This window comes from Mytilus californianus, unplaced genomic scaffold (genome assembly GCF_021869535.1).
Source record: "Mytilus californianus isolate M0D057914Y unplaced genomic scaffold, xbMytCali1.0.p SCAF_5, whole genome shotgun sequence".
In the NCBI taxonomy this organism is placed as follows: Eukaryota; Metazoa; Mollusca; class Bivalvia; order Mytilida; family Mytilidae; genus Mytilus; species Mytilus californianus.
The window spans coordinates 96,618,693-96,690,781 of NW_026262701.1; the positions used below are offsets into that span (position 1 = coordinate 96,618,693).

The following is a 72,089-nucleotide window of genomic DNA, read 5'->3' on the forward strand; positions in this document are numbered from 1 at the left end:
AGTTTACCAGACCACTTTAGGACTTCACACATGCAAGAAGTCTTGTTCAATCCTGGAGTGGTTCTGCTTGCAGGTAATCTGATATAAGTTCATGCATTTTATGTTGCATAGATAGCTTGCATTGCAATTACTTTTTTTCACTATGCTATCTATAGTCACCTATCATTCGGTGCACACATGGGACGGTTACGCTTAAATAGTGCGCACCAGCTCTGAAGGTCAACAACAATACTTTATTATAAAAATAAATCATATTTTTGTCCCTATTTGCATGCATTTTTATTTTTTTTATTTGATATGCAGTGTACTGTTCAAATTTCTGATAGTTAGATACAAACCTCTGAATAACTGTTAATTACGTATAATGCCCGGTTGACTTTTTTTCTATTTTAACAACAAAATATAGTTTTACTTTATATTAGTACTGACCGCATCTTTAAAACATTTTTAAAAAGTGTTCTTTTTTTTTTTATTTTGATAGACTGTCTGAGTGCGTTTAGTGTTAGTTTTCAATGTGTGCTAGAGTTGTGCTGTTTATAATTATTTATTCAAGTAGTATGCTGCATGCTTTGTGTTATTTGTTACTGTATATTTTTTTATCGTCGTATATTCGGTGAAAAGTTCATCTGAACTAAGCTTATACTTAAATCTAAAAAGTTATCAATTACTTACTTATTTGACAGTGCCGAAGTTCATCTCCTGGACTGACGAACATGACATATATCCAGTAAAACTTTGAAAATAGTTACTTTAATCTGAGACTATATAGCTTTAATAATTTCTTTGCATGTTCAATTTGTATTCTTTTAGATAAGGCCTTGAACTGTTACGACTGCAACAGATATACACCGGTCCAGACTTTCATGACATGATTCTGCATAGAACCAACGACGTATGTCCTTGATAGAACATGCCAGACGGTATTCGCTCAAGGGTTAGACTCTTTGCAGATGACACCATAGTTTATCTGACCATTTCATCAGACGAAGACAGTGTGGACCTACAAATAAGAGGACCTCAACAAACTTGCAATCTAGGGAAAACAAATGGAAAATGGCCTTTCATCCTGATAAATGCAATGTACTTACAATTACAAGAAAACGCAAACCTATTGTTAGAGAGTACAAATTGCATGGCCACACACTGGAACCTTTAAAATCTGTCAAATATCTAGGTTGTACCATTAGCTCAGACTTAAAATGGAACGAACACATCAGAAACATCTGTAACAAAGCAAACAAGACCATTGGATTTCGGAAACGAAAGCTCAATATCAATAACACCACTATAAAGGAAACTGCATACAAATCCCTAGTCAGACCAACTTTGGAGTATGCATGCATAGTATGGGACCCTTTCCAACAACAAACACCGACTGGAAATAGTACAATGGAGAGCAGCAAAATATGTCACTAACAGATATCACAACACCTCATCTGTTAGTGACATGATTACCATACTAGAATGGAAAACCCTTGAAAACCGAAAAAAAGCAGCAAGACTCACAATGATGTATAAACTTGCAAACGGGATGGTAAATGTAAATACAGAAGACACGCTCATTCCACCAGACAGAATATCCCGTAACTTAAACAGCAATAGTTTCACATTACCAACATGTAGAACAGAAGTGAGGAAAGAATCGTTCTATCCAAGAACAATAAGGGACTTGAACGCACTACCACTCACCACCACCAGTGCATGTAGTCTTGAAAGTTTCAAGACTCACCTACATGAACGATTTAGACCACCGTCCAGGATGTCTTTAACCTCACTGTATATAGAATGTATAGCACAAGAATGTTCACATATTTTTATCTAAAACATTTACATGCGCATCCAAAAGTGGCAAAATAATCAGTTTATTGATGGTGGCCGCAAAATGGTACAGTAGAAGTAGAAGCAGAAGAACAGTTATTTTTAATAAAGTTTTGTTCATGTTTTGGCAATTATTTTTATTTATTGCCAATCATTTCACGTTTTATTCCTTATCGATAATTTCGCTGTATGCATATCTATACTATTCTTTGTCCTAACTTTTTATAAATACAGAAGTCATGGAATACAGATGGTCTTTTCTAACCGGAAAGTCTTCTGGCTTTTCACGTAATTGTTTTTATTATACAAGTGTTAATTTAAATCATTACAGCATTGAATTTTACCCAATAGAGGGGCCGATTCAAAACATTTATTGTTTATTTCCGGTTTTGGAGCGGGAACACATGTGAGCAGTTAGTTGATGTAAATCAAAAGTGTTTACAATGACAAGGTGCATATTTGTGATTTTTACTTTGACATGATTCTATATTAATGCTGCAATTTGTACTCTAAGTGTGTACTTAAATCGATGAGCTGATCGATATAGTTTTCAACCCCCCTTTTTATCTAGTACAGGCCTGCTTTATTAGGTATATACTGAGGACCACAGTGTCCAAACTGGACAATAATTGAATCATTCTCTTCCATAAAGAATTCCAAATGAGACATGAAAATACTATTTTGTACTAGAGATAAATGTTAAACACAATTCATGTCAATTGAAAGCAGAATCTAATAAGTGGATTCTATTTGTATTCCCTTTTGGGATTCTGAGTCCTCTTCTTGCTTTATAGTACAGTCCTCCCATGGGAGTGTAACTGGAGCAGTCATAGTTTCAATCTGTTTTTTTAAGTATGAACTGGATCTTTATGTTTGGTATTTGTTTATATTTATTGATTCCCAGAACATGATGCCTAAGCCATTCCCATATTCAAAGGAAGTCCTAATCTCCTGACCAAAATTTCCAAATCTCCTGATCTGAGTTTCACTTTCCATCACATGTATGTCTCTTTGAAATCAATATTCATGCATGAGGAAAAAGAATACACAAGAATAAGACAGCAACTCAATAATCAATTGACTAAGCTGCAATACAGTCTCGCCAATGAACAACAACAAGAATAAACCACTTCATAAGATACCATATAATACATTAATGTCGTATATAGTGCAGGAATCAAATTAGTAATTTTAAAAACAGTCGAAACTAATTGCTTTATAATTTACATTAAACTTGCAAATTGAGGTCATGCACACATACCGATATCAGACCCAGATGATTTTTATTTTTGGGTCAATATATTTTGAACAAGGATTTAATAAGGTCTGACAGCTAATAAGCAAATAAACACAAGGTTGATTTAGTCTTTATGGGGTGCCGATTTGTCTAGGTGCGATCTGTCTTGGTACCAAGTGTCTTTCTGGGGGGTTTGTCCTGGTGCCGATTTGTCTGAGTGCCGAACTGTCTAGAATTCACACAACATACCAATAGAATAGTCCAAATTCAAACCAGGGGAAACCTTATGTTATTAAACTATGAAATATGCCAAGACCACATACAAAAACTACTTCCGGTTCTAGGACCTGAGTCTCTGCTTCTTAAATCAGTGAGACGTTTGTCCTTGAGTCGATTTGTCTGAGTGCTGAACTGTCTAGAATTCACACAACATACCAATAGAATAGTCCAAATTCAAACCAGGGGAAACCTTATGTTATTAAACTATGAAATATGCCAAGACCACATACAACAACTACTTCAGGGTTCTAGGACCTGAGTCTGCTTCTTAAATCAGTGAGGCGATAAAGTTTGCATATTTAATGCACATTAAAACATATATTTTCTAAGTATGTTTACACAATGCAGCATACAATCTCATTCATCAATAAATCATTCTTCAAGTAAATTCTATTAAGTTATATTTTGCAGAATAATATAGTTGACCCTTATTTAATTATAAAGTTTAAACCTAGTTCAATCTTAATAGTAAATACTACATTTTAAAGGAACAAGTTTTTATTTCCAAATGTGGCAAAGTCAAAAAGGTAAAAATTAAGTAAACGGTCCCAAAATTATCTCCCTTGCATTTAGAGCAGTAAACTGTTTAAAAACAGTATGTAGTTACATTAAATATAATGCACCTACCTTAATAGTCTTTATATGAAGACTGTGGCTCTCTTAATGATTAAGCATTGTTAATGGACGAAACATTTGTATATATCAGTATATAGTGCCAGAGCACCTATATTTAGTAACAATAAACTATCCAGTAGAATTTAAGTTAAGAGACCAAAACCAATTAAATTTACATTTACTTAATTTGTTAATAAAAAGCAAAATGGCGTACTCCATAAAGTCGAAACAAGCAAAGCCTACGTAAAATTCCGAGATACAATATTTGGAAGCTCTCTAAATAGCAGCCATTTACAAACAAGAAGAATTTTTTAATATTTGCTTGAAAATACACCAAATTAAGGCTATACAATTGTTTAAAAACTTTAAAAGTATTATAAAGGAACAATCAATGTCCGTCTAGATTAATTTTCGTAAATATGAAACGGGAAATTGCCAGGACACAGTGTAAGTGAACTTGTGTATCTTTTATAGATATTTCGTTTGAAATTCCCGGCAAATACGTCAGAACTATAAAAATATGCGTCTCCGCTACAGGAGTATTGTCTTACTGAGTAGGGAGAGATTTTCTGATTTAGCCACCTTATCAGAAAATTGATTCAGACCCAGAATCCAAAAATGGATTATTATATTTGATCATTTTTGTAGCTGCTAGCAGAGACCAATATCCTTCATTTGAGTTAGTAAACAATATATGCATTTCTGGCATTGGAAATGGAACAAACAAGTGCAGCAAGATATGTCACTAACAGATATCACAACACCTCATTTGCTAGTGACATGATTAACCAATCTGAGATGATCTAGACCACTGACCAGGATGTTTTTACCTTTAAAAATAAGGAGATGTGGCATGATTGCCAATGAGGCAACTCCACCAGAGACCAAAATGACATAAAAATTAACAGGTATAGGTCACTGTATGGCCTTCTACAATGAGCAAAAACCATACCCCATAGTAAGCTAGTTCAAAAGGCCCCTAAATGACAAATGTAAAACAGTTCAAACTAGAAAATTAACGGCCTGATTTATGTATAAAACAATAAAAAAAAAACAAGTATGCTGTATATCACTATAGATTATTTACATTTGCATCCAAAAGTGGCAGAATAATCAGTTTAGTGATGAACCCCATAATGGTAGAAGACTATGTTGAAAATTGGTAGAAGGGAGACAACTCTTGATTTTTGTGAACAAGTTACACAAGTAAATCAATTTGTGACCAGCAAGAAGAATCAATAGTCTTGAAGTGATCAATGACCAAATCGTATTGATGATTGAATGAAATATATACAGCGGCCGCTTTGTTCCTCTGTAAATCTGAAATTTAAAACAATTTAGAGGGGGACCGAGCAATGGTTGGAGTTTTTATTTTTACAATACATTGCATAATAAGTATGTTACCAAATCACTGAACTGGCCCACAGTAAAATCCTTGCCAAAGGGGGGGTCGTTTGATTGAGGGTGTGTTTAAAATAAGTACGCAGCCATGTCACATTGGAATGAGAATAATGTGAAATCCTTTGCCTCTTGTAGAGAGAGTGCTACATCTTTGAAACAGGAAAGCTGTCATTGATTTAGAGCACAAGATGTTGTTTTGGATAAATTAGATTTCCTAGGTCATAAAGTAACACAAGTAAAGATTAAGAGGTATACATGTAACTACTTATGATATGATACAGCTGAAGTTATTAAATTTGATTGTATTTAATCTTTTCAGAGGTCATACAGAACTAGGGGACATAACTCCTCACAACATCAAGCAGCTTAAGTTATTGAATCAAGTGGTATTCCCTGTGACTTACAATGATAAGTTCTATAAAGATGTATTAGAGGTGGGAGAGCTGGCAAAACTTGGTAAGTATAATGCACTAGAATTACATTGATATTATGAAGATGTTCTAAAGGTTGAGAACTGACAAAACTCGTTCTATAAAGGTGTTCTAGTGGTGCAAGAACTGGCAAAACTTAAGTTCTATAAAGGTGTTCTAGTGGTGCAAGAACTGGCAAAACTTAATTCTATAAAGGTGTTCTAGTGGTGCAAGAACTGGCAAAACTTAAGTTCTATAAAGGTGTTCTAGTAGTGCAAGAACTGACAAAACTGAAGTATATACATATATTACATTATACTTTCAATGATTAGCCCTATATAAACAGGGATAATTCTAAATGTTTTAAAATGGTCCCCTATTCAAGCAATTAAATATTGGGAATTTTAGATCGAATAAGGAAATTTATGGAAATAACGTTAACTCAGCAAGACTTTTCTGTTTTTAAAATACTTTACTCTGTATAACATGTATAATATGTAGACTGTCATGACTATGTTATGAAAAAGAAATATTTTATGACAGGTTTTAATTGGTATCAATAAAGTTACCAAAGTAAATGACCAAGCTGCGATGTACATGGGCCATTTGAGCTTTTGCCATCATTTTGCATGAGATATTGTCTTAATTCATCTTCTCAGAAACCACTTAATCAGCAAAATAAGATCTACAATGAAATCAACATTACCAAAATTGTCAATTGACTCCTTGTAAATGACAATTGCAATTTTGGATATTTTCCTTGAAAACAACAAACAATGATTGGCTAGATATGATCTACATGACATTACTGCTGCATTAAACTTTAAAGATGAAAATTAAAATTAAAATGACAAATTTTTACCAGGTGAGCAAATCAATCTCTTAAGAGCCACTTGTTTGATTTTTAGTCGACTTGTTACAGGACTCTTTCTTTTATTTGATTTTCTAGGACATGTTTACAGTGCTGAATTGTGAGATTAATTTTCCTATTGTTTTTTTTTAATTTTTAGCATATTTTAATGACATTGTGGTTGGTGCTGTTTGTTGTCGTATTGATACATCTGATAACCAGAGGAGATTATACATAATGACACTGGGATGTCTGGCACCATACAGAAGATTACATATAGGTATATATACATTGTATAAAATATAGCAGGTAGAAATGTGAGGCTCACAAACCATTTCTACCTTATTTCACAAAGCGCACAGTTCAAATTTATATCTACATTTAATACTATTTATAATCATGGTTATAATTGTTATTCTGTAATGGTAAAAACTGAATAATTTTGACAAAAATTGTAAATAATTTAAACATACTGGATGACATTTTTGTTCCTGTTCATATTTTTCAGGAACAGTTATGTTAAAGCATGTGTTGAAGATCTGTGAGGAAGATGCAAATTTTGATAATGTATTTCTGTAAGTTTTTAGTTACAATATCATTTCCATAACATATTAGACACACTCAGAAAGAGTAATGCACCCTATGTGCATGATGGAAAAAATTTACATGATTTATTTTAGAAGTAGACAGAACAAATCATTTGTTTTAAACTCTTGTTTACAACTCATATACATTAACTTGAATCTTGTGTCAAAAGTGATAAAATTTTCAGCAAAGGCTATTGATAGTTTAAATTTTGAAATTGAAAGCATTTTGTTAAAAAAAAGATCTGTAGGTTCAGTTGAACATGCCGATATTCATCACACATTTGGGCAAGTGTCCCCTTTTTAGCTCACCTGGCCTGAAGCGCCAAGTGAGCTTTTCTTATCACTTGTCGTCCGTTGTCGTCTTCATTAACTTTTACAAAAATCTTCTCCTCTGAAACTACTGGACCAAATTTAACCAAACTTAGCCAAAATCATCATTCAGGTATCTAGTTTAAAAAATGTGTTCGATGATCGCACCTGCCAACCAAGATGGCCGACATGGCTAAAAATAGAACATAGGGGTAAAATGCAAGTTCTGTCAATTATTTTGAAAACCGTTATAAATAGAGAAAATCTGACCGGGGCATAAATGTTCAGAATGTTGAGCTCTACCTATTGTCAATATACGTCAAAACTGTCAGACGACTTCTTACAGGTGTTATTGCCCTTAAATGACAAATTTTACCATTTTTGTCTTGCCTGAGACAAAAGTTGCGGAAAGCGAGACATAGGGATTGGTTTTTCTGGCGACGGCATCAACAATTGTTAAGTTTTCTGCTTAATTTATTTGATAGGAACTACTTGTGATAGATCATTGATATTTAATATAAAGTTGCATCACTATCAGTACATATCAGTTTGAAAACTATTTTGAGACTCTGCCCCTAGGTCATGTCCAGTGACTATGAATTAATTAGACATTTTCAATGTTAAGTTTTTCTGCTCAAGTCAGTTTGATAAGAACTACTAATGATAGATCAATGATATTTTGTATAAAGTTGCATTACTATCAGTACATATCAGTTTGAAAACTATTTTGAGGCCCTGCCCCTAGGACATGGTCCATTGATTATGAATTCATTAGCAATTTTCAATGTTAAGTTTTTCAGCTTAAGTTATATTGATAGGAATTACTTACAATAAACAACGATATTTTCTATAAAGTTACATTACTGTCTACATTTCAGTTTGTCGACCATTTTCAGGCCCTGCCCACTAGATCATGGTCCAATGTTGCTGTCCATCAGATTGTCTTTTTCTGAATTTTGCCAATAGGCGAGACATATCTCTGTGTCAACAGTTTATTTTTCATTTTTGCCCATTATCTTGAAAACTTTAATAGATAGAGAGAAACTTTAAATTGCAAAAATGATCAGCTAGACAAGTTCTACTGCTTGATCGAAATTGTCAGTTGACTCCTTATTAGAGTTATTGCCCTTTAATGACGATTATTTATATTTTTGCTCTTTTGCCAAAAATTTTGTGTCTGTTTACAGTTACCCGGCCTACCCTGCTTTTGAGCGCTGACTCGAAGTCATTTTTTTCTCTGTTGTAAAGTGAAAATTTAACTGAACTTATGTCAAAATTAAAGTTAAGAGTTGCCAATAAAATAAATCAATTGCCTTATACATCCCAATGTTCACAATCGTGAATATGACAGCTGTTTTAAGGAAACTAGCAACTTGTGTGATAAAGTTTTTCCCCCAAGGAATAACCAAGGGGAATAATCCAATCATTGAAAATACAGGTAAACTCGGGCCATGCATGACTCAAAATCATGTTGCAAAAAATAATTGAAAAAATAAAATAAAATGGAAATACCAACCTACCTACCCGATTTTTTTTAATGATGTAACCTTAAAAAGACACATATTATTTTTGGCCTTATATCTTTAAAATTATAATAGATAGATAACAACTTAAATAAGCAAAAATGATCAGCAAGACAAAATCTACAATTAAGACAATATGGAGGAAATCTGGCGACGACTCCTACCGGAGTTATTGCCTTTTAATGACTATTTTTACCATTTTTTTTTTGCGTTTTGCCTTATATGAAAAAAATTGTAATAGATAAATAGACATTTAAATCACAAAAATTATCAGCTAGGTAAGAACTACTAACAAGTCAACTTTTGCCAATATAGTTAGTTAGTAGACTGTCACTTTTTATAGGAGTGATTGCCCTTAAATGAGATTTTTTTTTACCCTCTTTTGTTTTGAGCAAAAACTAAAGAAGATAGAGAAAAACTAAAGAGACTAAATGATCAGCAATACAAGATAGAAAAAAACAGAGAATTTTGTCATTAATTTTATTCTCGTCTACAATGTTGGAGAGTGTCCTTTGTTGAATATGCACATAGACCAAGGTGAACTTCAAGTACACAGGCTCTTAAGAGTCGATAGTAATAAGTACAAGATAAGACGTTTTATCGTAATATGCGCTTAAATATTTTGCTGAGTAAATGAGTATAACGATTATTAATGACATTAAAACAATTTTACAAGTATGAATCCTAAAAACGTTGAGTTGGTGCTATTTGATAGCCAGAAGAAAATTCTATATTGTAGATCCAGTTTCATTCGTAATTTATAATCAGCTTGAAAACTTTTGCTTTCTCAAAAATGAAAGCAGCATGATCAATTCCTAAGGAATTTAGTTTTTAGTCATCAAAATCATTGCTGTGTTAAACTTTTGCATTCCACATATTATTCTTCAACTCTTTTACAAAAACAGGTATGACGTTTCATAGTGTTCATACAGCATAACCTTTGATAGAAGTTTATTTATGTTGTGACATCTGGTATGAATTTGGCAATTTAAAGTTAAAAGATTACATCTTTCTAGTTGTAAAAAAATTGCAAAATTGCATTACAAAAAAATGTCCAGACCTTTGCGTGTACATACAGATTATGAGTTCATTCTTGTCTCAGGTAAACCAAACGTCATTATGAATCTGGATTTCTATTTATATGTTTTCATCAGAATCTTACTTTCTTTTTTCAGACATGTACAAGTAAATAATGAAGGAGCTATAAAATTTTACGAAAAATTTGGATTTGAAATCGTTGAAGAAAAAAAGAACTATTATAAAAGAATTGAACCTGCTGATGCTTATGTGTTACAAAAGACATTCAGAAAAAGTGGTGAACAAACAAAAGGAAAGGAGAAAAATTGAATGAAATTCTGAAATAATTGACCTTTGGAACTAGAAGTCTTTGTGTACTGATGACAAATCTTAAGACAAAACCAGAGAAACAAATTAATTGAAACATGAATCACTGTTGAAAAAATCTTGAACCTCAACCTAGTTATTGGTACATGCTCCCTGCTGAAGAAATGTTCTGTCTCTCTGGACTTGGCAATAAATATATATACTAAAAAAACTTCATGAATTATATAGGTCTTTTTGTATGTGAAATCATGGACACTTTCACTCATAAGTCTCAAAATGCATGTATCTTAAAACAAATGTATGCTACTTAAACAAACATCAGTCCAGCGATTATTTGTGGAACCCTCTCTTTGTACCAATTAAGTATAACATGTTTATGTAAAGGTTGCATATATTTGTTACAAAGTTATGTGCCATTATCTTTTTATATGCTTTGTGAAATAGTGTGCTGGGTGTTGAATTTTGGCATTAAATAGATTAAATTTATTGACTTTTAATTTGTTAAGTTTCCATTCAGGTTAAAATTGTCAATGTATATATGCCTCTATCTCTCTTAAATTCTTAAAGAGACTTACTGTTGACTTTAATAGTTCAGGTTTAAAATATAACATGTTTTAAAAGATTACTAAAGATTGTATATCTTGATCAAGAAAACTTGTATGCATTTTGTTTTTGAAAAATGCAAGATGTTTGTGAAAGGTTTTGTGATCATCATGAGAAAACTGTATATAATTGATGTATCGCTACTAAAAATATATACCATCACCTATACATAAATTTGTTTAACTTGGTATTCATGGAAACTTTTCTATTGATATTTTGTACTTGTGTTATTGTATATGACTTTAATTAATTGGTTTTTCACTTTTCATTGATTGAAAAATAAGCCTTAATGTGCATTTGTTTTTGTTTTTTCACATGCCAGTTAATGAGTTTAAACAAAAGCTTGTTCTCCCAGGAAGATCATTTGCCTTGTATGTCTTGTCTTGCCTGCAACGAAAGTCACAGAATGCAAGACAGACATAGGGATGTTCATCTGGTGGTGGTGGCATAAACTATTAAAATAAAGCTAATTATATTTCAGAAGGTATAAGACCTAGATGCTTCATACCTTGTATATGATGCCTTAAAATACAGAGTTTTAGTCTGTCATATGTTGGACATTAAGCAATCAATCAATCAATCTGTCATATGTTCATTGTCCTTGACCTCATTATCATGGTTCAGCCACCATTTAAAAAAAAATGTAGTTTGGTTTTATTTGTCATGTAAATTTCTCATTTGTTATGAGTTACAGGATAATAATATTTGGTATATTGGATCCTTGCAAGGAAAACATGTCCGTCAGTTAGGGTTTATCTGAACTCTACCTCATTTTATGGGTCAGGGATCAATGTTAAAGTAACATGATTCCATTTTGTAGGTCTGTTTCTCAGATACTATAAGCACTAAGTCAACTATATTTGGTGAAAAAAAAGGTTTCAGGATTCATTGGTGAATTTTAAGTTTTTTTTGTGCTTTGGTCTGTTTCTAAGATACTATAAGCAGTAGGTCAACAGTATCTAGTGTATGGAATAGTTGTAAGGTGTTCATGTCTGTCTGCAAAGTATTTTATCATCTTACTTTGACTTCATTCATAGGTTCATTGCATTGACAATTTTAAGTTTTCCTGGTTATTATAAAATTAAGAAGATGTGGTATGATTGCCAATGAGTCAACTCTCCACCAGAGACCAAAAAGTCACTAAATGACATAGTAGTTACCAACTACAGGTCATGAGCAAATCCCTTATCGCATAGTCAGCTATAAAAGGGTCTGAAATAACAAATGTAAAACAAATCAAATGAGAAAACTAACAGCCTGATATAGGTACAAAACAATGAATAGAAAAACAAATATGATATACAGCAACAATTGACAACCACTGAATTACAGGCTTCAGACTTTGGACAGGCACATATAAAATGTGGTGGGGTTAAACATGTGTTTTTCACATACTATAAGTAATGTTGACTATATTTGGTGTATTGAATTATTGTTAGGTGTACGTGTCTGTCTGGCAAGTATGAAATTACCTTGACCTCATTTTCATGGTTCAGTGGTGAATGTCCTGTTTTCACGGTAAGATTTGTTTCTATAAGCCCAAAGGAAATATTTTTGGTGTATGTAATTATGGTAAGGTGTACATATTGGTTAGACCAGGTCTCATCTGACCTTGACCTGATATTCATGGATCATTAATAGTTTTAAGTTTATGTAATATTTGTAGTAAAACCTTCATTTAAAAGACTTGAACCATGAAATCAATTGCTATATTATATAAGTAGAAGAGACATTTTAGCATGAGCTCTCTTGTTGATTTATGTTGCATGTATAGCTGTCCAAATAGATGCTACAACTATACAATAGAAATTTTGTCTAGCCTGCAGTAGGCAAGACAAAATCATTACTTCCAGCTGTAAGGGTGTCAACATCTTATCCTCTCTCTCACTTGGGTTTACAAAAAAATGTATCCATGAGGGGCTCTTGATGAGACATTGAATTGTTTCATATGACCTTGATCTGAACTTCATACTCCAGTGATCAGGTTAAATTTCCAGGATGAGATCTGGTCCTCGTTTTCTATACATCATGAGTCAACATTATTCTGTGTGGAGATTGGTAACAAGTTTTGAGGAGTAAACATGTTATTTGGCTTTGACATCAATTATAAAAATAGATATTCTAAGGTCAACATTGGGTTGCTTTTTGATTCACACATACCCCATATCCTCTTTAATTCATAAAAGAATAAGTGAAAGCTTGAAAACATTTCCCTTATAAAATTTGGACTTGATAAATGTATGATGATGGGTTTAGATTGCATCACACATCTTTGCAAAAACCTTCACCAGGAAATCAAAAGTTTTCAAACCAAATACATAAAACAGTATCAAAAAGATATAAGAAGATGTGGAGACAACTCTCCATCTCCATCCAAGTCACAATTCGTAAAAGTAAACCATTATAGGTCAAAGTACGGCCTTCAAGACAGAGCCTTGGCTCACACCAAACAGCAAGCTATAAAGGGCCCCAAAAATGACTAGTGTTAAACCATTCAAACAGGAAAACCAACGGTCTTATCTATATAAAAAACGAGAAACACGTATGAACCACATCAACAAACGACAACCACTGAACATCAGGTTCCTGACTCAATCAAAAGACATATTAACAAAAACAAGTGAACATACACTGAACGAATAAATTTAATCTATGACACAATGTTAATACAAAATTAATAAAACAAGGGGGTTAGATGTAAAACAATATCAGAAAGACAACCATAACCTTGGACAAAATGCCGCCAAATAAAATAACGTACACAGGTAATTAAAAATAATTTTGTTGTAAGGTATACATGGAGTACGGAAATAATTTTGCTGTTCCTAGTACGAGAACAAAAGTGAAAATTTATTGTCACACTCAATACTTATCAAAGGTGGTATCAACCTGTAAAAGAACCAACACAGAAGATCCAAACCATGCCAATTCTAATGCACTAAGCATTACCAAGCAGATGTTCTTTTCAACAAGTCAGTTAATAAGCAGCAGATCTTATCCCACTGTGTGGAAACAGTGTTTAACTTGCCCCAGTTAATGATGATACCAAATTAAGTGTGCCTTACACTTGTTTCTTTGAAAATTTCAACAAGTACACTCGAGACAGTCACTTATTTAAGTTTAAAGGTCATGCTGAACCCATTTCTATGAAAATATATCTTTTACTTCACATATAATATTGGTTTGAGATGATTTTAGTGGTGAAATATAATATATTCCTAAGAATGAACCTTATATAAAAATAAACAAACACAATCATGAAATAAAAACATTGTTTTATGGATTCTTGCACAATCTATATATATTTTATAGTGGTATATGTTAACTTCGACATATTAAAGAGTTAATAATTCCAGTTTTGGCATTGTATCCAAATCTTCTATTTCTGTTGTTATTGGCTCTAAATCTGGCATTGTATCTGTATCACTGTCATTTAAATGTTTATTTTCATGCATCTTATCCTTTAAGAGCTTTACACAGAAGCCATCTTTATGAACATTTGAAGTATAAAATACAACTTTATTTAAGCTACTATAAAATACCAAAACACCAAGCTTAGCATTTTCTGGAGATAAACCCATACATATATAATAAATCAAAACCTGAATTAGTCCACTCACAAGATATTTCTGTTCATATTCTTCTTGAGATTTAGCTGTTGAAAGTTTAAAATCATATATCAATGTTGGCTGCATGAAGTCTATAAGAAGATTAGGTCTAAGCATTGTAAAATGTTCGTTTTTTATTTTATGACCAAAGGTGAAGGACACATGCTGTAATTGCATGTAACGAACAATATTCCATGCAACTGATCCTGCATGTTTCATACCAGCAAAATACTCTACAACATTTCTAGGCTTTTTACAAAATTCTTCATATAAAGATTTGAATTCTTCAATTAATTTTCTATCTTCCTTGCAATTAATAGCAGCTTGGTTGATGCAGTCTTCAAAAATTTTCCCATGTACAAACTTATGCTTAGGAGTTTCTCCCTGTGGTATATTAAATGGTGGAGTCTTGGCTTCCACTAAATTTTCATACTGTCTGTAAATATCTAACAAAGGTGGTTTCAATTGTTTCTTGAAAAATGTGATGAACTGGCTGGTATCCATTCTTATCTGAAAAAAAAAGATAAATCGCCATGTCTTTGTATGTGGAGGCAATTCTAAATGGCTATATAATTTTTTTTTATTAAATTTCGTAATTCACAACAAAATTTTGAATGCATAAATATGAAAAAGCATTTTATTTGTATGACATTTTGAAAAAGATGTTCTTCAACTGAATTTTTGTTTATGTTTTATTTGGTTTCTAATGTAAAAATCAAAATTCAATATTATAACATCTTATAATATCATACATATGTTATGTACTCTGGTTTTGTGTGTCTCTGATAATGATAAGTAATTAATTGACATAAAAAATATATTTACATAAGTTTCTAAAACAACTTACATAGCCAAAATTTGCCAAGAATAACTTGAATTATGAAAATTTAAAATTTTGTAATTTACTGTTGTGTGTTGATTATCATGCAATTTTTGCTTTGCATCACGGTGCGGAGCTTAATTAGTTTCAGTCGATATACACACCATCTTGAAATAATTACTTATCACATATATATTCTGATTGGTTGCTTTATGATGCGGCTGAGATACAGCAACAGCTATTGGCTTAAATGAGATAAAGAATTACAGACTTTTCTCATCTCAGGATCAGACATCAAATGCCGGAAAATTAACTATGTGTATTTCAGTTCCGATCAACTGTCATTAATTCATGTTCTTTTTATTATGCATATATTGCACACTGAAATTCAATATTGAAATATCAATTATTAATACATGTTTATTTGCTTTGTTAATCTGCAATATGCACGATTTGTTTTGCTAAACAATGTTCCTATACAATGTTCACAAAAATGCATTATCTGTATTTTATAACTTCTGCCAATCTATGCACACCTCCAGAGAGGCACACCTCTAGAGTCGTGTCTATTTGTAAATGTTTTAATTGTCAACAAGTAAAGTGAACAAAATTTTAAAAGCATGGGTGTATAACGCACACTCTTATAAACAACATCATTTTCAATGAAACTAAATATTTATTGCTGTTTACAATTATATGTTATTGCAGTCAGTGGGCCCCCACTTATGAAAAATTCTGGATCCGCCGCTGTACAATGATGTACACAATGATTTGTATGGTAATTTACTTATCTAGTAAGAAATAGTATGATTTAAATTACTAACCAGTTCTCAACTGAAGATAAAACGAAAGTTGAAACAGGAAGTATATTTTCTAATGTCCCAACTCGATGCCGAACAACTCTATAAATACGGAATTTGGTTGCATGATTTTTACCGATGACGGCTACCGGACATTGTAGCGAATTTGTTCAGTAAATAATGTTGTTTTATCAATTACCAAATTAATCCATAATAACACACACCCATAAAAAATACACTATATATACCTTTGGGGGACGACCACTTGACTTTCGGGTGGGGATGGAGACAGAAGGACTGGATTTTAAAAATGCATGAATATCCTGCTGAGAGCTCAGTGTAAATAGATAAATAAACTCAATAATCGCCATAGATATTTTTGGCCAAGGCAGGACGAAAAGGAATGTTCTATAAACTCAGTCAATCACCATAGATAATTTTGGCCAAGGCAGGACGAAAAGGAATGTTCTATAAACTCAATCACCATAGATAATTTTGCCCAAGGCAGGACGAAAAGGAATGTTCTATAAACTCAATCACCATAGATAATTTTGCCCAAGGCAGGACGAAAAGGAATGTTCTATAAACTCAATCACCATAGATAATTTTGCCCAAGGCAGGACGAAAAGGAATGTTCTACAACACAAAATGCAAGAAATAATTGTGTACAAAAGTGAAAATAAATTGAATGCCGACGGTAAAAAAATAAGCATGCGTAACAACAGATGAAAATGAATAGTCAATCCGCAAAAAAAATCCCCAAGGCCCCCTCCTCAGAATATTAAATGGTCGTCCCCTTACTTAATTGACTTTATCACAGACAAATGCCAATAAAATTACGGTAAAAAAAATTAAAATGTGCACAGTGAATATTGATACCACATAAATTCTTGAGATAAACGGGTTAAGAATCGGGAAGAAATGTCAATGATAACTATGCAAGCATAAATTTAACAGTAAGAGACGGAAACCCTTTCGGCGTGTATAACAGACGGACGCCGAAGATAGATGATCTAGAACACATCGTTTGACAGGTTGTTCAATTTGCGATATATATATATTTATATATATATATTAAATGACTGAATAATAGCCAACGATAAATCTTACGGGTCGATGGATCATAAAATTATGATACAGTACACTACAAAATATTATATATAATAAGTCTAAAAGGGTACAACATCACCAAAAAATAATTAAATCATGAACAAATTTTAGATATTTCGGATAACTAATATCCTTCATCAGTAAGATGTAAAATGAATCTTATCTTGAAATGTGGTATAGTCAAACTGAAATAAAAATCTTGAATGCTATACAAATTATCAATAATCAATACGCTGGTATTTTTTTTCAATATTGATGTTTGAGAGGAGGAATACATTTCTTAAAACTGTAAGAGTCCAAAACGGAAGCCTGGGTTACTGGAAACAAATGATGGTAGGGAAAACGAGTGACACATTCTATTTTTGCTTTTTTTTATCTATGCCCTCTGGGGAAACTGTCCTAAGCTTTCTTATCCAAAACCTTTCCCGAGCAAGTCTGTCGGCCCTTGACCAACCCTCGTTGTGGTCTATGATAGTGATGGTAAGGTTTTTGAGATCAGCTTTGGCGTGCCCAGGTGATCTCAAATGACGACTTACGGGGAGGTCTGGCTTGCAGGTGTAGTCACTTCGATGACCATTCATGCGTTTCAGTGTTGAATGGCTGCTCTGTCTCGCCAACATACTGCATGCCACATCGACACTGAAGAAGGTATACAACATTCTGGGTTTTGCAAGTTACATTGCAAAATATAGTGTACACAGACCCGGTGGAGTATATATATATATATATATATAATTCGTCTAAATAACAGCCCAACAATGTTAGATCTGTAAATTTGCGGAAGCAAATTTTTGTTCTTCCCTGGCCGGGATTCGAACACATGCTACTGAGATATCGTGGCACCAAATCGCCTTGCACTATGCCTGGCGCGCTAGACCCCTCGACCACCTAGGCTCGATAAAAATATATATATAAGTTCCTTGACAAACTAGCTTCTTTGAGCGTGCATCTATTATGCAGGTGAAATCGGATGCAGATAAGAAACTTTTGCAGCTCATTGTACATTGAATGTTTGCTGCTTGATAAATAAATTTAAAATTTGAATAAAGTTCAAGATTATTTATTGTTTAAGTAAGTTTACAACGTCCATTGGCCAATATTATAGAAATGTTAAGAACGATGCTACATAATTAATTGTTCGTTTTCGTTCCTGCATCTTTTCTCGTCTTTCATTTAGACCATCAAGTTATAAAGTATGGAGCTGGTGGATCCAAAAGTTTCTCTTCTCCTTCTCGCCGTGGTGTACTCAGTGTTCACTTCTATGATTTGAAAAGTAACATTATCAAAAGGATATTTCTTTGAGCGAAGATGCTCAAAGAAACATAAAGTTTGTCTAGCGAAATATTGCGTTTATTTTTTATCGCATTGTTAATATTTTTAACATTTTCATATTTACATACTAATAGTGTGTTAAAATTACATTGTTAGGCAATTTATATGTATATACATGATATATATCAAATACATTTCATATATCCGATAATGTACATATATTGATTTTATCCTGCAATTTTTACCCGGCACTTGAGACTTAAGTTGTTTACTTAAGAATTAAATGCTTCTTTTTGTAAATTTATTGGGGTGTAAAAGCGTTGACCGAAGTACATTTTGTATAGCGCACGGTCAACGCTTTTACGACCTTATAAAATTACTAAAAGAAACATTCAATACTTATAATTACATTTTTTTGCTAGGATCACGAAAACACGATTTCTGTCAAGTTTTTCTTTTATTTACCTGTGCACTTTATTGTGAAAGCTCGTGTCATCATGAATGTTACATTTCGTTTTGAAATGAATGTTAATTTCAGAATGACGCGAAATTGCTCTTAGCTATATATATATAATCAAAATAACGTATTATAATGAATTATACATGTAATGTAATTATATCCAAATATATGAGTCTGATTTTTCATAGAAATCAGCATAGTTTAAACGCGGGCCGCTAAGAGGAACCAAAAATGAACTGTTACACAAAAAGAAATATTCATATTACCACTTGGTCAACATGGAAGCGGGGTAACAAAAGACTTTATTTGTACTTGGTACAAAGCCAACAATTATTTGTGTACCTTTTATTTGTACAATAGTTGGTGGATTGCAGGATAAAACGTATTCTATGCTAATTTTCACTGTTTACATTTTTGTAACAGTCTTCCGGACCATATCAGGAAGGAGAACACTGAGTTTTTTTTCAGCTCAAAGTCTTATACAGTCCTGTAATGGCAGCGCCTGCATTTGGAGTATATATCTCCCAGTTGAAACGATATTCCAGAGCTTGCATTTCATATTATGACTTGATTAAATTACGGTTGCTGCTTACAAGGAAGCTATTAAACCAACTTGAAGGATTCCAAATGGTGAAGTTGAATGTAAAGTCGTTGAATAATCCTTCGAGAAATTTTACGGACGCCATCACGAGTTGGTTTAACGTTGTAGACTTTATGTTTCACAGATGATGACGAATATGTTCCAATTGTCGTCCTCTTTTCTTCGAATGTGACATCACCGAATTATAGACTTATCGCCTATCCAGAGACAAAATGAGATTTTTGCATTTTTATGAAGTATACATAGATTCAAAACACCCTGACAAGTTATTTTACTAGATTCTTCAAAATAACAGAAATATGGTCATTTTAGCTAGCTTCGATTGTCTAAATAAAATTTCATTTTTGTCTCAATTTTTCACATGTATGTTCATCTACTATAGTTGCTATGTCATATTGGTTTTTTTTATAGGGGAGGGGGAGGAGAGGTTCAAGTCTTTTTAATTTTTCAAAATGTAATTGTATATAGCTTTGATAACTAAATAACTGAAGAATTTCATAGCAACAATGTACCGAAATCTGCAATCAAAATAATAATGACTTAACATTTTTTTCTTTCATAAGGAAAACTACATCAATGCTAAGAAAGTGAATACCAAGATATATAATAATAAACTATCAAGGAGCTGTGTATTATTTAATATGCTTTCTAATGTTCATCTATTATCTTATTGTGAATACATTTTGAATTCTGCCAAAGTGATTTAATCAAAGATCTGTTAATGCAGAGTAAGATGAAAAGTCAAAAAGCATGATCAATAATATTAGGGCATATGTAGGTGAAAGGGATGTAAGAAAATTTGCGACAATACATACAACTTGTTTATGTAGTTATAAGAAAGTCATAGATAGAAAAACATCAAAAAAACTAGGAATAACCACGGAATGAGACACTTTTTGGGTCCTTAATGGGCAGGTATATCTTGCTTGATTTACATGTATCGGTATATGTCCATACATATGTTCATATTTTCTTTTACTATGTGAAACAATGAGACTTGGTGTTCATGTTGCAATCTGATTCGGGAAAGTTATAATTTTCGGCACTTTATTTTCTAAATAATGTCTCGCAATGGTGATATAATTTTAACCATTTTGTATAATCGAAAACATATTAATGATTCAGGAGAAATTGATATACGCTATGAAATCTAAAAGATAAAATGTGTGAATTTAGATTTGGTGCTTCCTTTTTTCTACTGTTGTACCGACTTTTGACTGCAATATTATCTGCATAGCAAATTGTGTCAAGTGGGTAGCATTATAAAGCCAACAACTACTAATACATATTTCATTTTTTTTATCAGTGCAACTTACGTAACAGTAAATTATATAAAAAAAGATAATATTCCTATATGTATATAACATAAATACATATATTTCATGATATATTATATGTAATAATGCAAAAAAAAAATACAAATAATTGTGTAAAAAGGTATATTATTACAAGTAGAATATAACTTTTCTTTTTATTTACACACACACACACACACACATACAGTTTGCTTATGTCATACACATTTTCAACTAACAATAGTTCATTTTTAAACAACCGACTTTGTATCAGGAATTTGTTAAAAAGGATAAAAAAAAACCTCCTAGGTAAGACAAACTTTTAACCCTGTTTGTACAAACCTTGTGGAAAGACCATGGTTTGTTTTTTTTTTGGTTTTTTTTTTAGGCTGTTACAAATTTTCATTGCACAATTTTGCTATACAAATTTTTACTGTGAATTTCAAAGTTAGATATACCTAGTCCAAATGATTATTTAAGAATTGAGTTCTTCTTATATAACCGGCCCACATTTTGTATGAAGCGCTGCGCTTCATTTTAGAAATGCGTGCACGGTCAACGCTTTTACAACCTTATAACATTATAAAAAGAAGCATTCAATTAATTCTTAAATCTACATTTTTAATGCCACAACCATGAAATTAAGAGTTATATCAAGCTTTTTGTTTCTACTCGTCACAGCAAAAAATTAAAATAGCCTTTCAAGATGTCATAATTATTTGGACTACGTCTCACTATCTTTGTGAAGGTGTTACAGTTGGATCTACTTTAGACTGATTCCATGTCCATTATCGAGTTAGCTAAGTTGTTATAACGAGTTATCTAAGTCTTTATAACGACTTAAAAATAAAATTACACCCTGATATTAACCGGCTTCCGTAGAGATAAGATTCATTTAAAAAAATGTAATTGCTTACGTTGCAAGAAGAAAGAATATTCTTATAAAAATAATTCACCATTAGAACATTAAAAAAACTGTTATTTTACACAAGTAGATTAAGAAAAATTGAAGAAACAAAATACGTGCAATATCAATATAATAAAGCAAAAAACAAATAAAAACATGCCCAAGTCCATGCATCAACGACCTAGCAAAGTAAAGATAAAATAGGTGTACTTATTATATATTTGTCTTTGATGCTCTCAGCTGAATTTCGTTTCATCTGACATAAGATTGCTGAAAAGAAATACAAACTCAATTCTGGTGATGGATTTCATTATCATAAATAAATATACATGTAAATTAATTTGTACAAACATATAAGAGGTAAAAAAGGATATAAATTATCTCTTCATAAAAATACAAATATAAAAAAATATAAAATCGAATATAAAAATATAAATGCGTATACATTATAAGTAAATTTTTTCTGAAACATAGATGCGACTTTGAAATTGGATTTGAGTATATGTATATCAATATTATGCACTTTAATAAAATCTGGCGTATAAAGCCTAAGGAATAAAGTTTGGAGTATAAAGTCAAAAGTATTAAGTCTGACGTTTAAATCCACTGTTAAATTCCTTACATTTGAGTATCGTCATTACTTTTCCCACTTTCATACTTTGATTTCGGAAGTCCAGGGAAGCCTTCTTCTGCAACGTTCCAATTATGATTATCATCAAAGAACTTTTCTCCTTCAGGACTGTCCCAAATTGGTAGCTTCATTATAAACCCTGATGACAATATGTTAATAAAGTATAAACCAAAATATATAATGTCAGCGGATTTTTGGTTGCACATATAATTTTAGTCTAGTTGTTTTCTTCTTAGAATACCCTTTTCAGTCTTTTTGTTTTTAAAAGTGTATATTATTGAACACAAACTTAATTATATATACTGATTTGCGTAAAAAAAAACCTAAAAATGATGGCAAATAGCTCTATATTGAAAAATAAGGGTCTAAGTAAACGGTATAACTTAGTGACAGACTTTCAACAAAATCTGAACTTTATTTTTGCGCCTGTCCCAAGTCAGGAGCCTCTGGCCTTTGCTAATCTTGTAGGTTTTTTAATTTTGGTTCTTCTATATGTTTTGGAGTTTAGTGTGAAGTCCATTTTCGCAGAACTAGCACACATTTTTGTTTAGGGGCCAGCTGAAGCCCGCTCCCCGTGCAGGATTTTCTCGCTGTGTTGAAGACCCATTGGTGGCCTTTTGGTCGGGTTGTTGTCTCTTTGACAAAATCTTCGTTTCCATTCTCAATTTTATTCAATGTTTTTGTCGTGCTCTGCTTCATCAAGGATTTGTATAGTAAGACAAAACTATACAAATCCTTGGCTTCATTTATGTCCCATATTTATTGCATAACTAAACAATGTTGTTTTTTTATATTGGTTTATATGTTCTTTGTAATACATACCATTTGCTTGTTATCGATATATGCATATAGCAGTCACAGAGAATTAGTTACTCATTTGTTAATTTTGTCCGTATACCAGGTAGGGTCTGGTATTTTTTTTTTGGATACATAAATCCCGAAGGCGTTTAATTGAAAGAAGAAATAAGTGATATCGTAATGAAAATATAGCTTACCAGTAATTATTCCGCCAACAATGGCAATAGCTATGGTGATAACTAAGGCAAGCATCTGGTATCCACCTTGTACTGTAGCTGATCGGTCTGAACCCGGCATCACACTTCCTGTAGAGTTTGATGCAGCCATCTCAGGGAAAATCTCATAGAGACTGTTTGAAGAAAGTATATAGATTTATATTATTACAGAATATCAATCGTGTTACCACTAGTCAAGGATTTGTATAGTGGGATCTCACTATACAAATCCTTGTGCTAGTATAGAAAGAATGTATTTCTAGTTTAAAACAGAATTCTATTGGAAGACACGGCCTTTTTGGACTTTTTGGTTATATGAATTAATAAATCAATCGAGGGCGTGAGATAGTTTTATTTTTAGTAAATTTTCTGTTTTAGATATGATATGCACGAGACAATAGTTTCAGAATAGTTTTGCCATTATCTGAAATTTCCAGAAACCTCTCTGATTAAATAGACAAAATGTGTCGTTAGTATTAATATCTAAGACTACATACAGCTAGAACAAGACATATGTACATAATTACGATCATCCGCATGTCGTAAAATGAAATGATACTGCCTCAAATTACTTATACTTTATATAACTTCCCTTTTAGTTCTACCCATTAAGATTTGTTGTAATTGTGCTCGGATTTTGCTTTTTTAAATTTGTAGATATTTATTTTCAAAAAGAGGAAAATAAGTCTAACCACAGTGAGAACTTTCTTTCAGTGAAGAAATTAGAACTAGGCTAAAACGAAGCTCTCACGAGTCATGGTGTGTTAAAACAAAGAGGTGCAACATTAAATAATTTATAGGTTAGGTCAGGTTACAGCAAATCAAACAAAGAACAATCTGAAAAGAGTTCGTTAAAGGTTATATGGATCGGGGCGTTGAGTAAAATTTATTAAATCTTCTGACATGTCAAAATGAACATTCCTTGGAAAAACTGCACAGTTTTGGGAAACGGTATTCATTAATGCAAAACACAACCAGTAGATTGGTTTGTAAGTAAAAAAAAATAAAACAACATTTTAAAAATTACATGCGTCCGAAGCGCTTTTCTGGATTTTCCTTTCATCAGGAACGCTCAAAACCGAATATTTTGAAAGCCAAAGATGTATAAGAACACAAACAGTTGATGAGCTTTATGACCAAAAAGGACATGAAAATAATAGCAAAATCCATCTAAGGTCAACTTTGCCTGAGATGGTTGAAACCTTAGTCTCTAAATAATTTCTAACTTTATAATCGGACAATTTTAGAAAGGTTTGTTACAAATCAAGTCAGTACCGAAGTGCTGATTGCTGAGCTGATGATTCCCTCGGGGACTGATAATCCACCAACAGAGGTATCAACCAAGTGCTGTAAAAAACGTATCATTCAAGAACTCACACAACTAGTTGGACATTGTTAAGGCTGGTGTGCCTCAGGGTTCAATATTTGGAATTCTTCTTGCTCTTTATTGTATGACATTGTAGATAACACCGATGCATTTATTAAACATCCTTCACTGATTATGAAAATATATCCAAACATATCAATGTTTCTAACATTTCCATAAATCTAAAATAACTCCTTACCTGGTTCCCCATTCCTCTTTAGATGAGAGAGCTGCCATAACAGCACCTGCTACTGCAGCCAGAATTCCAGGCAAGCCATGGAGGTTATGAACACCACAGGTGTCATGAAGCTTAATTTTGCTAGCTAGACATGGCTGTAAATAAATATATACGACAATTTTTACTGCTTGCTAAAATCATTATCAATACTAAAAACGCCTATAAGATTATAGAGCTGTTAATTTTAGGTTTACAGACGCCTTTGAGATTGCTTGTTCGTCGGTTTGGTGGTTTACGTTCACAAAATTAATTTTCCGAGTTCGCGTTAGCGCAGTCACAGTCGGATAACTGATATTTGCGACTATAAAATGAGTGCAATAACAACTTAAACAAGTAGCCCATGTAGCCTTCACAAATACGCACATATTTCGCCATACTTTGAGGCTTTTTATATAATACTGGTCAAGACTAGATGATAGTCGTGACCATGACCGTTAAACGTTAATGTGTGTTTTATTATGAGTACACATGTTAATTGGCGGTGACCTCGAACGGATATTAAAATACGAGAAAATAGGCACTATCTACAATTACGTTGAAATGTAACAATAATAAAAAAGTTATTGTTACGATGGACACTAATTGCCGGAATGCTAGGTTGGGTTAGGAACCGATTTATTACGAATGTAAAAAAATTATTTGTGTCTACGCATGTGCAAGAATATGTAACATTTCCAAGCGAGATAACCCAATCTGTTTATTTTGGACAGTAGATAATTAACGATAACTCTTAACTCCTTCCAATAGATGTCGTTGCATTTACTAATCTTGTTAAATACAACAGAGACATGTCTCTGATAAAAATTAATTAGCGTCTTCACGGGAATTATAAATTACGATACTGGAGTTAGTGGTCTTTAAAAGGAATATGATATTGAGATCAAAACCTCGTCGAGATTATAAATCAATGTACGAAGGGGAAATTATTTTGAAAAATTAGGGAAAAAATCCATAATTTTTGTTAATAGATCTTGAATGATATTTTTTTTAACAAACAGTCATAAAAGTATCTCATGAGTTTTGATGTTCATATATCTTAAAAAATACAATTTAGGAGGTTATATGACATCCTTGTTACCAAGAAATTTAATATTTTTATTTGTCCTTATGCAACAGAGCTGACGACAAAATTGGTACCGAACCGTAGCTTATTGCAGTTTAATCACAATTAGTAATGAAATAATTATATGGCATAATATCAGCTGTATTTTTTATAAACATATTAACACCAGCAAACACAAGTTTGTCCTGCTTTCTAACAAAAGGTATATACATTCATTCATTTCAGTACAATCATTCATTTATGCCTTGGACAAATAAGTTTGCTTTAAACTGATGCTATATCTATGTCTTTGAAGAAATAACTTACAAGCTAGATGTTTTTCACTTTTTAAATGTTTTATGTAAAAAAGGCTAAACATATCTCAACCATCTTTAGTTAGGTAAGGCGTAAGCAGACACAAAGGTTCAATAAATCAAATTTAGACAATTGGTGAAAATTAAAGATATAAATTCTTAGACTAAATAATTGAAGAATAAGTCATTCAACAGTTAAAATATATTTTTATTGATATTGATAAGTAGAGCTCTCTCTCTGATTGATAAGTGAAGATTTATCAATTGTAATAACTAAAGACATCATCATGAAGCGAGTTGGGTCGCAAGCGCTTTTATAGTGGGTCTCCCTTTTTTACCCATCTTAAATTTTCTAACGGCTATCAGTGCGATTTAATACTAACAGTATTTATATCTGATGTCCCTCTGTCCTTATTTTCAACAGTGCAAGAAAGGTTTAAAATTTGCCTGAATTATGTCACGGATAAAAATTCACAGGACAATAAGGGACGACATCAAAAGTTCAATGTAGGATAAACAAACTTAATTCACGTAGTTTTTTTCACTGACCCCCACCCCCTCTTAACTTAATTTGGGAAAAATTGATTGACCAATACAGATATATGTAAAATCGATGTCAAATAAACAAAACTTGCAGCAATTTTTACCCCCCCCCCCCCCTAAATAAATCGCCTTTAAAAAAAAGCAATTTACATTGTTCATGAACAATTGATTATAAAAACTTGGGAAACATTTTTCTTGTTTGAGATTATTTTCCAAACAGCAAGAAAGATCGAAAATTTAAATTAAAAAAAAATCAGGGACACAAATTCGTCGGACAAAACTAAATTAATAAATATAAGTTAGTTTTTATGAGTCGTGGCATATGCACCAGACAAAGGGTGTTTTGAAATACAAGGAAAACCCAACATATCAACGAAGAAGGGCCTCTTTTGCTGTGCATAAGATTAAAACTTGTCACCAGGTCTTCAGCAATCGGCTTTTTAATATTCATTTACAATGGCAACACATTCATCATTATAACAGAAACAACATTCAAAGTGTTGTAAGCGTTACATTTTTTCACACAAGAACATTTTGAACAGTGTATTTCTAAAATGACCGAGAGACAACTTACATGTGTTTTGTATTGCACCATTAAGTAATTAAAAAAAAATATATATAGAAAATGACAAATTAAAAGAAGAAATAAAAAAATAAAAGCTGCAAATTAAACTATCTATACATAGATAACACTAATCAATTTACTTCCATGGTCAAACTAAAGAGCGAGGAACACGATTCCCTTAAAAAGAGTTATTTTAAATATTTTTTGCATTAGTTTTCGAGTTCTCAAATTTGTTTTAATAGTTCCACCACATTGATGTAATGTCATTACAGGATGATACTTCCACAACAAACCGTGAATGTAAATTTACATTCATTTACATATGTCACCAATTAACACAAGTTGTATTGTATCAGATTCAATTTAATAAAACAAACAGTGGCATCCTGTTGAGCATATATAAGACATCGTAATTGGAGATAGGAAAGACAATCAAGCGACAGGGTGCATGCTGATAATAAAATTCTTTTTGACAATATATCAATTTCGAACTTTTTTGATATACCACCTTTTCATTTTCTTTAAATATTATCGAAATACAAATGATGAAAAAATGTTTTACGGGTGAAAAAAAAAAATTATTAAACAGCGAATAGTTTATTATTATTTAAATGTAAATGTATACTTTATCATTTATCATTAAATACGTTTCACCAAATATGAATAAAAAATATCTTTATAGTCTCTATTTTATGAAATTATACGAACTATGAACTATGATGAACAAGAACCCTTATAGTAAAACTCCATTATGTCCTTTGAACAGATGAGCTATCCCGACGAATACAATTTAATATAATTAAATATAATTTTATTTTGTATTCAATATTTATCGTTTTATTTGAACAATAAAAAATAGCCACAGTGAACACTTTGAATTTGAACTTATTATGTATTATTTCATTTATTTAAGAATAACCAGAATTTATTTTACATGTATAACAGTATAATCTCGCTAATGTACGTTGTTTTCGTGTATTTGTGTTGGTTATCTTTTTCAAAGACAACTTTTCAAAACGCCGGAGACCTAAGAATTTCTTAATTTAAACTGACTTTTCTGACATCAAAATGTAGCTTATTGACAGGAGTATTCAACAGTATGTGTTAATAGTATTTCCTCCGCATAATAAGTGTGCTTCAATTTTTTTAGTTATTGCTGTCTCGTTTCTTTTGAGGTAATTCATCGATATTTACTGATGTGAGTAAGGGAATTTAGATAATGAAATTTCAAAAAATCGAAGACCTAACAATGAGATAAGATAAACTGGATTTTTTAATACCACCAGAAAGGTAAATCTATGTAGAATTCGGTCGTATGTGTTAATAAGAATTCAGATGATTAATAAAAATAATATGAAGACTTAATGAAGGGTACCCATTTATTTTCCCATTACTTTCTATGTTAATCGAACATCATTAAAAACATTGCACACCGGGTGTCGCTGATAAGGGTAATCGGCCATTAGTGTCCTTCATTCTTGGGTATGGGTTACGTTGAGTTATTGTTACGTTAATGCACTTCAATGTATACCTGGACTAGTAGTATGTATTAAGATACAACTTGAAAACTCTGCAATTCTACAATATTGCATACATTTTTTATGTACCATGGCAGCTTAAATACATCCAGTACTAGTATGTGGTTTTAGGAGTATGTTTTAGTCCGACGCATTTTTAGTGAAACTACTCTTGACAGCCATCACAAACGAGTGATGCAGCAATGTGCACGTCGGTTTTGAAGACTAAAGTAAAACAGTTCCACTCTGCAATATCCCTTTTTAAGTTATAGCCACTTTCAATGTCTGCCATGCTTCAGGTGAAAAATATTTTTTATAAATAAATGTTTATATTTTCGTCCAAAATTTTTGTTGGAGGTTGTTTTAATGTTGTCCTTTAATATCATTTCAGAAGAAGAATTAAGCAACAAAACTATAGTAGGTTAAAAGTTTAATAAATCTAACGTAACAATAACGCAACGTAACCGTAGAAACAAATGTGACTGTTACGTTCGTAATTAATCGGTTCCTTACCCAACAAATCATATCGGCAATTAGTGTCCAACGTAACAATAACTTTTTTTATTATTTCAACGTAATCGTAGCCAGTGCCAGAAAGATATTGTTGACTCATTCCATATGTATACTTATACGATACCGAATCTAAAATAAAGGGCGCATTTGTTGCGTCTAAAGTTGTTTCAGTTTCTGGTAGGCTTTGTAAACCTACTATTTGTTCTGTCAAACTTGTTCCAAATCTAGATCGCAACCAAACTGGTTTCACATTTGTTTCTTGAAAACTCCAGGAACAAGTGCCATAAACCTCCTCGTGTGGTTTAACAGTTCAACAAACCATTATCAGAACCCGAAACCAGTTTTAAACCTAACCATTCAAAATCCAAAATCCTAAACTAAAAACTAATTCGCCCTCAGTTTTGTCATTGCAGGATATGAATGATAGGATAAAAAATTTATATAGAAAGTGACTAGATATCAAGATGTTGCAGAAAGACAGCCAGACTTAAGGATAAACACCATTCTTAAAAAAAAAAAAATCTAAATCTGACTTACGGTCACATTTACAACTTTATTATTTGGTCTGTATCATAAAACAGTTGTTGATAACCTTTTATATAAATTTTGAAAAGAAATATTACCATAATGAGGAACATTCTGTTAAAATTTTGATATTTTGAATATCACTTATTTCATGAGGGTCTGGATGGGGTTTACAGAATAGAAAATAATGGGCCAAATGTCCAGAATAAATGGCGAAAAAAAATAAAGAATAGAGAAAAGTTGGGCCAAAATATAAAGAATAGAGAATAAGGTCAAACAATATAAAGACCATAAAGAATATATTTTAAATGTTTTTGTTTCTGAAAATACCTGATGAAGTTAAAATCAAACATAGAACGTAATACAAATAACTATAATTTTTACTCTCTGAATCATTGTTGGAGAAAAGCTTTTTCCACAATTAACTACTAATAACGGGTACTTTATTCGCAGTTTCAGAATCTAAAAGACTTTGGGTAATTTCATTGTTCGTACACCAACGTAAAAATAACGGCATGTCATTGGTTGAATTTCCATTGTATAGAACGTTCTTACCAAATCAACACGATTTGGTGTACGCTTTTGAAAATAATATCCAGAATGCATCAGATTTTGAAACGGCGAAATAACAGGTACTTTATTTTATACAATTGATTACAGCAAATTAGAAGTATTAAAAACAAACTTACGGTAATATACTTAAAACCGATGGTAGAAATGACAGCAGAAACTGCACCGAGAAGCATAGCTCCCCAGGGGTTAAGAGGCATATGTGCTGCAGTACCGACTGCCACTCCACCTGCTAGTGTGGCATTCTGTATGTGTACCTGGAAGAAAAATGACGAATTAGCATGTAGAACATATCTCATGTTAAACCATCGCTTTCAATGAAACAACTCTCCAGCAGGGACCAAATGACAGTTTGTCGTTCTGTTTTGAGAACCTACTTATATGATTAGAACACGAAGTGATGTGACAACAAGGACTAATAAATACATGTTCTGTGGTAACGACCCCAAAACATGACTTTCTGTAGAGTTAATATTTTTTACCTTCGTTGTCTTTCTTTGGCTACAAAGATATTATGAATTATGTGAATAAGGCATTTTTATTCTAATTAAAAGGCCCATGATGAGCAAAGAAATTTACTACAGTGATTTTTTGTGATTGAGAGACACAAACAATTATATTGAAAATCATATACAAATATATAATCACCTTATTCTATGATATATATGTTCATTAAGATGTTGATTCTAAAACAAGTATTTAGTGATAGCTGAATGTTATAACTGATAGATATAAGAAATATCTCAAACCAAGATACCTAAAGATAAAATTAAAAAAATCAGATATTGTATTACATAAATTTCGTTCAACGTACTTTCCTTCTCTAAAAATAGTTAACGTATATATGCTTTGGAAGTGAAAGAATTACTAAACTTAAGATATTTGACTATATAAAATTACATATACTGAAATTTAATATTAAATTTTATTGTTTTCGTAACACGTTTTTATCCTCTTTACTCGAACACTCATGTTTAGATAATTTAAAAAAGTAATGACTGTAACAAAAAGAACTATTCTAGAAAAAAACCGGTAGAGTACAGCAGAGACTATGTTACAATAAAAATTTGGGGAAAATTTGAGCGACTTTGATTCCTAGACAAAGAAAATGAAAAATCCTAGGGACAATGCAAGACCGAATAACCTGTGGAATGGCGAGGATAACCACATAATGAATTTTATTAAAACCATTGTATTGGGTTAGGTACGCTAAAAGATAGAGATATTATTTACAACCAATTGCCGAATATCTAGAGTGTATAATGAATGATTAAAATGTACTTTTAAGTGACGTCAATACAAAAATAAACACGTAAGTTGAACTATTTGGTGCAATACAATGAAGTAATGTCAATAGGTTGAGCATTTGCATTTCTAATCGAATCGAATTTCATGTGTTAGAATGCTTGGCTTTTGTTAAAGGTAAATACCACAGCTTGAATTTCATTCGGTTGTTTATATTTTCATTATCATAACAAAGCATAGAAACCGAATAAACATGTAAACAAATGTATGAAATATTATTTAAGTGCACACAACTCAGTTTTCACGGAAAAAAACTTCATCAAATGTGTTTAGAGACTAAAGTGTGAAAACAAAATACCGTACATGTTAAACAAGAAATGATATACCAAGATACCAAAGCGTGTATCGTTTATGTAACACAGTTTAAGTTTTGACACACCGATTAGTTTTGATAACTTTAGCTGAATGTGTCACTTAAAAAAACAGTGCTCGTACAAAACGCAAATCCCAAATTCGAATCCGATCAAATATTTCTAACGAAGTATATTTGTTGTAGCAATCTACGACATGCTTGGCCATGTCAAATTCTCATCTCATAACAGTAAAAAATCAAAATGTTCTGACACATGGTTTTGAGAAGTCTCAGTTTACAATGCCATAGGATCGTCAAATTCCATTTTTTATCGACTCGTCCGTCACATCATTGCAATGAACTAAGAAATTAGTAAATAGTTTTAACCATCATGCGTATGTTGATTTGTATTGACCCCTGTTTATTTCCTTCAATCAAAGCAGATTAATGGTCATTTATAAATCTTATAAAATGAATCTGTTTACATCACTTTCTACTAAAAGTTTACTATAATTTGATATAACATGAACTTCTGGACATTGTTTGGAATTGTATGGCAGGTGACGTACATGCAGAGGACAGTCTAAGCCTGTACATTCATTTTGGAATTCGTGGAATTTAATTGTGTCATCTTTTGTGTCATTTTATTTTTGAACTCTAGAACAAAGACAGTTTTGGTATTAACAAAATCTAAACGATCGACCAACACTAACAAGGTACATTTTGAATATACATGATAGTTTGAATATTCAGAAATAGGCTTAATAATATATCCATCTTAACTTATATTCAATACAAATGTCTTTAAGAATTCCTTGCCGTATTGAAGCCGTTTCAAGCTTACAACGTCCTTCGGTTTATTTTGTCTTCGTGTTGCTGTATCAACCATTGAGGTATACCCAGTATCTCCTTTTATTCATATTGGAAGTTTACCTAATTATTCTATTAACATCTTCTCGTAAAGCCATTAAATTGTGCTGTTGTAAAAAGAAGGAAGAATATACAAAGGAAAAAAATAAAACACAAGTCTAAGAAATATAAGACACCACCATTGCAAAAAGAAGAACGACGAAAAGACAATTAACAGCGAACAAATTACTTCACAGAAACGTACAGATTGTGAAGCATGTTTATAGATGATGAATATCTGTTGAAAAATTTGGCACCGAATGTCGTGCGCACCCTGAATGCTGGATAAATGGATAGGCGAATACAGGTTGGTCTCTTTCATGCCAAAAATTTCACTTCAATGATGACAATGTAACGCCATGAACATGTCAAAATTATTAAGTTTTTGGTAAAATTAAATATGAAAAACAGCCTTACCCCAAAAATGTTTTACCCACATCAACATCTTTGTATAGGACAATTTCGGGGTAAGGCTGCTGTACATTTCTAAATATATATGACAAGATCTCAAAATGATTCAGGTATTTTTTTTTTTTACAGTTTTTCCTTAAATACAAGAAATTAAAAGTAAAATACATAAGCCTTCGAATTTCTTATGACTATACAACATTCAAAAATATTACTTTGACTTGACTGTAAGTGTTGCTCTCCGCCTATTGCAACTTATTCAAAATTCTGACCAAATTGCAATTTGTTTTATAAATCCAAACTGTTCAACTGGTCAGAAATTTGAACAAACTGCTGAAGAAAACCAGTCAAGTCGTGAAAGTGCAAGGTGATCAAATAAAGCATACTTACAATCCTATAAGACTCTAATTCCACTTCAATGATATTATGAAAAATTAGTCTAACAATTTGTATAGAAATTTTATTGTAATTGTGATGCTAAAGGTGATAGGTAGTAATTTTGAATTGCTATAAGAATGTCCAAACTAAGCTTTCATACAATTTTTCTTTTGAAAAGTCTTCTATATTCATAAGAATCAGACATCATTTGAATTAAAACATCTTATATTCAGTAAAATATGCTGGAAATTACAATACGGTGTTAGGAAGTTTCCATGGGAGATAATCAATTTTTCTTTCGAAAAGTCTTCTATATTTAACAGAATAATGATTTTAGGTTATCTCCATGGAAACTTAATATTAACAACGTATTGTAATTTCACATATATTTTACTGAATATAAGATGTTTCAATTCAAATGATGTCTGATTCTTATGAATATAGAAGACTTTTTGAAAGAAAAATTGTATGAAAGCTTAGTTTGGACACTTTTATAGCAATTCAAAATTACTACCTTTCACCTTTAGCATCACAATTACAATAAAATTTCTATACAAATTGTTAGACTAATTTTTCATAATATCATTGAAGTGGAATTAAAGTCTTATAGGATTGTAAGTATGCCTTATTTTATCACCTTGCACTTTCACGACTTGACTGTTGATTTCTACAGCAGTTTGTTCAAATATCTGACCAGTTGAACAGTTTGGTTTTATAAAACAAATTGTAATTTGGTCAGAATTTTGAATAAATTGCTATAGGTGGAGAGCAACACTAACAGTCAAGTCACAGTAATACTAATATGAGGTGCTTCGAAAGGGTAAACAATATCTCTCCTCGTGATCAAGATTGGTTGATTGATTGATTGATTGTTGGTTGCTTTACGTTCAGTGACAAATATTTCAAGCATGTTCACGACGATAGTGATCAAGAAGATATTTGGATTCGATTAAGGTCTTATTCGGCAAATGGGAAAATATTTCTGTGATCAGCTTTTAAACTTTCACCTGATAACGATCTACGAATTCGTGATAATCGATGTAAATTATTTTAGATATATTTGAATTTTCAAAATTATTTGATTTAAATATTATATTTGTAGATGGAGGATATGTGTGTTGGTGTAAAGAGATAGAAATCTATACACATTTGAGAAAGATGAATCATTCATTCACGTTTCTTTCTTTTTTTTACTGCAAGATATAGAATTACAGTCTTTTTGTCGTTCATTTAACATGTCCAACGTAGAAAATGGACCGGGTACCAAACGGGACGCGGTCTAGATGTAAATACGAAAGCTGATATCTTCTTTTTATTCTCTCTCTATTGTATGAATCTATGGGAAGGATTAAAAAGCACATTTTGTAACAGATCAGTACTATCTTGTTATGATATATATTTCATACTTGTTGAATAACAACTCCATTTTCATTCAAGGCCAATACCTTGGAAAACTCAGTCAGAATGAGAAATTCGGTGCAGAAAAATGCATTTTAATTTATGATTGAACAACCAATCTTAGTTGATGTGTCATTTTGTCTTTTACTATTAAAATAGTGTATAGTAGCAAATTGTTTATTCAATAAATGCAATTTTAATAAGTTGTAGCTTTAAGCCTTATCTATTTCTTATTCTCATTATATCTTAACGCGGTTGAAAACATACTCTTATATGTTTTTTCCGTCAAACAACCGATTCTTATACATCATTGGTGAAGGTAAATCCAGAAAAGCGCATCCTCGAGAGCGCATCGCACGCATGAAATTTATAACGTGTCGTTTTCATTAATTTCAAGGCTACCCAGTGTTTGTCAACGTCATAAAAAAATCTCCATTCCTGGGCTCTCGGTCACAAAACTTTACTCAGAACTCGGAGTACAAAATTTGTGCTCGAAACACTAAATCCATGATTTTGATTGGTTGATTTCTGAGTCTGAGTACGAAAATCGTGCTCGAAAGTTTTATGACCGCAAGGCCTGGTCATTTTATCTCTTACAATGCAATTTAATACTGATAATAACAATTACAAACTAGCAATATTCCAACATTTTAAAACCGTTTACTAGTAGTAATTAGTATTTGGATGATACTGATTTCTTATGCAAATTTACTGGTGAAAAAAAACTTCTGAAATTTGTGACCAGCCATGGTTTGTTTAGACAGGTTTTAAATGGGTATATTGCATATATCTATCAATTATTCACTGAAAGAAAATACCATGCCAAGTTATTTTGACAGATTTGTTGAAATAAAAGTGGACCGTTTTGTATTTCGGCAAACAAATATTCGTTTTGATTTACAAACGCATTAATTTATCTTAAAGTACAAATGTATCTTATAAATGCACTTGAGTAATTCCAACAGACTAAAAAAAAACTAGTGTAGGTAGGCTCTTATATGGTTGTGTTATTTTTGTGTCCAGTATTTTATCAGCTAAAAATGGTGCAATTTGATAAAAAAAAAACATTGAATAAATCCATTATCAACTTTACGTCTCTTTTTTTCGATAAACGTGTTTCTGGCTTAACTAATACAGTTATTCATTTTTGATTTGACTTTGACAGTGTCATGGTAAATGTATCTCTCAAATATACAATGAGAAGCATAACATTTACAAAATGAAATCTAATTTATATATAATAATAAATTTTATTTTATTATTGTGTCACATACTGATTGAACATTATACAATGACATAATAAAAATATACATTAAAACAATCAGTACCCAGCCATAAGATTGGCTTATGAGACACATATCTACAAAACATTTCACATTTAAATATATGTAAATATAACATTTCCTAAAATTTGTTTTTTGTACAATTTCAAAAAGATTTATCATTTAAATATCTTATTCGGAATTACTACGATTCGAAAATAAAAATCAGATTAAATCTAGAACAAATTAGAGACTTCGTGATAGAAATCATTGATGAAAAGACTGGAAGATTTGTCTTTATAATTTCAATTCATGTATCTATGTAAGTGTTTAAATGAAAGTTTCAAGGATTTATGACTCGGAACATCAATTATAAACACGATTTAGATATATTTTTATATGATAATAAAGTCCGATTTTTGCATAATTTATGTGCGTACAGTCTCAGGGTAACACATTTCAAATGATTTTTTTCCTATTTTCTAATTGCCTTGATATCTGCAAAAGGAACTATTTTAGTATGTAAATGATAACTCTAATGAAAAATCACAGCTTCTTTATTATTCTATGTATCTTTTTTTCTACAAACTGAATTCAACCGTTTCTCGCTATGAATATGGAACTATTCAATGTGATTTTATAAGCACAAAGCACCATAAAAATTGAACAAAGCACGTTTGTTGCATAACAGCAAAGAGAAAAAAAAAATAGTGGATACCCTTTTATCATGTCTATGCTGTTACCAACAAATTTATTAATTACAACAATGTTATACTTGTAAAAAGTGCAATTACGCGTTGGAAACCAAAATCACACTAGAAAAACATTATCACTACATCAAAGGGAGTAGTAATTTCACAACAGCGTTCATAAATGAAAACAATTGTCTATCCCGTTACTAAAGTTACTATGGTTACAGTAACCGGATGGACAATATTTTACTGCAACGTCTTTAAAGGGGCATTAACTACGAGATATAAAAAACAATTAAAGTGTGATATTTTTTTGGTTCAATCATTAATGAAACTGAAATAGTGGAAGAATAATTCGCTTTAAGCAGCCACTTTAGTTCAGTTTTGTCAAAATAAGCTAAGAAACATCGCTGATGAATTATTCACTTGCAAGTGAATAACTCGACCTCATTGAATCCGTATTCATGTGACCTTCAGTTTAACCCATTAGCTAGAGATTGGTTACGCATGTATTAGTCGTGTTCAGCCATTAAAAGGAAAAGGATGTCAAAATTGAAAGTGAAACAAAGGTTAACCATTTCTTTGACTGATTCGATCCACAAAAGAAGCATTCTTATACAGGTAAAAACGATGATTAACTTATTATTTTTTTACGTATAACATAGAATCAAAAAGACCTAGAAAAATCCAATTGCACGTGGTCGCTATCTATTTATATTTATGTGTATGTTTATATCGGGTTATGTGACCGTCGGCAGTCTTCGGAGGTCATCTCGATGGTTAATTAGATGGCGTCTAGACTAAAATGCACACGAAATGTTGATTTATATTATCGATTCCATGCAATTTTAATTGTTTATTTAAGACTCAATGTAATTTGGATATACGTTTTAGTATGTTATAAATCAAATATGAGAATTTGAGTCAAATCGGTGAGCATGAATTTGACAGCTAATGCCCCTTTAAAAAGTATATAATAAAAATAATTTTACACATAATGGAATTTTTGGTTGCTTGAACTCATTTATAGGTTACAACGTCTTAATCTTTGCAATTTAGCTTACACAAAATGCAATTCTGTTATTGGTAACAGGATAGACAAAAAGGGTAACAGGATAGAAATTAGTATAAAAATATAAGAAGATGTGGTATGAGTGCCAATGAAACAACTCTCCATCCAAGTCACAATTTGTAAAAGTAAACCATTATTGGTCAAAGTACGGCCTTCAACACGGAGCCTTGGCTCACACCGAACAGCAAGCTATAAAGGGCCCAAAAAATGACTAGTGTAAAACCATTCAAACAGGAAAACCAACGATCTAATCTATATAAAAAACGAGAAACGAGAATCACTTATGAACCACATCAACAAACGACAACCACTGAACATCAGGTTCCTGACTTAGGACAGGTGCAAACAAATGCAGCGGATTTGAACGTTTTATCTGGCGCCAACCTTCACCCTAACCTGAGACAGTGGTGTAACAATACGACATAAAAGGACACACTATAAAACATTAATGGAAAAAAAGGCTCAGCTAATCCAAAGTATGAATACTAACAGATTTTAGACAAAAGTTAGACCATGAAAACCAAATTACCAAATAGTTAAATTATAAACCACAGAAAAATATATCAAAGCCAAAACCGGTATGAAATAATTTTGCCAAACAACTGGTCACTTATGGACCATGCACTCAAAAAGAGCTTGTTGAGAAGGATCTTTAACGTGCAGGTACTCCCTGAACACGGGACCTTGGATTTAACGTCGCCATCCGACGGACATGGTGATAAATCGTTAACGTATGTTCCTGTTACCCCAAAATAAAAAGACAAAAGTAAACTCAGGCGGAAACCCAGTTGAAATTAAACAAAAGACATGGAACTCTTTGTTAGAGAAGGTAAAAAAAGACCAAGTTGGTAAATTTGAATTATTTACATCTGTTTCTATGGGCTTTAAAAGTTTAATGAATATGTCTAATTTAAGATTTTATGCGTCTTATGTATGTCTTTTTACTTAAATTATAGTATGGAGCTTCGAGATACTTGTAAACTTTTAAATTATAGACAAATTTTCACAAAACAAACGATTTTGGTAGGTGCAAATTCATATGGATCTTTTTTGTGCATAAGCATAATTTCCGCCGAAAAAAAAATCCAAAGAAAGATAATAGATTGATATTTTTAGAACATCAATTTATATCTCTGCCCCCGGTGACAGTTTTTTGGTGAAAAATCCCCAAAATGGGCAATAATTTCATCGAAAAGAGAAAGTCCAGTACACCTTTTCATGTTCGGGCGTGTTTGAGTCGACTATTCTGTCTTCTGGAAAACGTATAAAAGAAAAATATTTAATACATCATCTCGCTTCAGATTCTATTATTTTTATATATTAAGGCTTGAGGTTGATATAATAACATTAAAAATTTACAGTACTAAAAAATAAAATATATGGGTCAAGTGAAATACCTTTCTAATGAGTCATAACAACAGAGTAGGTTTGTTCGAATAACAAATTTTTACTAAAAGTACTTGACGACAGACTTTTCAAGTGGATCTTAAAAATGCATAACTTCAAAAAAATTCAATTTGTTTTCGGTTATATAGGGTAATTAATCTTCAACCTTTGAAAATTTTTAGTCTGCCCTCCCAGGAAATATTAAATTAGAATTTTTTTAAATATTTTTGAACTTTCGAAAATTCCCCCTGACAACCGATCAGACAATCGTTTTAAGTTGATCAAATGCATAAAAGTACATTGAATGATGCTCAATAGCTAGTAGATACATTTGTCTTTTAAAACACAACTGGCATATAAGGATCATAATGATGCTATGTGGATAAATTTATCGGTTTTCAATTAGAGAAAAAAATGCTGAACATTATGTATTGCTATCTTAGACATACGTTGCTGTTGATTATTTTTACAACGTTTGAAAACCAATTTTTAGAGGCATTTTTCAGTACAACATGAAACATTGACAAATAATCTATCATTACACAAAATGAAAATATATAGAATTTTTATTCTTGAAAACCATCTTATTGGTCATACAATTTTTTTATCGCAATCTTTTATAAATAACTCAAAATCTCTTTTGAACATGGTAACTGGAAAGACGAAATATTGCACCACCTATCAAAAAATGTTTCAATATATTTTTGTATGACATTATCAAGATTGCATGTTTCTATATGTTGTTTCATAGGCATTGTTTGTTTTGATTTGCTTATGAAGAGGGTGGTTTAAATTAGTAGCTTTAATTTTGCCATTTCACAATTCGACATTTTATTTTTAAGTGACCCATATATTTAAATGTTTCTTTGAGGAATGATGAAGTGCCAACACAAATTTGGTGTAGCACTTTTCATGCAGTTTTCAGTAGATAACATGAGCTTATATCAAAAATGATGGGATGTGGTATGATTGCAACCAACAGATACCAAGGCAAAGGACGAGGATGTTAACAACTACAGGTCACCGTACAGCCTCCAACAAAGAGAAAAATCCATACCGCATATATTGAGAGAACAAAGGTTCCGGCATGATGAAATGTGAACCAATAAAAAAGAAAAAAACAATCGCCTGATTTATGCAAACAAAACACGCTTTGTTTAAAATTTTCAGAAAAGTAATATACATTGTTGACAAACGTATAAAGTATAAAGTACTATAAAAATAACTAATATCAGAGTAAGAAGATGTGGTATGATTGCCAATGAGACGAGTATACACAAGAGACAAAATAAAAACTTTTATACCAAAACCTCAAAAATCTTTTATCCACATTAGAAGTTTTAAAATATCTCTATTTACAAAATTAAATTACAAAAGTGTCAGAAGAAAATGAAAACAACACCTTATCAATTGCATGCGTCCGAAGCGCTTTTCTGGATTTACCTTCACCAGGAACGCTCAAAGATGAATATTTGAAAGCCAAGGATGTATAAGAACGTTTCCCTTATTTAATAATGCAAACTTTAACTATGACATGCTTCCAATTGACATCTTTGTTTAGGACAGTATGGATACAAACATCAAATATTAAAGATACCTGTACTCAAAAGAATATCATTTCAAAAGTATTTAATGTGGGTGCCAGTATCAAAGTAAAAACAATGTGACAGCCGACAATATAAGGAATAGCTATGCTGTTCTGACATATTTCAGGGTTATCATTACATTTGATAATTCTAAATTTAAATTTAGAATTCATTTACTTAAATGATAGTCTTATTATTGCGTTATCAAATTTTCATCCTATACTTGTTTTTCTAAACAAACAAATAATTAGATCATTCTGATCATTATTGTGAAATATTTTGTTATTATACGAACTTCAAAGTAGGATTATTTACCAGTATCATGTTGATAAACTTTTAAATAGTAAACTAATTGATTTTATCATGATATAATGGATGATGCTTCAACCTAAACCATTGGACTTACATCAAAATACAACACTGATCCTATATAGTGTAATATGATAATAACAACTCAAGGCCAATCCGACATGGGGGTCTTTTGAAATTTTATGAATATAAATGTCTTAATCATCTATTTTTGAAAGCTATTAACATACCAGAAAAAGAGTCGTATACCTGTCATAGTTGAAAAAACCAATAAATCTAAGTACAGAAAATGTAAATCAGATAGTAAATATGAAAAAAAATCCAAACTTGTATGAGATAAGAATTATTAACAGATTAACAGCCACATGCTATATATGGTGTAAGATTTTTGAATTTCCATAATATGAAAAGTCAGGGAAAGTCGTTATCTTCAACAGACCTTATTTAATCATATGACAGTCTTATACGACTTTTCTGTAATCAGGAAATGTTTATATCATACCAACCATGGTGTGTTACAATTCAAGGTACAAATCAAAGAAAAAAGGAAAATCAAAACAGCCTGTTTTATAGATATTTTCTTATTGAAAATGACAATAACACATGTTTCACTGTCGTTATTAACACCAACATTTGTAAGAAGTGATTATCTTGTTGTTTAATTAATTTTTTTTTTTTGTTATGTTGTTTTCTGTTTTTCTTCGACTAATGAATTTTGTTTTCCTCCTTCGAATCTTCTTCGTCAGAACTGTAAATCAAAAGAGCTACAACGCCTTCGACTTTCTAAACGAACAGATATAACACAAACGTCGAACGACCCTATTTGCTTGATACAGGTATAAAAACCATTGGTAGACCTTGTATATATATATATATATATATATATATATTCGAGAGTCTATCCTAAATTGAGGTAAATTACATGGCCTTCCAAATACTGTTTCGATTCCTAACATCACTGAAGAGACATTAATTGTCGAAATCCGGATATGGTGTACAATAATCTTTGCACCTTTGTTTGCGGTATACCATCTTTGCCGCAAGTTTATTGTTTTCTGTTTGGTATTAAATTTTTAATTAAGATCCATTTATTACACCTTGTGATCCGTTTATTTGGCAATCGCGAATGGCAGTCAGCAGGGTTTAAGAACATTTGTTGTTCGACCTGTTAGTCAAATGCGTTTTGTTAAAATATACTTTTTCACTTTTTTGGTCTTTTGGAAAATGTTGTTTGTGCTGTATTTAGACCCCTCTAACAAGAAATTTGTTTTTGCATGCACACGTATAAAAATTGCGGTTTTTATCCAACGCAATCATAGGTTTGAACGTTGTTTTCAATTTAGACTTATTTATATTTTTTCGTTTGGGCTTGTATTATATTTGCCTTCGGGTTTATATGATCCGTTCATCCTAATTTGACTCCTCAAAATTCGAGAGTCTATCCTAAATTGAGGTAAATTACATGGCCTTCCAAATACTGTTTCGATTCCTAACATCACTGAAGAGACATTAATTGTCGAAATCTGGATATGGTGTACAAAAATTTTTGCACCTTTGTTTGCGGTATACCATCTTTGCCGCAAGTTTATTGTTTTCTGTTTGGTATTAAATTTTTAATTAAGATCCATTTATTACACCTTGTGATCCGTTTATTTGGCAATCGCGAATGGCAGTCAGCAGGGTTTAAGAACATTTGTTGTTCGACCTGTTAGTCAAATGCGTTTTGTTAAAATATACTTTTTCACTTTTTTGGTCTTTTGGAAAATGTTGTTTGTGCTGTATTTAGACCCCTCTAACAAGAAATTTGTTTTTGCATGCACACATATAAAAATTGCGGTTTTTATCCAACGCAATCATAGGTTTGAACGTTGTTTTCAATTTAAACTTATTTATATTTTTTCGTTTGGGCTTGTATTATATTTGCCTTCGGGTTTATATGATCCGTTCATCCTAATTTGACTCCTCAAAATTCGAGAGTCTATCCTAAATTGAGGTAAATTACATGGCCTTCCAAATACTGTTTCGATTCCTAACATCACTGAAGAGACATTAATTGTCGAAATCCGGATATGGTGTACAAAAATCTATGCACCTTTGTTTGCGGTATACCATCTTTGCCGCAAGTTTATTGTTTTCTGTTTGGTATTAAATTTTTAATTAAGATCCATTTATTACACCTTGTGATCCGTTTATTTGGCAATCGCGAATGGCAGTCAGCAGGGTTTAAGAACATTTGTTGTTCGACCTGTTAGTCAAATGCGTTTTGTTAAAATATACTTTATCACTTTTTTGGTCTTTTGGAAAATGTTGTTTGTGCTGTATTTAGACCCCTCTAACAAGAAATTTGTTTTTGCATGCACACGTATAAAAATTGCGGTGCATGCAAAACAATTTTCTTGTTAGAGGGATCTTAATTTCTAACAAGAAAATTGTTTTGCATGCACACGTATAAAAATTGCGGTTTTTATCCAACGCAATCATAGGTTTGAACGTTGTTTTCAATTTAGACTTATTTATATTTTTTCGTTTGGGCTTGTATTATATTTGCCTTCGGGTTTATATGATCCGTTCTTCCTATTTCGACTCTTCAAAATTCAAGAGTCTATCCCAAATTGAGGTAAATTATATGGCCTTCCAAATACCGTTTCGATTCCTAACATCACTGAAGAGACATTAATTGTCGAAATCCGGATATGGTGTACAAAAACCTTTGCACCTTTTGTTTGCGGTATATCATCTTTTCCGCAAGTTTATTGTGTTCTGTTTAGTATTAAATTTAAAATTAAGATCCATTTATTACATCGGTGATCCGTTTATTTGGCAATCGCCAATGGCAGTCAGCAGGGTTTAAGAACATTTGTTGTTCGACCTGTTAGTCAAATGCGTTTTGTTAAAATATACTTTTTCACTATTTTGGTCTTTTGGAAAAGGTTGTATGTGCTGTATTTAGACCCCTCTAACAAGAAAATTGTTCTGCATGCACACGTATAAAAATTGCGGTTTTTATCCAACGCAATCATAGGTTTGAACGTTGTTTTCAATTTAGACTTATTTATATTTTTTCGTTTGGGCTTGTATTATATTTGCCTTCGGGTTTATATGATCCGTTCTTCCTATTTCGACTCTTCAAAATTCCAGAGTCAATCCCAAATTGAGGTAAATTATATGGCCTTCCAAATACCGTTTCGATTCCTAACATCACTGAAGAGACATTAATTGTCGAAATCCGGATATGGTGTACAAAAACCTTTGCACCATTGGTTTGCGGTATATCATCTTTTCCGCAAGTTTATTGTTTTCTGTTTAGTATTAAATTTAAGATCCATTTATTACATCGGTGATCCGTTTATTTGGCAATCGCCAATGGCAGTCAGCAGGGTTTAAGAACATTTGTTGTTCGACCTGTTAGTCAAATGCGTTTTATATATATATATATATAAGTTGAGTATGTCATGAACTATCTAAAGGTTATGGACCTGTAATCATATACATCATCACACAAAAAATCGGTCAAAACGGTAATGTAGTTTTACGATATTGTGTAGATAGGGTAGAATTTCAGTAGCAGTTCGGTCATATTACTTTTTGTGTAAAATTTTGTCCTTTATAAACTTGACATTTATAACATTTTTTACGATTTTAAAAGAAAACAAATACTTAAAATATACAGTTGTAATGTTATCCATTGCTGTAAACTTTTTTTAATTAGGTGTTATACGTCACTTAATTTGTCATCAAAAATAGAATGGTGATGGGTCAATGAAATAGTAACACAACGATAGCAAGTGGAAACTATCGGAACTCGTATCAGTATTGTCCAAAGCTTTGGTATTTAGTGCTGTTTGTCCTTTTCGGTCATGTAGTGCACTATGGATGTTTGATATTTTGATTTTTCTTCTACTTTAGTCGCTTCGAAACCTCTCTCGTAGTAATGATTTATAAGAAAATGTAGTTTGCAGTATTGTTTAGCAAAGTATAGGAACATAGATTATTATTCGTTGCAAGATGATGGTACTACAGTCACGGTGGTATCTCCTTTTGTTCGTGCATCTTCCTTTGGACAAAGTTAAATAAAACATATGGAGTTACCAAGTACATAATCTTCACAGCAAGGAAGAGCTGTTGCAATGCATGGTTAAGTTATAGACTTTGTTGACTTACCTTCAGTTACAACCTTTGAAAGAGGAGGTGGGATTATGACAACACAAGAAAGAGGAGGTCGGGAAACATTAAAAATCATCTCCTTACCTACTTTTGGCCAAAAAAAACTCATTTCAACACCGAATAGGAAGCTCTAAATAATCCTTAGTCTTAAAATTTTTAATGCATTAAACACGGACTTACAAAGATCTGCCAAGAACACCACAATAAATAAGTAACAAAAAACATTAAAATATGGCATAAGACAACCACTGACGAAGGTTTTGACTTGCCACATGCTATGTATAATGGGGGAAGGGGGAGGTTAAGCTATGTTCTTTCAGGTCTCAACGATTCCTCTTTTAACATCGATCAGTACGCTAACAAAAGGTACATGCTGGAACAAACAATAAAACCAGGTACGAATTTAAAGGGGCGAAACTTAAACACTCCTAAATACGGGAAAACAATATTGGCAATAACTTGCTTTCCAGGGTTTCATCCGTTGGGATGAGGGCTTACATCAAATTCTAGACACTCCCATTAATCAGTACAGACGAAAAGTTCATCTTTTTATAATTTGGAAGATTTTTCAAGACTACATACCATATCAAATTTTCCTTTTTCATCGATTAAGGCAGACACTACAAATGTTACGAGTGTACAGGCAGTTAATGAAAGATAGGTATTAATGACAGCTCGGTGTTGTTCGTCGCCTGTAACGCCTCCACCATTAAAACTCGGCCAATATAACCACAGAAACACGGTACCTGTAAAATAAGAAACTATCTAAATGGTAAGGAGAAAAAAAACAGGCGGAAAATACCAAGGGGATTTGATAACATTATATGTCCTGCACTATAGATTTCATTGAATTTTTAGCAGATATATTTTGATTTCACAGAATTGAACGTGTGTGTTTTTTAAGGTCCTTATGTTTATTTACAGCTCCCGGTATTTTTTTTTTTTTTAAACTTTTGCTTTCCCACTTCGCCTCCTTGATAATGGTATGTCTTGAAATACGAAAAAAAAAAACACCCGCAGTAATTTATCTATAATTCAAATAAACAAATTAATGCGGACTTTTCATGGAAAATGAACTTACCAATCATTGACAATAAATCTGAATGATACACTGTGCTTTCCCCTGGATTATCCTCACTTTTATCGTTGTATAGAACCCTCGCTACGGCCAGCCCAAAATAAGCACCAAAAGCGTGAATAAACATAGACTCTCCAACATCAGCAACCTATAAATACATAATTGAAAGGGGTGACTCGAGAATACAGAAGCTTCTATTTTAAGAGGAAAATGAAATGTCGAAGTCCATTGGACAAGTCGATGCCGAGTCAAACACTAAAAGACTATTATACAATTATAAAAAAAGACGAATACAAAAATTTGGACACTACTAACTATGGGATATTTATAAGGACTCGTGACAATTATTGAATGTGTAAGAATGTATTATTTGTGTTAACATTTTGGTATATCATAATTATAAAAAATTTTGAATTTCGTTTGGAAAATCATGCACACATATTCCTAAGTTTTAAAATGTCCTTGTGGTATCTTTCGCCTCTCTTTTTTGATAGTAATTACATGTTTTATCATATAAAAGAGATGCATTTGCAATGAGACAACAACCCAACGACACAAACTAAACAAAAGGCATCTATAGGGGTTAATCTAAGTCTTATATGTCAACATTAATTTAACAGAGACCATCAAAGATCTGCCATCAATACCAAATTATTTCCAGAATGAAAATAAAACGTTATGTAACGAAGGATATCCCCACTATTGCTTCACAAATAGACAATAGTATACTATAGTCACGAAAACTATGCAATGATCCACTGAACTAATCATATACTCAAGGGACAATAAAGTCTTTCGCGAGTTTGAATTCAACTAATACATGTCTATCGATAATCTTGAGTAATAACTTCTCGTAAATTTAAATTGGTGTTGTTATCCTTTTCATAACAAGATGTACTATCAAAATTACGATTTTTAAAATCCGCCCTTTTGACCTTTGACCACAGTTGTCAAAAATCACTTTAGCACTCTATACGACATGCCTTAATCAAAGGGTATTATATTTATCTTCAAAATAAGACCAAAATTAGCCGTCAGGTATTTCGGTCCATTAAATTTACCTTACGTGTCACCGTACTATTAGTATTGTTTGCATTTTTATCGTGTAAATTTGCGTTTCTATTTTGATTTACTTATAGCAAGTTGTTTATATACCATGTTCCATGTATAACAATTATATAAATAAAATAACACATAGCTGAGAGGGTGATAGAGCAGATTGTTTCCCCGAGAAAACATTGTCAACTGAGGCGAATATGTGTTATTTAATTTATTATACTGAATGTTCTGTTATTACTGTCGATTAAATTTCAAATTCAAAGCTGGGACTATTATACTAACTGTTAGTATAATAGTCCCAGTTCAAAGTAATAAACTATGACGTCTTGTACATAACAACAATCCGTATTTAATAAAGCGCACACTTGATCAAGCGTCTCCGTGAAGGGTAATAGAGTATTTGCCATAGGATAGAGTCGTATTTAATAAAGCGCACACTTGATAAAGCGTCTCCATGAAGGGTTATAGAGTAAATTAACACCCTCGTATTAGCCAATCAAAATATGGCATTTTAACGTGAAGTATAATAAAAAACAAATGTTTCATTTGCATATATTATTATTACGATGGAATGGTTCGTTTGAATCTTGCCATCCCAAATGAACATAGTCAGAGGTCAGTCTGATTAAAATCTAACCTCTCACTTGCCATCGTTTATTTATATGTCTTCCATGCGAAAATCACAAAATGGAAGTGTTGAAATGCTGGATACTAATCTCACAGGCGACATATCACAAAACTGGAGCGCTGAGAGGTTTGATTTTAATCTCTCACGCGACATATCAGAAAAACGGGAGCACTGAGAGGTTTAATTTTAATCTCCCACGCGACATATCAGAAAACTGGAGCGCAGAGAGGTTTGATTTTAATCTCCCACGCGACATATCAGAAAACAGGAGCGCAGAGAGGTTTGATCTTAACCAGACTGGTCAGTAGTTGTTGTATATCATATTCTAATATTTTTCGTTACTTGGAGATTTCAGTTTTGATGGTAGATCTTTGATTGTTTCTATTAAATTTATTAACAAATCTTATAGACTCGGAATAATTGATATATTGTCTATTGCGGAAGACTTTGTGTTGCCTCTTGATGTCATTCTTTTCGTCGGAATGCTATCCCATTGACGTATACAACAAACTACTTTATATATAGTGTGTGTTATTGATTCAGAATGATGAAATTAGCTGAGTTAATTACAATATAAACATAAGAAGATGTGATAAGAATATCAATAAGACAACTCATTCAGAGACCATATGGCGTAGAAGTTAGCAACAATAGGTCACCGCACGGCCTTCAACAATGAGCAAAATCCAAACCGCCTTGTCTCTAACAAAGACCCTAGCTATAGAATATAAGGGCACACACCACAATTACGGGAACACATTATACTGCATCCACACAGCACGAGCAACAAACCCTGCATTCTATGTAAAAATAAAAGAAGTGGTATGATGTGGTATGATACAAGGCTTTCAAGTTTTCCTAATGTACTAACAAATTTAATTTAACCTTATAGTATAGATATACATACATGTAACATTTCAAGTCCTATATGTTCATTAACTTGTGATAAAACAACCTCTATAATTGCCATAACCAGTAGTTGTATTGGCCCTGTCTTTCCTAACACTGCTCCAAATGATATTAACACTGTAGCAGCAGCAAAGTCTGCGGTCAGCATACTGTAGGTCAAGTGAAAGATATATTATAATAAATCTATATCAAATGTTATTGGAAAAACACAAAAATGCAAGAAAATGGAACTGTTCTTCAGTTATTGCCAAATGTCGTTATGACATAATAGCTATAATGCTGGTATTTGTAGACTGGTCATCATATCTTGGATATATAAAAAACATATTTTGTTTCTCAACTTCGTACTTTATTTGACCTTTTTAACTCTTTTTTTTATTTGAGCGTCACTGGTGAATCTTTTGCAGACGAAACCCGCGCCTGGCGTACAAAATTTTAATTCTGCATGGTATCTATTTATGATGAGTTTATTCATACTATGAATTAAGCCGTTTTAACTCGTGAATAATCTGTACAAAACAAAGAACATACTTTTTCACGATTACATGTTAAGTATTATGAACAATTAGATGAATGATCATCGTCCAATGGCAAATATTACATCGAGGTTCAGACCTATAATATGTCAATGAGATATGTACATACCCGGCTTTGTACTATACCAAAACACTTAGCCGGATGTTTTGATGTAATAGCTCATGAAGTTACAGTCCGTAAGAAGACATGTCGACCTACCAGCACACAATAATCTGACTTTAAGTCAATCAATGCTCGTATCCCCGAATGCCGCGTACTTTGTAGAGAAACAGCAAATACCAATTCTAAAGTATTTGGTTTGATCCGGGCGGGGCGGTAATTGATCCAACGACTCGCACTCTCGAAACCCGTATACTACCATGATACTACAACGGCGCTTATGGACAAATTAGAATAATACATATGATCAGTATTACAAGAAGAGGTGATTCAATAAAAAGACAAAGAAAAAGAAATTAAGGTCAAAAGTAAAAATACAAGATACCAAAGCAGAATATGCAAATTTCAAAAATGTTGGTCTTGTCAATGGTGCTCGCATTCATAAATGTCAAGAAGTGAAGCATAACAAATACAACACAACACCAGAAAGCAACCACCAAAATATCCAATATGTACATCAGGAGGATAGTCTTAGAATTTCCCAAACACTTAAAAAGGAACCACCAAAAATATCTTTGGAATCAATGTACACCAGGAAGATAGTCTTAAAATTTCACAACATCAGAAAGCAACCACCAAAGATATCTAAGAAATCAATGTACATCAGGAGGATAGTCATAGATTTTAACAACACCAGAAAGCAACCACCAAAAATTATCTAAGGAATCAATGTACATCAGGAGATTAGTCTTAGAATTTCACAACACCAGAAAGCAACCACCAAAAATATCTAAGAATTCAATGTACACCAGGACGATAGCCTTACTTTTTAACGACACCAGAAGGCAAACACCAAAAATATTTAAGGAATCAATGTACATCAGGAGGTTAGTCTCAGAATTTAACAACACCAGAAAACAAACAGTAAAACCAGCTAAGGAACACATGTACTTCATGAGGATAGTCTAAACATTTCACAAATATCTTTTTGTCGACTGACAATTTTTTTAAATAGAACATTAAACAAGTATTCATACCAGTACAAACGCACTGGTGATCGGTCTTGTGGTATCCTCATGGACTTAAAGTCCACAAAAAGCTGCAGCATCGTAGCAGTGGTAGTAATAGGAAACGTAAAGTAGCCGAAGCAAATTTTATGCTTCATGACCGCATTTTGCAAATATGTTTTTTGTGAAACACGCGGAATTTGCAGCCTTGAAAACGCTTTCCTGGTTTCAAAGCCGATCGTTAGGAAAGCCAAATCATATTCATACATGGACATTTTACATAAATATAATCTTACAAAGAATATCGAAAGCCGTCTTATGTCCTTTTATGCACCAGACAGTGAGAATTTTAGTTGTTTGTAATAATCACAAATTTATTAAATGAGAATATAGCAAAATGCATATAATAATTATGACTATAGATTAGACACTCGATATGGGGCTAATACACGTTGCCTTGGGTAATGAAAAGATAAAAGTGTTTACTTTTAACAAACTAATAATTTGTAGCAACCTAAATTAATGAAACGTTACTTACTCTGAAACACTAATGGTAAATTTACTTCCATGTTCTGCCAGCAGTCCTCGGATGATAATGGCCCACTGGATTACAAACGCTCCTATCAAAAGGTTCACACTGACAGCCGAGTAGCCATATCGTTTAAGGAAGGTCATCAAAAATCCAAAGCCAACAAATATCATCACATGGACATCTTGGAACACTGGTGATCAAAATATTATAAGATTAGTGGGTTTATATATATATATATATATATATATGTTATCGTGTACGTTAGAACAATTACATTATTTGAAAAAATGTAGCATCGAAATAAAGTAGGATCGTCTTAGCCCTTTGTCGGAAGAACTTGTAGACGGATAGAAACTGCAAGTAAAATATTTTGTATATTTTTGTAAAGAGTTCCGGATTTCAACTGCAGGATCAATTGGTCTATATATTACAGTCGCTTTCTGAATTCAATGATTAGCTACTAATATTAATTGGTAACATTTGAGTCCCGGTCATTATTATATTGAAGGCAATAGAATTGCAAATAAATTGGTATAAAGTGGCAAACGAAGTAAGACAATTGAACAGCAATTTAAATATCCGTACAAGCAAAACAACTGAAAATTTTCTCAAGACAGAGAAATGGAAAATGACAGAGCAAAATCTAAAAGATATTTTTTTCAATTACCAGAAAATGCACAGCTGAAAATCAGAAAAAGAAACCACCCAAAAATACCCTTTCGACACCCAAAAACTACAAGCTAGAGAACAAGGCATTTATTTATATGTGAATGAATCGGTAATGATTGATGATTTTAATGAAACATAAAAAAGCGGAAATGTAACTTAGATCATTAACTGTGCAAAATTCATCGAAGAAAGAGACAGATTGAACTCATCCCTATATTTCGTTATTAGCAGTTTGAAAATACAGCATCAAAGACATGCTGGAAAAAAAATCCTTGGGGAAATTTTTTTTTTAAAACTGTCTCATATACTTTTTTCTCAGTAAAATAGTTTTGTAAATAAGGATATTGATTATAGTGACTCTAAAAAGACCCGGTGAAAAACATTACTTGAAATCTTCAGTAATATCATTTGTGAAATGTCGAAAGTATGTAGGAACATATAGACTTTGACTGTCCATGACGTTAAAATACTAAATCCCTTGGATGTGTTTTAGTTGATTTTAGTCTCTGATGCATGATTTTTTATTATTAATTGTTGTTTGGCTTTTAACCAGCTTTCAGTAACTGCGAGTACTCTCAAATCGTACTTTCGTGTTAATTTGACCTGTTGTTACAATTTGTAATGTATTTTTGTTAATTTAATGTTTACTTATTTGAAGTGTTATATCTAGTCTCACTATTTTTAATATATATACCACCTTTGATAAGTGTTTAGTATGACGATAAATTTTCATTTTTGTTCTCGTACTAGGAACAACAAAATTATTCATTTTGTAAAAATTATTTCCGTAGTCCATGTATACATTACAACTAAATTATTTGTATTTACCTGTGTACGTTATTTTATTTGGTGGCATTTTGTCCACGGTTATAGTTGTCTTTTTGATATTGTTTTACATCTAATCCCCTTCTTTTATTAATTTTGTATTTACATTGTGTCATAGATCAAATTTATTCGTACCGTACAGTCGGCTATAAAAGGCCCGACATAAAAATATGAAACAATTCAATTGAGAAAACTAACGGCCTAATTTATAACAAAACAATTACAGAAAAAAAAATATGACAGACATGAACCAACGACAATCACTGAACTACAGGCCCCTGAGTTGGGACAGGCACATATAGAATGTGGCGCTAGTTCGCTGCAACACTGAGAGAATTAAATTTGTATTGTATGACATTTTGATCATCATGTCACGTGTAAATAATTGTATTCAAAATATAAAGAAAGAAAGGAATCGTGTTCTGTAATCCGCCATCGTATATGTGTTTTTATTCCTTTTTGAAGTGGTCTGTCGGTGAAGATTACTAAAGCAGAACAATGTTAGTGATTCACATGTACTGCAGTTTATGTTTTCAGAACAATATTAGTGATTCACATGTACTGCAGGTTATATTTTCCAGAACAATGTTAGTGATTCACATGTACTGCAGTTTATATTTTTCAGAACAATGTTAGTGATTCACATGTACTGCAGTTTATATTTTTCAGAACAATGTTATTGATACACATGTACTGCAGTTTATATTTTTCAGAACAATGTTAGTGATTCACATGTACTGCAGTTTATATTTTTCAGAACAATGTTAGTGATTCACATGTACTGCAGTTTATATTTTCTCAGAACAATGTTAGTGATTCACATGTACTGCAGTTTATATTTTTCAGAACAATGTTAGTGATTCGCATGTACTGCAGTTTATATTTTTCAGAACAATGTTAGTGATTCACATGTACTGCAGTTTATATTTTTCAAAACAATGTTAGTGATTTACATGTACTGCAGTTTATATTTTTCAGAACAATGTTAGTGATTCACATGTACTGCAGTTTATATTTTCTCAGCACTTTACAGTGGATTTGTTTACTGTTTGTTCGTGCATCATTGAAATTTTAACTGTGTTTCAAATGCAACATTCAATTTGTATCTCACAATATCGTCAGATTTTTGTTCTTTCTTTATGTCAGACATGCATTGTATTATGAAATAAATTAGCAATTTTCCGTTTTTCACCATAAGAATACCATTGTAAAATTGGTTTTGAAGAATTAAAAGCAGCATTTATTTCTTTATCTTTTCCATTTGAACTAAATCATCAGTAACACTTACTTGATAGTGCCAATACAAACTTTAATATAAAGTTATTTCCAGCTTCGTATGCATATTATACTATAATTTTGTTTGATATGAAAATAAAATTCTTAAAAGGGGAAATAACTCTTATGTAGTTGTAATGTTAGTATATATAAAAATAAGAAGATGTGGTATGATTGCCAATTAGACAACTCTCCACAAGAGACCAAACCACTGGACGTTAAGCAACCAACAATCAATCAATCAATCAACAAGAGACCAAATGACACAAACATTAACAACTATATGTCACCGTTCGGCCTTCAACAATGAGTAAAACCCATTCCGCATACTAATAGTCAGATATAAAAGGCCCCGACATGACAAATATAAAACAATTCAAACGAGAAAACTAACGGCCTGATTTATGTACAAAATAATTAACGAAAAACAAATATTATATACAGCAACAAACGACAACCACTGAATTACAGGCTCCTGACTTGGGACAGGCACGTATAGAATGTGATGGTGTTAAACTAGCTAGATGGCACCAACCCTCCCTTAACCTGGGACAGTGGTGTAACAGTACAACATAAGAACAAACTATAGAAATCAGTTGAAAAGGGCTTAACTCATCAGATGGATACAAAGCAGAAATACATCTAACAAAAACACAGAGTAGACGTGGCAGGGTACTTATACATCCCCACAACAAAAAGACACTAAGTACAGATCTGAGAGTACTCGCAGTTACTGGCAGCTAGTTCAAAGCCAATAACAACTAATAAAAAAAACATGCATCTAAGACTAAAATATCAATCAGTACACATCCAACGTCCAATGGATTTAGTGTAAAGACGTCATTAACAGTCAGAGAAAAACATGACCTTGTGCAATGCCAAGATACAGGTATCGACAGATTGTAGAGCCGTGAATGTGTATATGAATATTAAAATGATATTTAGTTTGATTTTAATTTACTGATAACAAAATCAATATTAATACCAACAAAAACAGTATTCAAAGATCTAGTTATAGTGTTGAATTGGTAACGTTTTAGAATAAGTTTATTTAAAGGATCGATAAGTTTACCCGGATCGTATCTAAATTTCTGGACTCGGTAAACAATGTCTCCGTAAAAATTAGGATCTGCTATCTCGTTAAAAATAAGTTTTCTACAGGTGCAACCAAAGTTTCAAACCAAATCTTTATATCTATGGAAGAATTTAGTAAAGGTTCTATACGGGTCTTTACTGAGTTTGGTCATAAACTGTGATTCATAACAGCACAAGAACAAGTCTGCTAAAGGAGCGCATACCTACAACCTGTCGATAAACTTTATAGCCGAAACGTACATAAATACTATCAAGGAGAAAATTAAAAGGCTCAATTATCTCATCACACCAACAGTAAGTATATCTAGCACATTTACCTTTCTCCTTAGAGAAGAAGGCTTTAAATGAGTTGCAGCAAATATATTTGCATTCAGATTTACCAAACGACCATTTAATTTAATAGGAAAATAGGTTATTCTAGGATATTTAAATCACTGTACTTCAATATTTACAGTCTAGCTTAACTTTCTTTAGAGAAAATAAACCATAAATATCTTCATTCATTAGATTTCCAGCAATAAGAAACCAGATAACGTAATACGATCGTCCCCATAATAACAATGGGGTTCAGCTAAAGCTTTGGTCCTCTTCAACATTGTTTAAATGACCATTATGACAATCAGAATAGACACTGCATATAGGATCATATAATACTTGTAGTAAGAGATCCTTAAATATATAATTCGTTTAAATAACAGTTTTTGAATTGTCCTTGATCTAGTTCAAATAGCGCTACCCACCAAAAATGTAAACAAAAATAATTCTACCTGGTTTGTTGAAAAGGTACAATAAGATGTGGAAGATTCGAAAACCCAACACCCTCAAAAGCAAACAATAAACATGTTTAACCCCGCCATATTCTTTATGTGCCTGTCCCAAGTCAGGAGCCTGTAGTTCAGTGGTTGTCGTATGTTCACGTCAGTCATATTTGTTTTTCGTAAATCGCAATATCACTTTTATCTTTTTGAGAGAGTAAACTCTAATAGTCCCCCCCCCCCTCCTTACATGTGGTGCAATGAATATCTTTTTCTGAAATAGTTGAAGAAATACAGCGATTTTTATATCGATTAATTCAAATAATACTTTAAAAAATTCTTATCGTTTTACGAATAAAGAGGGAAAAAATCACTGTGGTTTTATTGAACAATACACATCATCGTTTGAGACAATTTTGGTGAAATATTGAAAAAATTATATACATGTTTTTTTTCTGTTTTGGGGTTTTGTGGTGTTATTTTATTTGTATCTAAACAATGCATACTTAAACATTGATACAAGTTTTGCTATTGTTTGGAATCTCGCCCTTGCTTTACTGTATTGAGTTAATACTATAAACAGTTGCCAATCTTCTATCAAACGTTTTAATCTATGTGATCAAACAACCTTAAATATGATAATATTGTCACAAATTCAAAAATAAATACATAAATCAGCAATACTGTGAATTTTATTAAACATAAATTCAAGGACTTTTTGAAAATTACCATGTTTGTGAAATAAATATCCTGGTAAGACAAAATTCTCATCATTCTAAAGGGTTTGGGTTAACCTACATGTATGCTTAAATGCATTTTAAAGATGAATTATTCAGTTATTTGTCGATTTTGATAATTTATGAACTTTATTTCACGACTGTTCAACCATTTTATCCCTGATACACCGTATCCAATGTCACTTATGGGAATCGGCATCATACAACCAGGGACAGCAAATATTGACGTTTTGACCAAAGTCAATCAATAAATATCTAATTATCTAACACATTTTAGTCAACAAAAAGTATGTAAAAGTTAACAGCGGTAAAAAGGGGTATTTAGAGGCACAGTATATAATTTATCAAATAATCCAAACATCATAATTTATTATCGTTGTTATGTGCCATAATGTAGATAATTGAAATTCCGGTATTTTAACAGTCGCATGTGCTTACGCTTTGAACGTTATTTGGAACACAATGATTGTAAGATTGTTTTATTAGGTTTGACTAAAATTGTGAATCGTGCAGATACAATCTGTTACATAAATTGTTTTGCGTCAATTCTAAACCAGTTTGAACCAAATTAATAAAGCATAGTTCCCGTGTCGAACAGGAATTTTTGTCCCTATATGTCAAATACAACTTTTTTTATTTTAGAAAACTGCAAAATTGTGATTAAAGATGAGATTTTATTGCATAGCAATATAATATTTCCCACAGAAAGTAACCAAAAGTTAGCGTGCAATAAATTGTAATATTGCACTAGTGCAATAAATCTTCAAAATTTATGACGTCATCAACGACAAAATCTTAGTTTAAACCAATTTATACTTTTAACTACTTTTTGTTAACTAAAGGTGACAAATCTACTGTCCCCGCTTTCTACCAATCTCATTCCTATTATGTGGCATTGGACACGGTGTGGAAGCATGAATATCACTGTGCTGTATTTTGTCTATTCCAAAGATCGCTCGTCTCTAGTAGTACGTGACATTTCATTGAAGTCATAGAGACCTCTGTCTCGAATCGATTGCACCTTTGTAATTGAATGATGAATGTATTTAGGTGAAACAGGGACTGTTAAATAAACTGTACATTTGATGTATACCGCTTAATCTATATAGAATGTTTTTTCATTTCAATGCACATGCTTTAATTTTGTCAAGTAATGAATGACAAACGATAAAAAACACAACTAACTTTATAAAGTAAAGTTGATTGTAAGCATTGGAAATACATTGTACATAAACAAATGCGGGTTTTTTCATCCACTTAAAGGTGCATGACGATTAAAAAATTACGTAATTAAAATTATATTCCATAGTAAAAATATTTAATCTGTTTGTACTATTAACGAAACATTGTTTATAATATCTACTACTAACAAAGTGCTACAAAAAAAAAAACAAATGAAACTTTGAAAATAACAGGTTAATTTATTAAAAAAACGAGACTTGAATAAATCTTATAAAAAATTGAAAATACCTATAAAAATAAAGATGATATGGATAAGTTTGTTAAATTAGTATATTGTCCTTAATGTCCGTTAGTTGTGTAGTATGCTGCTCCATTTATCAAAAAGTCATGGTCACACGGGAGAGTGGACTCGAAAGCTGTATGATATATTCAATCATGTACTTTTATTATTATTGTGATGTATTATGTACTGTGTTATTTTGTTAATTTCATGTATGCCATCAAACCATTGGGTAGAACTGTGCATTTAATTTGAATAGAGATTAAAATGTCCATTCTGAAAACCATACAGACGCTCCAGATCATAAACAAAATTATGAAAACAAAATGTATTTAGAGTTTGAGCATGAACAACGTGTACAATTATATCACATCTGTAAGAATACACATGTTAACATACAGATCGTTTTTTATAGGAGGTGAGAAGAGGGGTGTCTAGTTCCAAACAATTAATTTCCCCATGGTTTTTGTACAGGAAGGGGCTGGTACTGACAATGAATTCGAAGCGAAAATTCAAAGATATTAACGAAATTTGTTATCCAGAATAATGACCGATTTTCTCGGGCTGCGAAATTTCCATGACAATGAAGTTTTTTATATTTGTAAATATGTAGTAAAATCATCAGTCATTCAGAAACATATGTCACCGTAATAGTATATTGTCAATGAAATTTTACCATTTGTAATATAAACATAACACACACTATAATTATATACATTGACTTGAATATTACAAAAAAGTTTCACTATTTGCATTTCAGCTCATAGAATATAGATACTTTTGAAGAAGAAACGCTCGCCTGGCGTACAAAATGATATAAGCTTGGTAATAATCTTTGATGATTTTTTTTAACGACAATGCAAAGTCAATTAAAGTAACAGAAACCGGGGTAATGTGATTATATGGTTAAATGAAGTTTAAGGACTTACTGGGATACATTCTAGCAACAATGCCTCCTGCGGCAGGATGAGCTTTGTCCTGGTTATTAGGTTTTGCAGAGTCGTCATATTCCACCAATGCTCCAAACAACACCAAAAAAACTACCTGACAAATAATCACAAAAATAGGAAATTTTATTCTCCGTACGTTCACCATTATTCCCTTTTCCTTATCAGTTCTGTACAATTACCAAAATCTTGACCGTTTAAAAGTGGTGTGTGGCTACTAGCAGCCAATGAAAATCATTTTAAAAGACAACACCTATAACCACCATCTGTCACAGTAGATTGTATATAGTATATGGAAAATAATACGATGAACCGTTCAATGTGATGTGGACTTGTTAATTTGACATGCTTCAATCTATACACTATTAGACGTGTTAGGAAAGTCAGTACGATTTTGACGCTGATGTTAAATACCAATACCACTACAGGCTATTGTGGGGACCATCTCCAAAAGCCCAGGTAATCTTCATTAAAGTTACCTGTATGGGTTTGTTCGATAATTCTGAGATGTTTTTATACAATTAAATAATAACAATTTACACCGAGGAGGATCCAGCAAAACAACACGATCATTATTAATATTATCGTAAAATTGCCTTGGTTCATAGTAGTGATCGAATAATTCTAAGATCGTTGTTCCCCCATTTCTTACTATGTTGATGAACGACTACAAGGAAAATCTGCAAAATGATCAAAATGAATAAAAAAAAAAAACTGCAATCAAATCACATCCGAATCCGATTTATTACTCCACGTCAATCTTTGGTCAAAATGTTCGTTTATTTGAAATTTATTTAAGATATACCTTTCATAGCATTTATACGGGATGGGTTTTGCTCTTTTTTTTTGGGGGGGGGGGGGAGGGGGGCATACGGTGACTTATAGTTGCAAACATTTGCGTCATTTGGTCTCTGGTAGATAGTTGTCTACTTTGGCAATCATACCACATCTCCTTAATTTAAATCATTTTCTAGATTAGAGAAATGTGTAGCTTAAAATTCTAATAAAAAAACCTAGAAATTTGTGTACTTGACAATTAAAAAAAAAATAAAAGAATGAAACAAAAGCTATTTCAATTTGACAATCTTTATCTTTTTATTTTATCTAGAAAGGTCACTCTGGCAATTCAATGTAATGTTGAAAAGGGACAATACCTAAAAAAAACCGTTGAAATGTGTGAACTAATTATTCTTATTCACATTTTAACTGACATTTTCTCTCTATCAACTTTTGTCAGTTAGTTTTTCAAACAGAAGAGGTTATCGAATTAAGTTTTAAAAGATTACCACATTTGGGCATTATTCAAGCATGTTAAATTTACATTTGGTGAAGGGTCGGAAGTATGTTATTCTTGGTATCACGACTTCCTCCACCAACAAAACAGAACATCACGATTAAATTGAAATATTGTTGAAAGTGGCGTTAAACTTTCATATGGAGAAGTTAATTTTATTATCCTTGGGTCAGAAGGATATTTTGAAAATGGAATATTCGTTTTCACCTCTTGCAAAGCCTGCTAAATTATATGTCGGGCAATTTCCTTCATTTTGTTCAACCTAATATTCACTATACTCTCCGCTTTCTAAATTGGACGGTATATAGTGATGGTTGGATGGGTCAATCCGTCCGTTCTTTCTTCCTTCTGTCCATGCATTGCATTCCTACCCAGATATTAGTAGACAATACGAATCACATACGACTCGTGGAAAGTGGTTTTCTTGAACATTAAAACGATGCGCCAGCAAGACAACCTTACATATTCTACTCATATTATTTAATGTATATATTTGGACTTGGTCGTAGAATCCGCCATTCCCATTCTTGACCCTTACATATATACTTTTTTTAAGTTTTGTTTTGCACTCCCAAATCAAACAAATACAAATGAATGTATGAAGATCTACGTAAGGCCAATGCACGTCTTAAAAAAATTGGAGTCGACGTTAACCGCGTTCGCTTCATATCAATCACACAAAGCTAAACTATACTACTCCGGGATACTTTTCAATGCAATTGCATTTTGAGAAAGTCCACACTTAAATCTTGTATCGGTATTGGTATTTAACATCAGCGCAGTATTTAAACCCCTTTCCTAACACGTCTATTTAAATGCATACGTTTAAAAATTCGCTATGCCAATGCATTAATCTCATTGATCTGAAGCTTAAACAATAGGTCATATATAAATTTATACAACTTAACTGCAAAGTGAACGATAACCCCATACTTTGAAGTTAACTTTAGTCTTAAATCAATAGTAATAACCCAATATAATATTTCAAGTCCTACAGATAAAAGGAAATAAACGTATAACAATATTCGATACATTTTAAAGAAAATCTCAATATTAATCGACGTAAATGGCAATTAAGCCGCTTTTATTTTTATCCAATTTCAAGATATCTTATGAAGTATATAAGATATCTTGTATTCTTAGATATCTTATTTGATTTGAAGTTCATAAGATAAACTTTATAAGACATCTTTTAAACTAAAATTAGATAAGTACACGGTTCGTGTATGGAACCCAATTGAACATATTAGTTTACTAGGTTAACTAATGTCCTACAAATATTTTGTTACATAATCTATAATTATGTTTATAAATAGAAAGATTCCACCAGATAAGAAATTTTCATATTTGTATCAATAATATCTGTTATTTATCAAATATGTTTGCATCAATCCTACACTAATTTAGTGTTTCAGTATACAATCAATCACACCAACACACAGCATCATGTTTGTATATCTTAATTTAACATATCTTATGCATCCATTCTTTTATAAATATTATACTGCTACAACTTGTTTGTAGTAGAAGTTATTTTTTCTTGGGATCATTTTAAAAAATTCACAATTTAATTAAACGGTGTACAAATATAAAAGTTATATTAGTTTTTTTTTTAAAATGGGAATTTGATGTCGATGGAAAATCTTTGATATATTTTGTTTTTCTTATTTTCTTTTCTCAACTCAGGTCGATTTAGAGCTTCCGATATTGTATTTTAAAAGACCATATTATGTAAACCATGTAGAAGCTTTTTTACTTGATAGGTTTCTGTCTCAGTGATGTATACCCAACATATTCATTTATTGATATTCATCCCAATGGGATATATATCAAACGGAAAAAACAGCAAGCTATATGAGCTTTGTGTAAAAATATGTTATGCTGCAACTTCTTTAGATACTTATAGATTATCGTTGGTTATCTCAACGAGATTGATTTTCTCGCTTGAGCCGTTACGGCGAAAGCGAGAAAACCAATCGAGTTGAGATGACCAATGATAATCTGTTTATCGCTATTTTACCTATGAAGACGTTGTTAATTTCCTTGACAACGGCACGTGTTCAATTAGTTTCTAGCGATAATTTTCATATCACTCGACTCCATTTTCATATCACTCGATTCCGCTGAGAACGGAAATTATCAGTCAGCAAGATCAAAGGAAAAATTCGTAAAATAGCGATAAATATATATATATATTAATCAACCAGTCAACAAATGTAACAATTATCGAGTAGTCAAATAAATACCAACTAGACACAAAACTTTACAAGATGTAACTTTTGTTGACCAGTTTCACAAAAAATCTTAAGTTGATCTTAAGTATACAGAATTGTTCATGACTTACGGTCAACTTTAGTCGGAGGAGGCGGGATAAAAAAAAACCTCCACGAAAATGAAATGCACCAACACTCTTACAACTGCATACCAAATATCATTGACTTACCACTGACCTTATCACACACTTTAACTTATATATAAACTATTCAAAAGTTTCAAAGTAAATTGAACGCGACTGAGGGAGCAGGACCAAATAATCTTCAAGAAAATGAGATGTGCTTATGCCTTTACAACTGCATACAAAATATCATTAATTTACCGTAAGTTGTTCCCCTTAAACTGATCTAGTCACAAACTTTAACAAATTGAAGCCTTCGTCGTCGCCACCGGAAACAGCATACATAAGTCTCGCTTTTTGACTACACCAAGGCGAGACAAAATCTATAGACTTATCAACACGAACAATTTCATTGATAACTATCTCTCCTTCATTTTGATTATATATTGTTATTCTGTAACTTTTCAAAATACTTTTACCTTAAAATCAAATCTTATACAAGTATGATAAACAGTAATCATGTAGGTCAATGTCTTCATTGAAATTCAATAACAGTTTATACCACATGACAAGTTTATTATTAATTTCATGTAGTGCATTAAACTATTTACGGTCAAAAATGAACAGGTTTCACTACGTCTTCTTTATTTTAAATTCTACAATCTGATGTTTTGAACGGCTGAATAGCAAGGATTGAACTTTAATCGACTTTGAACTATTATCATAACAAAGTTTTTTTTACATGAGATGCATCTATTTTTTAAAGTTCGGCCATAGAGAGTAGTGGCACTGTTGCCATCTCTGGTAGATACGAGTTACGTAGTTGAATACTTGTGTTCACTCGTTCTGAATATGCATGAAGTATTTGCCGCTGGACGTTAAGCAACACTGCAATGATTCAAATCCATGAGCTATCTTCCAAGGAATAAAACCACCCCATTCAGCTTGAGAAAGCATCATTTATTGAATGAATCTCTATTTTTAGGGTAAAAATGGCAAAACTATTACGTGAACTCATGACCGCTTTCCATCAACCAAGATAGTCATTGTCTTAGTGCGATAGATGTGGCCAAAATGATTTTCTACCTCTATCTACTCGGCGGTAAATATTTCTTTTTTCTGGAATATCGCCTCTATTTTTCCAAAAATCCCTGTATACATTAATACTTTGCCTATCTTTCAAGAGTACCAAGCACCACATCTCTGTTTTTTTCTTTTAATTGTATGTTAACGTTGAATTCGACGTAAACAGATACCTTTAAAATACATGGAGATTATAAATAGGAAACTCGGATTTCAAATTTTGCAAACGCAATAGGATAAAATTGAGAATGGAAATGGGGAATGTGTCAAAGAGACAACAATCCGACCAAAGAGCACAAAACATGGTGAGTATTTTGATAGCTGTTTTTGTGGAGAAAATGGAACATAACTTTGTGAATTGCAACTTTTAGATTTGTTAAGGACAAATAAAAAAGCCACCCCTCCATTCCGGTTATTCTGCAAAACTACTTTTTAACATTTTTGGGGTATAACATGATGAATCTAAAGACTTACGTCTTAAGTAAGTTGCTTATAACAAGAGCGACTACCAATCCTAGATATTATAACTAGTACGACTGATTGTTAAGTAACACGTTATACATTTGTTAAGGCTTGTTGAGATATCAAAACGAAAGAAATTTAAATCTTATTATGCAACATACACCTCCAATCCACGAAGTCAAAGAAGAAAATATGATATGCTATGAAAAACAACCAATCAAAATTAAAAACCTTTGAAATTTAAAACCATGGTTTCGAGAAGAAATAAATCATATCAAGGAGATTAAAAATAAATTGACACTTAATTAGTTCTATCATTTATCATAGTTTAAAATTTCTGTAAACAACCGATATGATATATGATACATAAAAAAACAGATGGAAAATCCCTTTTTTCATGACTTGAATCTTATATGTTTAGAGAAAATGGCGGGATAGAATTGTATATTGTACATTAAGTCGAAGATGAATTAAAAGCCATTGATCCCAAACATTCCGATATAATCATCAATGAGTAAAAAGTCGATCCCGATTAAAACAAAATGTATATCAAGAAAAACTAGCTACAACAAAAAAGATATTTAAATGGTTCTAGAAACTAAATCCATCTGATGGTGCTTTGACTGCTATCATTATTTGGTAAAAAATCGACCTGTTTGCCAGTCAAATGTAAACTATATGATATTAATTTGTCGATGGTACCTGATGATATAAGTGTGTCAATGGTACCTGATGATAATAGTGTGTAGATGGTACCTGATGATATTAGTTTGTTGATGGTACCTGATGATATTAGTTTGTTGATGGTACCTGATGATATTAGTTTGTCGATGGTACCTGGTGATATCAGTGTGTCTATGTTACCTGATGATATAAGTGTGTCCATGGTACCTGAAGATGTTACTGGATCGATGGTACCTGATGATATAAGTTTGTCGATGGTACCTGGTGATATATGTGTGTCGATAGTACCTGATAATATTAGTGGATCGATGGTAGCTGATGATATTAGTTCGTCGATGGTTCCTGATGACATACGTTTGTCGATTGTACCTGATGATATAAGTATGTCCATGTTACCTAATGATATTAGTTAATCGATTGCACATAATGATTTTAGTTTGTCGATGGTACCCGCTGATATTTGGTTGTCGATGGTACCTGATGACATTAGTTTGTCGATGGTACCTGGTGATATAAGTGTATTGATGGTACCTGATGATATTAGTTCGTCCATGTTACGTAATGATATTAGTGTATCGATTGCACCTAATAATATTAGCTTGTCGATGTTACCCGATGATATTAATTTGTCGATGGTACCTGCTGATATTAGTTCGTCGATGGTTAATGATCATATACGTTTGTCCATGTTACCTGATGATATTAGTGAATCGATGGTACCTGATGATATTAGTTTGTTGATGGTTCATGATGATATTAGTGTGTCCTTGGTTCCTGATGATATTAGTGTGTCGATGGTACCTGATGATACTAGCACGTCGATGGTACCCGATGATATTAATTTGACGATGGTACCTGATGATATTATTGTGTCCATGGTACCTGAAGACGTTAGTGGATCGATGGTACCTAATAATATAAGTGTGTCGATGGTACCTGGTGATATTAGTTTGTCGATGGTTCATGATGATATTAGTGTGTCCATGGTTCCTGATGATATTAGTGTGTCGATGGTACCTGATGATACTAGCACGTCGATGTTACCTGATGATATTAGTGTGTCAATGGTATTTGATGGTATTAGTGTGTCGATGGTACATGATGATATCAGTGTGTCTATGTTACCTGAAGATACTAGTGTGTCGATATTACCTGATGATAATTAGTGTGTCAATGGTACCTGATGGTATTAGTGTGTGCATGGTCCCTGAAGATGTTAGTGGATCGATGGTACCTTATAATATAAGTGTGTCGATGGTACCTGATGATATTAGTCTGTCGATGGTACTTGATGATATAAGTTTGTTGATGGTACCTGATGATATTATGATGTCTATGTTACCTGATGATATTAGTGTGTCGATGGTACCTGATGATATTAGTCTGTCGATGGTTCTTGATGATATTAGTTTGGTGATGGTACCTGATGATATTAGGGTGTCTATGTTACCTGATGATATTAGTGTGTCGATGGTACCTGATGATATTAGTCTGTCGATGGTACTTGATGATATTAGTTTGTTGATGGTACCTGATGATATAAGGGTGTCTATGTTACCTGATGATACTAGTGTGTCGATATTACCTGATGATAATTAGTGTGTCAATGGTACCTGATGGCATAAGTGTGTCAATGGTACCTGATGGTATTAGTGTGTCAATGGTACCTGATGATATTATTGTGTCCATGGTACCTGAAGATGTTACTGGATCGATGGTAGCTTATAATATAAGTGTGTCGATGGTAGCTGATGATATTAGTCTGTCGATGGTACCTGATGATATTAGTTTGTTGATGGTACCTGATGATATAAGGGTGTCTATGTTACCTGATGATATAAGTGTGTCTATGGTACCTGATGGTATTAGTGTGTCGATTGTACCTGATGATATTAGTATGTCCATGGTACCTGATGCAGCTTATTGCAGAAAAATGAACACAGAAGTTATTTTAAATGTTTCAATGTTTGTATATCCGTTGAAACTGACATGTGGGTATTTTTAATTTTAAGGGCGTTGCACCTTCATTTCACAGAAATGAATCACCAACAGAATTTGTCATTTAGGAATCACTTAATGTTGGCAAATAAAAGTTTGCGCATGTTGTGAAGTGCGCTTCATAGAGACATGCCTGATATTAAACCATCTTCATTAAATACGTAAAATTTTCTTGACAAACAATTTATATCAACCAAAGGAAAATTATTCTAGTAGTGATAATTGAGACATTCAAAGAAGCCACATGTCTTTTTGTAGTAGATCAAACACAGTCATTACATGTATGCTTATTCGCAGGTAGAGTTAGATTAAATTTGATTAAAAGTCCCATTACTCCCATAAAAATGGTCAAATTAAAATGGCGCTATACTATAGTCAACACAAAATGATGGAAAACATAAAAAAAATTGTCAAAGTCGCATAACTCCTGTAAAAAAGGCCTTTAAAAAAGCGTTACAACATGACCAATTACACGTGATGGCAAACAATCATACCAAGTCCCATAACTCCTGTAAACTGGTCTATTGAAATGGCGTTACAACATGGGAAATTACACATGATGGCAAAGAATCCTATCAAGTATGAGAGCTTTACATAAAAAAGTAATAGAGAATTCCGGTCAAAATTTGTTATTGTCAAAATACCAAAATATATGGTCAAAGTCCAATTACTCCTGTAAAAGTAGTCGAATCAAACTGACGATACATCATGGTGGAGAGAATATGACGACAAATAACTCTACCAAGTTCGAAAACGGTCTCTGAGAAAAATGATGTGGTTCATACAGACGGATGGAGACCCTTACCAATTATACAATATTGTGTAATAGCGTTTTTGGTTGTTCGAGTTGTGCTTTATGTTGGATATACACCATCATCAACATTAACGCGGGGATTGGGCATGTCATTTACATTCCTTGTAATTTATTCTTTGATTGGCTCGTCGGTTGCTTTTTTCTTTGGAAAAGACCTTCATTTGGACCCATGCTATAAGCTTATCTTAATATAGCATTTTTTTCATGGAAAGAGAGACAACTGCAACATATTACTTCCAAACAGAAACTTAATTTTGAGTATACGTCACGATCTCAAATTGCAGAACTATTTGTTAATACTCTAGATATACTTAAAATCTCCAGGATAAGATTATTTCTTAAGAATAAAATATCGGACTAAGGTTATTCCCGGATAAATGTATAACACAAGTGTGCGTAAAAATATTAATCGGTTTCTTGTTTTTTTTTACAGGATATATAATTATTATACATTATATAGATCTAAAGTCTAAAATTTTCAGATAAGGAGATTTCAACAAAGTTAAATTATGACAGTATCCAATATTGTTTTTTTTATCAGATTTATAGAGAAAATCAATGAGTAATTTTTTTCGATTTATACAATTAGTATAGAGAGCAGACAGAACTAGAGGTTCTAGTTAATTACCTGTGTCGCTCCACCACGTCTATGTACATCTTCAACAATGGTCACTCTCTAACATTGTGGACTAGAATAGAATTCATGATAATAATCTCTTTTTGTTGAACTTGTATTGCTGTTCTTTTTCTGTTTACAGTTTCCATCTACATTCTTTAGTGTTTGCCCAAGACACAAAAAAGGATTAAAAAATCGTCATTTAAGGGCAATCACTCCTATAAAGAGTCTACTAAAGATTTCAGCAAAATTTGATTTATTTGTACATCTTGTCTAATAGGAAAAAACGCAAAAAAATTGGTAAACATTGTTATTAAAGTACAAAATTTCCAATAAGAAGTCGACTGACGATTTCGGTCATGTTAACTTATTTGTAGATCTTAATTTGCTAATAATTTTTGCTATAAAATGTGTCTTTCTATCTTCAATAGTTTTCTAGATAATAGTCACAAACAGTAAAAAGGGGACAAACATCGTCATTAAAGATCAATAACTCCAATAAGGAGGCTCCGTGTTGAAGGCCGTACTTTGACCTATAGTGCATAGTTTACTTTTACAAATTGTGACATGGATGGAGAGTTGTCTCATTGGCACTCATACCATATCTTGTTATATGTAGATATTGTCTTGCTAATAAGTTTTGCTTATTTCAGTTTTCATTTATCTATTATCATTTTTGAGATATGTTTTTTTTTTTTATCTTTATTAAATTTTTGAGATATGTAAACAAAACACAAAACAAATGGTCAACATCGTTATTAAGATAGTACCATCTTAGATTGTAAAATAGCATAACTCAATTTGGTCTAGATTTTCAATCAAGTCAACACAATTTGATGCAGAAATGCAATTATGTAATGTAGATTTTCATTTAAATGAACCCATTTTTTGTGATTTCAACTTATAATAACTAATATTTTTACAAAGGTAGATTTTTTGCTTGATTTCAATTTATTTAAGTTAATGTATCAACTCAGAAATATTATAATTTCTATAGGAATCTACATGGAAATCATCTATTTATGTTATAGCAGGAAAAAACGTACGGTGAACACATTTTTCTTTTGATATTATGAAAGTATTTTTTAAGAGTTGTCTTTTCGTATTTTTTTTTCACAATGCTATAATTCATTTAACCTTCTATTTACAATAATGATGTTATACCTTAATTTTATAATCTATATACAGATTGCGTCATTTTCTATCACTTCTTGTTTTAAGTCCCATTTCACCTTAAAGGGCAAAAACGTCAATAAGGAGCCGTCTGACAATTTCGGCAATGTTGATTTATTTGTAGGTCGTGTTTGGGTGATCATTTATGCTATTTTTAAGTTTCTCTCTATCTTTTATAGTTTTCAAGATAAAAGGACAAAAACAATAAAATTGGATAAAAATCGTCATTAAGGAGCAATAACTCCAATAACTAGTCATCGCACGATTTCGATCATTTGACTTATTTGTACATCTTGCCTTGCTTATCATTTTTGTTTTATCTAAGTTTCTATTTATCTATATATGGTTTTTAAGATATGAGGCAAAACACGTGACAAAATGGTAAAAATTGAGTCAACTGTTTCGGTTCTTATTCATCCCTGACTTTCAAATATTTGGTTTTGATCGTTCCTGATGAAGGCAAACACAGAAAAGCGCTTAGGACGCATGAAATTTATAACATTCATTTTTTACATTACTAGATCGATACCTCTGCTGGTGGACTATCAGTCCTCGACGGTATCAGCTCAGAAGTCGGCACTTCGGTACGGACATAATTTATAACAATCCTTTCACAAAATTGTCCGTCTATGAATTTAGAAATTATAAAGAAACTATGTTTTCATCTCCCAAGGCAAAGTTGACCTTAGATGGATTTGGCTATTTTTAAGTCTTTGTTGGTCATAAAGTTCTTCAACTGTTTCGGTTCTTATACATCACTGGCTTTCAAATATTCGACTTACAATCCAGAAAGGCGTTCGGATGCATGAAATTAATAACGTGCTGTTTTTCTTTTCTTTTTTTTTCATTAAACGAAAAGAACTCAAAGGAGTCGTCGGATAATTTCAACCATTTGCCTCATTTGTAGATATTGTCTTGCTGGTCGTTTTTGCTGTTTAAAGTTTCTTTCTATCTATTTTAATTTTCAATATAATAGGCAAAAATGAAGAAAACAAAATGGTAAAATTTGTCTTTTAAGGGCAATAACTCCTATAAGAAGTCGTCTGACAGTTTTGACGTAAATAGACAAATTCAATTAAATACTAAAATCTATTAAATTACACTTGGGGAACTACCACCAGATTTTGAGAATGAATACCATGGACTGAAAATAAAAACCAAATGCAGGATATGATTGTGAACAAAAGGGAAAATACATTTTCGCGCACCGATGCCGCGAAACAAAATAAGCACGAGAGATGAAGATGCATATTCAATCCGCAAAAAATCCTCCTGGCCCCCATCACAATATCAAATGGTCGCCCCATCCTTTGTAAAGATGAAACAGTTAAATCAAATACTAGTATATATTAATAATGAGACTGTTCAAGGGAGACGACAACGCCTATCTGCTTCACAAGAAATAACAAACTTTTGTTTGTTATCATGGTTTTAGTTATGATTTGAGTTATGTGTCTTCTTTTTATACTAAATGTACAAGTCGAAACTATTTACTCATTGATTAACTATATAAATATGAAAAAAAACACAATTTTCAATACTGTCATAATGTAACTTTGTTGAAAGATTCTTATTTGAAAAATTTAAACTTTAGATCTACAGTTTGTATAATGATATCCTGTAAAAAACAAGAAAACAGTTCAATTTTCATTTCTCTTAACACACAAGTGTTATACACTTATCCTGAGAATAATCTTTGGCCAAATAATTTCATCATAAGAAAAAACTTTTCAGTTATATTTACAATATTACAGTTTAAGAATAATATGCTGCAGTTGTTCCCCTTTCCATGAAATACATTGCTATATTAAGATAAGCTTTAACTTGATGAACGTCCTTTCCAAAGAATAAAGCTACCGACGATCCAATCAAAGAAAAGATTACAAGGAATGTAAATGATATGCCTAGTCCTCGATATAATGTTGATGATTGTGTATATCCAATATAAATAATCTCATCACGTAGATACCAGGCTTTAAATTTTATACGGCAGACGCGCGTTTCGTCTACAAAAGATTCATCAGTGACTGTCGTATAAAAAAAGTTAAAAAAAAGACCAATAAAGTACGAAGTTGAAGAGATTGAGGGTCAAAAATTCCAAACGGTTTTTGTCAAATACATCTAAGGTGATCTATTCCTGGGGGTAGAAAATCATTAGTTTTCGAACAA

The 72,089-nt window shown here is 32.1% G+C and overlaps 2 protein-coding genes across 3 annotated transcripts; one reads left to right on the forward strand and one right to left on the reverse strand.

Moving 5' to 3' along the window:
• Window positions 1-2,179: 2,179 nt before the first annotated feature.
• LOC127700309 (N-alpha-acetyltransferase 50-like) lies at window positions 2,180-11,272 on the forward strand. The gene is made up of 5 exons (XM_052203723.1): window positions 2,180-2,269; window positions 5,670-5,806; window positions 6,771-6,890; window positions 7,119-7,185; window positions 10,205-11,272. Exons 1-5 carry the CDS (start codon window positions 2,262-2,264, stop codon window positions 10,374-10,376), a joined length of 504 nt encoding a protein of 167 aa, XP_052059683.1. The 5' UTR covers window positions 2,180-2,261; the 3' UTR covers window positions 10,377-11,272.
• Window positions 11,273-14,234: 2,962 nt separating this feature from the next.
• LOC127700307 (ammonium transporter Rh type A-like) lies at window positions 14,235-59,776 on the reverse strand. Of its 2 annotated transcripts, XM_052203720.1 has the most exons (11): window positions 59,444-59,776; window positions 51,703-51,886; window positions 49,520-49,670; window positions 46,929-47,073; window positions 46,430-46,593; window positions 30,806-30,943; window positions 25,059-25,192; window positions 23,476-23,627; window positions 22,472-22,619; window positions 22,060-22,119; window positions 14,235-15,094 (listed from the first exon to the last, which is right to left on the reverse strand). In XM_052203720.1, the coding sequence occupies exons 1-10, from the start codon at window positions 59,607-59,609 to the stop codon at window positions 22,086-22,088; spliced, it is 1,416 nt and encodes a 471-aa protein (XP_052059680.1). In that variant the 5' UTR covers window positions 59,610-59,776; the 3' UTR covers window positions 14,235-15,094; window positions 22,060-22,085. The 2 variants fall into 2 exon arrangements, with proteins under 2 accessions (XP_052059680.1, XP_052059679.1); XM_052203719.1 differs by lacking the exon at window positions 14,235-15,094 and having other exon boundaries at window positions 20,922-22,119; window positions 59,444-59,775.
• Between the last annotated feature and the right edge of the window lie 12,313 nt (window positions 59,777-72,089).

Excerpts from the sequence above, each read along its gene's own strand:
- LOC127700307 (XM_052203720.1), bottom strand. The coding sequence starts at position 59,609 with ATGGTGAACGTACGGAGAATAAAATTTCCTATTTTTGTGATTATTTGT. Across the intron at positions 25,193-30,805 it reads TCGGTTTTAAGTATATTACC|CCATGTCTAGCTAGCAAAAT; the intron begins GTAAGTTTGTTT and ends ATTTATTTACAG. Across the intron at positions 22,120-22,471 it reads AGTAATGACGATACTCAAAT|CAATCTTATGTCAGATGAAA; the intron begins GTAAGGAATTTA and ends ATTTCTTTTCAG.
- LOC127700309 (XM_052203723.1), top strand. Across the intron at positions 5,807-6,770 it reads GGGAGAGCTGGCAAAACTTG|CATATTTTAATGACATTGTG; the intron begins GTAAGTATAATG and ends TTTAATTTTTAG. Across the intron at positions 6,891-7,118 it reads ATACAGAAGATTACATATAG|GAACAGTTATGTTAAAGCAT; the intron begins GTATATATACAT and ends CATATTTTTCAG.